Raw genomic sequence first — 72,089 nt, 5'->3', positions numbered from 1 at the left:
GCCCTCTTCAAAGGACAGTCACATCAAGAGCCTTAAACACTAAAGTTGAAGTCAAGGAATCTGACTTCTGGGACCATGTATATGCTCTCTGTTCAGGCTGTGTCATGGTGCTTCCTGAGGCCTCAGTGTCCCCTCTTCCATGCAAGGACTCTGGATTCTAGGGTAAATTACAATCCTAATTCTATAACCTTCAGATTCTGGAAACGTGCTCCTAATCCTAGGTCTATACTGTTTCAGAGGGTCTCTGCCCACTAACTGGTAGAAAGAACTACATTCTCCCCAAGAGCAACAACGGCAGCAATACCCAGATGGGTACTCTTTCAATTCTGGTCCCCCACTGTGACCTCAGATATCGCCCACCAAGCCCTCCCACTGGGTGAGGAGCGGGCTTTATGCACCCCTCCCAGGAGGCCTAGGACCATTTTCGGGGGTGATGCAGAGCAGGACTTATGTTACCAGCTGCAGTATCTACAGCCACAGAGGCAGAGAGAGAGGTGCAGACACTCATCCCTCCAGGTGCCATTTTCCCTCAGATTCACAAGTGTCCCTGTACCATTCTATATTGGGAAGTGCTCATCTAAGAGAAAGATGAATGGCAGAAGCTGAAGGATTTTATACTAACAGCCAAAATGCAGGGAGGTGAAAATTACAGTAAAGGACATTTCCAACTGATTTGTCATCTAAAAATCCCAAAGTATTCTGTGTCCCCCATTTAGTCCCAGAACCTATTAATCTGAAAAGCCCAAATTAATTAGTGCAGGCATTTTCTATTATCCCAGGCAACAGCATGGTTAAGAATCTGTGAGCCCTGAACTTCTCAAGCTGTATTAACTGCAAAATAAATAGAATGCTCCACTCATTTCAGGGTGAATTGAACAGTATTTATATATGGGGAGAAAACTAAAAGAAAGCTCCTTGTGAGTGGCCTTTGTTGATTCTTTCTTGTCATTGTCTGCTGTCTTTTCCATGCATACTGGAGACTTCATAGGAATTTATGCATTTATTCCACAAATAATAATTGAGCATCTTCTGTGTACCAGATACTGCATTAGGCCCTGGATACACAAAGTTGAAAAAATAACTATGAATCTTGCCCCAAGGAAAGTCTATCTAATAGGGAGTAAAATATAAGCATACTTGTATACGTGTATACACACACACACACACACACACACACAGACTCCAACCAGCCCCTAGCTGTTTCAGTACTCAGTCATTCAGACGCTCCAAGCTGAGGCCCCAGACATCACAGAGCAGATACAGAGCATTCTGACTATGATTCGTCTGAATTCCCGAGTTACAGAACTATGGTATATAATAATAATGAATCATTATCTTAAGTCACTAGGAACTTGGATACTTTGTTATGCAGCAACAGCTAACAGAAAGTCAAGTAACTGGTAGGAAGTCACTCAGCTGAGCTGTTAGGATGGACTCCATCCTGGGAAGTAAGATGTTTGACTTCAGGGGGGTCCAGTGCTCAACCTAGTCATCTGCTTTCCTGAATGCAGAAGTAATCCTCTGTGGCTTCCTTTTTTACACACACACACACACACACACACACACACCACCACCACCACCACACCACACACCACACACACACACACAGACCCCTGGGGGGTATTTCACTAACTCATCACTAGAAGTGAGTTCTCTCAGGAAAAGATATGCATGCAGCCTTTCATTCAGGGTGCAGGCATAAGCTTAGCTCATCAGAGTCTGCATTTGGAATGCCACATCTGGCTGATGTGGACCATACTGTAGCCATGCTCTCTGCAGCACAGAGAAACTAGACATACGGTTCCAATTTGAATTCCATTTCCATGAAAAAAAACTTCTAGCCTAATCCTCTGGTCTTTCCCAAAGCCAGGAAGGGGCCTTGCTCTAAGGAAGTACCCACATCCTCACAAAACAGGTCCTTGTTCTCTTGTTAAAAATAGGGAGATAAAGAGTAGAGAAGTGGGTACAAGTGCTGGGCTGGCCCGACACTGTCTAGAAATACTGCAGTTGGCATTCCCGATTTTGTCAGCTCAGGAATTGGCAGAGGAAGGGGCAAAGTGGCATTTTATTCGAAGGAAAGATAGTTTCAGTTTTTGACAACTTCCCTGTGTCCAGATTCCATTTCCCACAGCTGCTTAGAGAAATGTCAAATTATATGAGCATCCTAGTCTCCCTTAAAGTCATAGATTGATTAGGAGTGAGCAAAAGGGATTGGTGCCCCAAACTATAAATGAAAACATAGAGAGGAAAGCAGAATAATTTACAAGGTTAGACAATGCTTATTCATCACTGCAGTCCCAGTCCCTCAACTGGGAATGGCTGGTAAATAACAGACTATTCAACGTTTATTGAAGGAATGAACATCTGATCTCCATAATGCCTTGATATTGGGTTGCTTAAATATTTCAGGAAATAGCCAACTTGCTCTAGAAATGTGCCTATCATCTTATCATCTTCAGAGGAAGGGTAGATATACTTAAAGGGTAGGGCTCCTTTGCCTGCTGTTAAAGCTCAAGCTCCTGAGAGATGATATGGAAAGGGCACAGGCCATTGCCACAGATGCTACTTACCAGCTGTGCTATCCTGGGTACATTTATTCTTTTAATATTTTATTTATTTACTCATGAGAGACACAGAGAGAGAGAGAGGCAGAGACACTGGCAGAGGGAGAAGCAGGCTCCCCTCGAAGAGCCTGATGTAGGACTCCATCCTAGGACCCTGGGATCAGGACCTGAGCTGAAGGCAGACGCTCAACCGCTGAGCCACCCAGGGAGCCACAGCCACCCTGTGCACATTTCTTAACCTATCTTAGCCTGTGTTCTCTTCTTTAAAATGAAGCCAAAATTTCTCTTCTTAAAAAAAAAATCTCTTCTTTCCAAATTAATATGAAGCTATTAGGAGTATTTTATTCATAAAGTAGAAATTTAATAACTGTAATTCCTTTCTCCTTCCCTTGGGTTGCCACTATTCCAGGGATAAAAATTTTGCCATAGAAATCTAGAATGCTAGGTTTTCTGTTCTTTCTCTTTCTTTCATCTCCTTGCCCTACGATCTGGCATACATGACAGGTGTACAGATTCACTTCAGGATATCAGGCTATAATACATTGGGTGCAAATCCCATCTCCCCAACTTTTAGGCAAGTTACTTAACTGATTTGGACTACCAGTTTCTCATCTATAAAAAGGGATCCATAGAGTGCCTGGGTGGCTCAGTCGGTTAAGGCATTTGCCTTCGGTTCAGGTCATGAATCCCAAAATCCTGGGGTCAAGCCCCGCATTGGGGCTCCCTGCTCAGTGGGAAGTCTCCTTTCTCTCCCTCTACCCCTTGCCCTCTCATGTTCTCTCTCTCTCAAAATAAATAAATAAAATCTTTTTAAAAGTGTGTGGGGGGGAGGCACATAATAACATCTTTGTCAACACTGTCAAAGGGATGCTTTGTTATGAATTGTAAGGTTGTGCCCTGTATCAGGCAGCTGGTATGAGTGGGTCTGAAGCCAAGCCTGCACTCCTCATATTGTGCCACACACCCTGCTGTGGCTGCTCAACAACCAGAAGAAGGGGTATCTTTTTCTAATCTGCACAAAGATCCTCTATGGGCTAAAGGTGGCTCTGAGCTGCTATCAGGATCGAATGAGATACAGCAAGAGTGCCACTTACCCTTGTTCATAATATAAGGAAGCTTTAAAAATATGCCCCAAATCTGATTACTTTTTCTCACCACTTTACTGCTCTAGAAGTCTCTCCATCAGTCTCATCCTGCCAGGGGTGTCCTCCTGCCAGGGGTGTGCTGGAGCTCCAACTGGCTCATAAGAGCCAACTGTTACATTTTCAGGAATTTTTCCAGCTTGTTGTCAAACTGGCGGTTTAAAATTGTCCACAATAGGAACATTCACACCACAGAAATTAGCAAACATGACAAACCAGGGCCTTTCTTTCCCCCTAGAGAGCTGGTGTACCGGTGTTTCGCTCATTCCAACTATCCTGCAAACTGTTCTCCACCCCCAGCCAGGGTAATTTAAAAATGTGAATCCATATGTGTCATTTGCTTCCTTTAAAGACTCCAATATCTTCCCATTCACACCAAGTATAAAATCTGAACTCCCAACCTCAGTCCGTATGACCTATGTAATCTGGAAGGTGCTGGTGCCTGTCTCTGAGACTTTAGGTCCTCTCCTTCAGTCAGCCTCACCCATGTGGGCCTCCTCACAGTTTCTGACATGGCAAGCTCTCTGCGGCTTCTGGTTTCTCACTTCCTTCTGGTCTCCACTTACATGTCACCTCCATGGAGAGGCCCTCCCTGACCACACCCCACCTATTCTTCATAGAACTTATCACCATCTCGCACAACCTATACTTGTCTCTTTGTAAAGGCTTTATTGCAATAGAATTCACATGCCATACAATTCACACATTTAAAATGGGCAATTCGGTAGGTTATAGTCTATGCAGAGTTGTGCAAACTATCACCATGATCAATTTTAGAATATTTGCCTCACCTCCAAGGAAACCCCTTTAGCTATCACCTCCAAAGCCTTCCTCAAAGTCCCCCTTCATTTCCAACCAGTTCACAGCAACCACTAACCCACTTTCTTCCTTTATATTTGCCTATCCTAAACATTTCCCATAAATGGAATAATATAATGCATGGCCTTTTGTGACTGGTTTCTTTCCCTTTGCGTAAGATATTCAAGGTTCAATCTGTCATAGCCTGTGTTAGGACTCCAATCCTTTCTGTGGCCAAATAAGATTCCATCACAAGGATATATCACACTTTGTTTACCCATTCACCTGCTGATGAAAAATTGCATTATTTCTACCTTTGGGTTATTATGAAGAATGTGCTATGAACATTCATATACAGATTTTTGGTAGACAGGTTCTCATTTCTTTTGGGTATATACACCTGGCAGTGGAATCACTGGGTTACATGGTCACTGTGTATTTAACTTTCTGAGGAACTGCCTGTTTTCCAAAGTGGCTGCACCACTTTACATTCCCACCAGCAGGAAATTTTCTGTATCCTCACCAACAATGGTAAGTTTTTTGCTTGTTTGCTTACTTGTTTTTTTTCATTGTAGCCATCCTATGGAATGTGAAGTGGTATCTCATTGTGGTTTTGATTTGCATGTCCCTGGTGGTTAATGATGTTGAGCATCTTTCCATGTGCTTATTGGCCATTTGTGTGGCATCTTTGGAGAAATGTTTATTCAGATTCTTTGTCTGTTTTTAAAGAATTCTTTATTTACTCTAGATACAAGTCTCTAATCATGATTCGCAACATTTTCTCCCCTTAGTGAGTTTTTTTAAAAAATTGATTAAATTTTATTTTTTAGAGTAGACTTACAAAAAAATTATGAGTTGTCTTTTCACTTTCTTGGTAGTGCAAACTTAAAGTAAAAAAGGTTTTAATTTGATAATTCAAATTAATCTATTTTGCTCTTGTTGCTTGTGCTTTGAGTATTTTAATTAAGACTCCATTGCAAAGTCCAAGATCCCAAAGATTATGCCTATGCTTTCTTCTAAGAGTTTATAGCTTTGGCTCTTGCACTTTGGTCCTTGATCCATTTGAGTTACGTTTGCATATAATGCAAGGTTAGGGTCTAACTGTAGACATCCACTTGTTCCAATTTATATATTTCTTCTTAAAAATGTATCTATTTTCCTGCTTATGTCATCAGCTCCATGAGGACAGAGATTCTTTTCTGTTTTGTTCACTGATGTCTGTATTCCCAGCACCTAAAACCTTGCTTGGTCCTTAGTGGGCACTCAAGAATAAGTAATTTGGGCAGCCCAGGTGGCTCAGCGGGTTAGCACCGCCTTCAGCCCAGGGCCTGATCCTGGAGACCCAGGATCGAGTCCCACGTCAGGTTCCCTGCATGGAGCCTGCTTCTCCCTCTGCCTGTGTCTCTGCTTCTCTCTCTCTCTCTCCTCTCTCTCTCTCTCTCTCTGCGTGTGTGTCTCTCGTGAATAAATACGTTTAAAAAAAAAGAATAAGTAACTCAATAAATATAATTTATTATCATTATTTTATACTTTCAACCCCCATGATCTTCAGCTCAAAATTCCTAATGAAAAACAGTCTTTCACAGAAATCCTACCTTTACTTTTGTACCTGGATTTGGTTCTTCCTGGTTATAACCCTGATGCTTCAACTAACCTAAGGATAATCTTGGTCTCTATATCTACTGTCTGTCAGCTTCTTAGCACCTTCTCTTCTACTCTCTGTTCCCCACCCCATTTCTCTTCTCTCTCCCTAATCATCTCAGCCTCTGACTTCCAGGGATCACCATCCTCCTCCCTGTACCAGTTACTCACCTTAGTGACCTCCAGTGTTTGCCTAGAGTTCTGCCTTTCACAAGATGCTCTTGAGTTTGCCCTACAGACCCCCAGGAGACCCCTATGAGGCAGATCAAGTACTTAGTAGAATTTCTATTTTTAAAATGAGAGCCTGAGTCCTGAACAGCTTACTTGGGCAGCCTGTAGCTTATTAGTGGTGGCACTGTGACAGGAAGCCATATCTTCTGTCTCTAAATGGGTGCAAATCCCATGAAAATGGCCTTCAGGGGACGCCTGGCTCAGCAGTTGAGCATCTGCCTTTGGCTCAGGGCATGATTCCGTGGTCCTGGGATCAAGTCCTGCATCCGGCTCACTGCCTGGAGCTTGCTCCTCCTGCTGCCTATGTCTCTGCCTCTCTCTGTGTCTCTCATGAATAAATAAATAAAATCCTTTAAAAAAATGCCTTCAGGTTTTTGTTTGCATGAGGACAATTCTATCACACCATCTGGAATGCCTACTCAAATTTCCAGTCATTTCCTTGATCATTCCAACTATCAAGTACTTTTTTTTTACAGTGTCAGATAACTTTTGATAAATTAATGCTATATGCCAGACACTGTGCTATTTTACATACATTATTCTCTTAATCTTTGCCCTTCCCTGAAGTTCAGGGAAGTTGACAAACTTTCCCAAATTCACCTAGCTAACAAACGGTAGGGTTAGCATTTAAACCCAGGTTTGTAACAACCACAAATTGCAATCCCCTTTCATAAGGAAATCCACTGAAAGGGGAAACAAAACTAGTTATAAAGAGAAGGGAAACCATGGAGTTCTTCTCCACCTTTTTTTTTTTTTTTCTGAAACAGGGACCTTGAGGGCTCTAGGACTAGAATCCTGAATCCTGGTTCTCTACACTTTCTGCTGGTCTCCTTCTTCAACTCCTCCTCTTCCACCTTTTTTCTAGCTCTTGGGCTGAGCCCTTTCTTCTTGTCTTCCCATATACCCTGAGACCAAGCCTCTCTTCCTTTTCATGCCTCTCTGAGGCAGAAGCAGTCTATAGCTCTCCCTCCCCCAGGCAGAGCAAGAATAGCTCATGGCTGGATAAAAGCTCTGAGTTCTGAGCCACAATCATTATTTTCCTTTAACTTGTCATGTCTTTTCTTTCAAATGACCCCTATTCATCACTCTCTGCAGCTTGCCCCTCAGCCTTCATACATATGGCTCAGCAGCTTTCTTCCAATGACCCATTCTTAGACATCTTCAGAGAAGGACTTGCTTTCCAAGCTGCCATTAGAGCCCCCTTGCAAACAGCCCCCAGTCTTCAGATCACAGAGTTCATTACGGAGCCTACTGCAGCTCTCAACAACTGGACACTTAATGGAGATGTATCTGTCCCTTGGGATGGCTCTAAAAGCAGCACACATGAGTAAATAGTTTCTTCTTGCTGTTTTTTTCCAAGGTAGGGCTTGAACTGGTGAAAGGGAGAAGGAATAATCTTATTAGGTCTTAAAAAATACTTATTCTACAAAAATCATCAGCCTTGAAATATGCAAGGGAGGTAGAATTTCTTCTATTCCTAATTAAGTTCCCATCATCAGATGGGGGGGGGGGCGGAGAACTGGATTGGAATGGCAAAAAGGCCCTAACATTTGGAGTCAAGGAAGTCTTCATTACAAAGCATTTACATCAGAGTTCCCTCTACTCTCTGTTCAATTGATTTGCATATTTAGTTGCACAAGCATTTGAATTAGTCTGGACCTTCCTCTCAGGCCAAATTCCATTTAATTCTCCTTTAGATGACCTATATTGTCTTATTTATCCCTCTAAGTTATTTTGCCTGGTTTAATCCCCTCTCCCTGCCTAGCCTATCACTCTTGATTCGGACCCCATTATAATCCTCAGTGAGGGGAATTAGTGTGGAGATGTTGGAAAGGGGACAATTACTTGGAAAAGAAGCAACAAAGGCAGATGAAGATGGCTGGGGACATTGCTTCTATCAGAGTCAGGAAGCATCACTGTGTCTGTCAGACAAAAAGCTCTTTCCTAAGGGTGCCAGGGCTAATGGACTATTTTCTGTTTAAATACTTTTTACTGATTATAATGGACTATTTCTTACTGAATATTGTTTCCTGATACACTCTAAAAGAAACCACAAAAGAGGACTGCTCTCACAACCCGCAATTTATATTTCCTCCCTGAAACGTCTGTTCTCCCAGGCACCCCTTTCAGGGCATGAAAACCCTCATTCCCTATCTACCGTGTGCGTAGCACTACTCAGCACCAGCACTTACTTATCTAACTTAATTCTAGAAACAATTGTACCATTACAGTGGTATATTAGAAAGGCTGATCAGGTATTTGGTAAACCAAATCATTTCCTTTTCCCTCTGGGCACACAGTTGGACTACATTTCCTAGCTTCCCCTGCAGTTAAATGCATGCAGCCATGTGACTGGGTTCTGCCCAGTGGAATGTGGGAAAAATGGATATGGTCACTTCTTTACCTGGACCCTAAAACTGCACAATCCTTAACATGGTCTCTCCTTTCCCTATCCGTTGGGCAAAAAGGGACAACTCTGAGCACTGCTTGGTGGAGGGCATTGAATAGCCATAAGATGGAGAGATCCGGAGTCCATGAGTTACAGGTTGGAGAAGAGCTATGCAGAAGAGCCACCTGAGAAGGAATGACCCTTTTGAACTGTGGTATGAGTAAGACGTAAGCTTGCTTTGTGTTAAACTTCAAACTTTTGGTTACAGCAGTTACAGCCTGACTTATACATCCCCCATTCTATAGATTATGGAATTGAGACATGATAAATTTGTGTGACTTCCCCAAAACCAAATGCTTATTAAATGGAAGAGCTGAGATTCATAGTCAGATTTTCTGACTAAAACCAGTGCTTTTGCCACTATACCGCAGCTGCTGCTTAATTGCTTCTGCTCCTACCTTCAAAGAAGCAACAAATCTGCTGAGACAAGTAATCATCTTCTACAAAAGCATTTATCATTCATCGATGCTGTCCTAGTTAGGACCTTCATGCAGATGGCTCTGGGGGAAAGAGCCTCAAAGCCTGGAGGCACTCAGGGCCAGGTCCTGGGCATAATATGGGAAGAGATGCTGCAAATTCATCTTTGAGGACCTCAACGCAGCCTTAGCCAACAGGAGGCCACAAGGTTAGCTTAGGGAGGCTGACAACAAGGGTAGAAAATGACTACATTAAACTCACATTACAAAAAGGAAGACCATATGTGGCCCCTGGAAGAAAGGAAGCCCTAAAATTGGAAAGTCATTATGTGTAGCTGGCATATCAGCCCACCATCACTTCCCTGTTTGAAATTCTTCAGTCTCTTCCTAATGGCTGTAGCATCAAGTACAGCTCCTTATCTGCACATGAGACATACCATGATCTGCCCACGCTTACCTATCTAGACTCAACTCTCTTCCTTAAGAATGGCACAGGAAGAATGTGAGAAAAGCACCTTCTGCTCCAGTAACTTTTAAACTATCTTAACTTCCAGGGAACACCATACTGCCCAGGTCTTTACAAACGGTCTTCTCTCTGTATGGACCCCCATCTCCAGTTCTAGCTCCCTTAAATCTCAGGTCAGGTGTCATCTCTTTTTCCAGTGTGGGATTATTGCCCCTCCTCTGTCCCCTTTGCACACCTGCAGTATAATGTTTGTCAGACCACATTGCAATTGTTCATTCTTGCTTCCCACTTTTTACTATGTACTGTGTACCTTTGACTTCCCAGCATCTAACAAAGCCCATGGGACATACTAAGAGCTCAACAAATGAGTAAGTAAGTAAGTGCATGGGTAGATGGATTAAATAAGATAAGTAAGTAAGCACATGGGTAGATGCATTAAATAAGCAGAATTCTGGAGGGGGGGAGTCACTGGACACCATTGTAAACAGAATAATGGTCCCTCAAAGGTGTCCCCATCCTAATCCCTTGTAACCTATGTTACATTACATGGCAAAATAGTATTGAGGTTGCTAATCAACAGACCTTAAGATAGAGAGATGATCCTGGATTAGCCAGATGGGCCCAATGTAATCACAGCAACCCTTAAAAGCTAGAAAAGGAGGGAAGAACAGTCAGTGTCAGAGTGATGCAATGTGAGCAAAGTTTGACTAGCCACTGCTGACTTTCAAGATGGAAGAGGGTCATAAGCCAAGGAATACAGAGCAGCCCCTAGAAGCTGGAAAAGACAAAAACAGAAACAAAATAAAGCAAAAAGAACAAGCAAGAAGAGATTTGCTCTAGAACTTCCGAAAAGAATCACAGCCCTGCCAACACCTTGATTATAACCCAGTGAGACCTATGTCAGACTCCTGATCTCCAGAACTACAGATAATATATTTATGTTGTTTCAAGCTACAGTTTGTGGTAATTTGCTCCACAAATTTGGAGAAAACAAATACAGGTACTTTTAAACTCCATGCAAAATGTTTCCCAAAGAAAAAACTATAATGCATTCATTCGCTGTGATTGAACATCTTCTCTGTACAAAGCATTAAGTCCTGGAGGGATATAGAGCTGAATCAGAACAAATCCTGGCTAGGGGTCTATCCTTCCAGGAAATTTGAGGATGGAGAGGGGTGGAGCACATCACAATCTTCCATTAGATGACTAGAAGGCATTGAAAGAGTGAGAGAGCTAAGTGTAGGAAGGAAATAGAACCCGAACCTGTAGCTGAACTCATCTCCCCTTGCCAAACAAGCATAAGGAGCTATACTCAAGGAGACCTTGAAGGCTGCCATTCAGTTTGGGTTCCAGATCAGGCCACCCTGGGAACCAAGAGCTCCTTACATATGAAAAGAGCTGTCCTTGGTGACAAATACATGTAAGAATAGGAGACGAGAATTGCAGAACGCCAGGACCAGAAGTCACTCTTGTCCAATTTAACAGATGAAACAAGGCTCGGAGAGGAATACTCCCTTCATCCCGAAGCCTAGTGTGACCCTCTCCAGTTAGGTTTAATCCTCCTTTCACAGATGTACTTCCTGAGCCCTTGCATCAAGTCTCTGTGGTGATCATCATTACCAATATCACAGGGTGCATGTGTTTGCTTACTCCCATTGCACTCTCTATTTCCTGAAAGCAGGGGCTAAAACTTTCCAATTTTTTTTCAGTCCCTTCAACAGTGGCTAATACATGACTACTGAAAAGTAAGTGTTTGTTGGATGAATTAATGTAAGATCCTGGCAAGGGAAATCAGATAACAGAGACTTTCCAAATCAAGGTATGAGAAAAGTGAGAGATTGAAAGCAAGTTTTCTTCAATGAATATGCATTACTTTTTATAGTCTAAAAGAAAGTTTTGTTTTCACAAAAGTGATTCAAATCCATATTTTCTGTGTATTTCAAAGCCTATGATTTTCTATTCTTCCCTCTTGGAAACCCAAATCAGAGCCCTCATTCATTCACGTATCAGTTGTATGACCATGGACCAGTAAATTAACCTCTGAGAGCCTTAGTTTCTTCACATCGAAAGTATGAATAATAACACCTATTTTGTCAGATTCTTTGAAGGATGATAGTATTTGCACAGCTCCATTACCCAGTGCACAGTAGATGCTCAGCAAGTGATAACTGTAATGAGCATCCTTCTAGGTTGGGAAGCACTGACCCTTGGGTAATAGCATAGGTCCAGCCCTGCGAGCTCCTTCCCACTGCACCTGGAGAACAGAGCTCTTCCAATATTCCTCCATCTGTCCTCTTCCTTCTTAGAACAGCAGCCCCCTGCACTGGGCTGATAAGCTGAGGGAATGCTCTGCTCCACACAAAACCTGCACCTGAAAGAGACTCACTGACATTATTGTTCTAGAGTTATCTCCTAAAGCCTGTGCTAAAAACTTCTGCCTTTCAGCGGATGACTTCTCCAAATGAAAAATGCTAGATTTCTGTGTAGAATATTAAGTTAAAAAATCAAGCTACAACTGTGAATCAGGTATGGGCCTTATTTTATAAAATGTATAAATATGTTCAGGCATATAGATTTAAAGAAAAAAGATGAAAAGGAAATAAAGATAAATTTATAAGTATCACCTCAAAATGGTAAGATTATGCATGATATTTATCTCTTTGTTTATCATTTATGTCTCCATGTGCCTTGGAACATTTATAATGAAAACTAGAAGATAATATTAGTCATTCATTTGTTTCTCTATGTATTCCTTAGGGAGCAGATGGCAATGAAGACATTTCTGCCAGTCACTGTGCTCCCTGTAGGCCCAGCTGTCTCCCAGGGCTTGCCCTCATCTCCTTCTTGTCCTTTCATTTCATCCAGGCAAATTCATTATTGGCTCCCTTTACTCTCAGTTCTCTGTTCACCTGTAATCATGTCCTTGGGGTAATCTTGGGCTTCTCGACCAGGAAGAGTCCATTTCTCTTCACTCACTTCCTCAAACGTCATACTTGTCAGGAAGTCTCCTAAACATGAGGCATGAGCTGAGAACCTTCTCCACACACTGCCCACACCTCTTAGCTTGTCCCTGATTCCTATGCTCCTGCTTCTCTTTCTGCACCATTCAACTTGATTCAACCAAGTGTCAGATATGGAAAAATTAAAGTTGGGACTGAAGGGCAGGAAAAATGGATGAAAACCATAAAATTCAAAAGAAACATTGCTAAGTTTGCATACCCTTGATATGTCTAGGTCATGCATCCAGCAGCTACAAAGTCTCAAAAGGCAACAACAAAAAGGGATTCAAATGGACCTTTCTCTCTCTTTTTCTAACCCCTGCAGTAGGAGGCAAGACAATGTGTAACTGAAAGAGAAGAGGCAGGGTGTCCCTTCTGTGAGGAGACTCACTCTCCAAAGAAAAAAACCTGTATTACAAGGTGCCCTCATGATGGTAGAGAGGAAACATGCAGTCTCAAGGTAAGCTGAACCCTGTCCCCTGAGCCATCCCTGCAGGGAGCTTATTTACCTTACCTTGGCTTTTCTATTCTCTGACTCATGCATGTACTTAAACTCACTCTCTCTCACTCACTCACTATGTGTCTTTTAATACACTGGCTTTTTTTTTTTTAATTCCTAACTATGGCTTTAGAACTGACCTGCACTCTCAGTCTAGAGGTCCGTTTATAATCACAAACACCGGGAGTGTGATGACAAAATCAAAGGTATTACTTATTAAAATAACATTGTAAGGGAACACCGGATTCACCGTAAAGATTTCTTTTTTAAAAACTTGGGATATTTGTCTCTCTTCTTGTTACTATTTCAGGGAAAATAACTGCCAAATGGAATTTTCCCATATTTGACTTGAAAGGGGGCGGGGAGTGCGGTAGAAGTTGATCCTTGTTATAACATTGGTGCCAACAGTTGGCCTGAAATAAGTGTTCACAGCCAGATTTTCAAATTCCGGTAACCAAGAGCCCATAATGAAAAGACTCCTACAAGTCTCCCTCTCTCTCTTTCTCTCTCTCTCTTTCTCCACCCCCCCCCCGCCCCCCGCGCCCTCAGGCTTTTGGCCAAGAAGAGCAGGAACCTTTGATCTTGTCTGGAGCCCAAAGGATCTAAGGATGGAGTGGAGACAGACAAGAGTCTGCCAAAGTCTCAGCTGGGTACAACTTATTCAAAGCATGTCTCGGGTGAAGTCTCTACTATTGGATTTGCCAGACCACTCCTGCCTAAGGCCAGGGCAAGTGGAATTTCAGATCAGTTGCCTATTTATTCTACCATGTTCTGCTCAGGGCGTGACCAGCCAATTGCTCTATTTACCCAAAGAGGTTCAACCCAACCACAGCCCACCCTCCTCCAGGCACTTTGGCTGCTCCCTTCAGAACCTCCCTTCCTTGCCTGTTGGGTGGAACTGGTCCTGACTACTTTTATTTTTTCAAACCCCTCTGTGCGTAATAAACAGGATGTTTGGAAAAGCTCAAGATGGCCAGGGGTCCGCCGAGTTGGCCCTTGATTCTCACTTGGAGAGCAGTGTTGGGCAATATCCATGGAATTACTGCTGCCTGGATGTTGCCCAGAATAGCTAAATCCTCTACCCCACCCCACCCCACCCCTCTCTCTCTCTCTCCCCCTCTCTCTTTCTGAGAGAACTTGGCTACAGGGAGTTTGCACTGTTCAAGAGGTGCCTTCACTTTTTAAGGGTATTTCTTACGGGAGACTTAAGAAATCTCCCTCCTCCCAAAGAGTTCATTCAAGGAAGAAAAGTGAATCCAATCGATGGGAACCTTACTCCGTTTACAAAGCTCTTCTCAAGATCCTAAGGGCTAGGGCAGTGCCCTAAGAAAAATCCTCCATGAAAAACTGCCCTTGATTAAAAGTCCATTGGGTAAAGTGTTTGAGTAGACCCCTCTACTGCTCTGTCCTGACTGAATGAAAAGATCAGATTATCCCACTGATTGGTAGTAGCCAATGCCTGCTCCACTGGAACTGAGTTAACCCTAGGTGCGAAAGTTTTAACATCTGAGGGTGGGTAGAGGCAAGTAATCCTCAGGAACAGAGAGAAAACCAAAGCCTTCCTGCAGAGAGGGAAATAAGAACAGCAGCAACTACAGATAGAGGCCTTTTCTCAGGGCCCTCTCACAGCCTCCCTGCCTGGCCAATCCCTAGACTTAGCTATCAACATTTTTACACTGAGCCACCACTTACCATTGCTATGGTTTCCTGAGAACTACCCAGCACCATGTGGCCCCTGCAACAGCTATTAGAGGAAAATATAGTCCTCTGCCCACCCCATTCCATTCACCACCCTGCCGGATCTATTGCCCTCTGACCCTGTCCTAGAGCATGCTGATTTGCCCACTGCTAATTACCACTGCTAATACCCATGCAGCCTACGCCTCCAGCCACATTTATCCTGCAGCATCCTCCATCACCCAAACTGGTTTTGTAGTCACCACCATTGTTATTCTTGAGCCAGCGTTTTCCTGTCTTCTTAGTCTACGTCTCCTGTTCCCTAAGCCATTCAGGAGCGAAGTGTTCAGAAGTGAAGTGTTCCAGCTCAGAAAAGCAAATCAAGGTTTGGCAGACAGTCCATTCCCAGAGCAGCAGCCCTGCCTGGGACCTAGTGTTTGGGTCTAACTAGGGAAGAGAATCCCTCATCGGAGTGACAGGACTCAAGGTTTAGAAAGCAGAGCATGGGTGCCTAGAGCTTCTGTACTGCAGAATCTGTGTCACCTGCCCTGTACCCTGGACCTATTTATGAGGAAGGATTCTAACAGGGAGGGAAGGGAGTCTGTGATGGGGTTAGGAGGACAGATTTTGGAGGAAAGGAGTGCAGTGGATTATGATGCTAGAGCTTTAAGCTACTCTTAGATTCCTTTTATTGCACCTGTAATCTAGATTTTCCCCTTCCCTCACAAGCAGAGGAACTGGGGAAGTACATGTTACTTCACTCCATGTCAGTGAACTCTTTCTTCAGCAGAACTTCTGCCCTGGAGAGAGGTTCTTGAAGAGTAAAAAGTCACTGGGAACTAATTGTTGAAGATTGTTACAATTATGAGAACCACTGTGCTCTGGTAGGAGCCAACCAGACACTGTGGCTGGGCTGCTGTCCACCCAGCCATAGCTGAGAACTTGCAGCCAACCACAGCACATGTGCACACAGATATGAGAAAAAAAGACTCCTGGGAAACTGATTTTGTGGAAGAAATTTAAAAACCTTTGGCAAATTTTCAACATGGATGGACCTGGAGGGCATTATTCTAAGGGAAATAAGCCAGATATAAAAAAGACAAATGTGATCTCACTTATATGTGGAACCTAAAAATAGACTCATGGAAGCAGAGAGTAGAATGGTGGTTGCCAGGGGTCAGGGAGGTTGGAAATGAAGAAGCAGTGCTCAAAGAGTACAAAGTTTTAGTTTTGCAAGATGAGTAAGTTCTAGGACAATATAGCTTAGTGTCTATAGCTAACAATACTATGTTGTATATTTAAAAATTTTCTAAGAGGGTAAATATTATAGTAAGATTTATTATTATAACCACTACTATTTGTGGTAAGTATGCATACCACAAATAGTAGTGGTTATAATAATAATAACAATAATAATAAAAGGGAGAAGAAGAAACTTTGGGAGGTAATTGGTATGTCTATGGCCTTGATAGTGGTGATGATTTAATGGAGGTATACTTATCCCCAAACTCATTGAGGTGCATATATTAAATATGTACAGCTTTTTACATGTCAATCATACTTCAATGGAGTTATAAAAAACTGCCAAAAACAATAGAAGAACCACAAAATTTTTATTTAAAAACCCTGAAAGAAACCCTTTTGATTGATTGCTTAATGGAGAACCCAGAGCAATAAATTGATGGAGACAATAGGTTTCAGTAATGTTATGGTAGTAGTCCCAATTTCCCAGCAGACATTATCTTAGGGACTCAGGAAAAAAAAAATCAGAACTCTCAGGAATTTTCACAAATTCCCCAAAGCATAAGTTATTCCTTAGTAGTTCTAAGATTAGTTATATTCTTAACTTGCTATTATGGATTTCTAAAAGTTGTTTAATAAATAAGAGATATTGGGATGCCTGGGTGGCTCAGCGGTTGGGAGCCTGCCTTCAGCTCAGGTTGTGATCCCAGTATCTGGGATCGAGTCCCCATGAGGCTCCCTGCGAGGAGCCTGCTTCTCCCTCTGCCTGTGTCTCTGCCTCTCTCAGTCTGTGTCTCTCATAAATAAATAAATAAATAAATAAATAAATAAATAAATAGTAAGAGATATTAAGCCTAGTAATATTAAGCCTCACAAAACTATAGGCTATAGCAAATATTCAAACCCTAGAAAACATCAGCCAACATTACATGATATTTGTAGTATTTAAAAAATGTAACATTTGGGTCTTTTGGTAAGAGGTTAGTGAGGTTAACAGAACTAATCAGAATCATATTGAAATTGCCAATTTAAGAACATATTTTGCTCCTCAAACTTGTTATTCCTTAGAATGCCATAAGTTTTGTTTGAAGTTTGCTATGCATAAAAACTTAATATGTATTTCATTTACAAGACTTCCTCACCAGTAGAGGGAAACAGGTCACACACACACATTTACAGCATGGCTATTGCTATATGCATGTCCAAATGATTAGATTGTTGTGGCTGTCTTTTTTTCTGCATACTCCTGTCCTGGTTTCCAAAAATATACGCTTAACGTTGGACTCTGTCTCTGTTTCCTGTTCCTGCAGGATGTCAGTCATCTCTATGTAACTTGCAAAGCTTTAATTCTTACAGGAGAATTCTAGAGCTCTTTTTTTGTCTTCCTAATTTTTCAACTGGTTTTTCTCGAAACTTAAAATTGGAAAAATGCACAACTTTCCTGAGCAGTGCTGGGAAGGAATGCTCATATGGAACACTACTAGTCAAGATGTGCTGCAGGCCCAATGGGAAGGCCTTCCCGCAAGCTCTCTGGAAGAGGACATAGGGAGCTTGGTGGAGGGGTGACTAGCTAGGACTTGGGGGCTACTACTGGCCCCAGGACAATGCACCAGTGAAAACCACAGCTCATCTTTTTCAATTTAGCCTCGGCTAGAAAATGTATTGGAAGCAGAAGCCGCCAAACTCATTTACTAGCTAATGAAGAACCTTTAAAGAATGGAAGGAGATTGGCAAGGTGTTTGGAAAAGACAAATCCTGAGCTAGCCATCATGACTTGTTAGAGAAAGAAGGAAAATAAACTATACCCACCCCACTCCTTAACTTGTCATAAAGTTGACTTTTTGCCTAGGTCTCTTTGCTAAGGAGGTTATATGTATTACAATATGTATACTCTCAGAGATAATGCCCCCCCAATCCATCCATAGAGTATTTTGTAAAATCAAGGACATTCTTTTATACTCTTATATAACCAGAGTACAGTAATCAACATCAGGAAAATAATATTGATACAGTACTATTATCTGATCAACAGTTGTCCCCTGCTGTTCTTTATAACCAAAAGAAAACTAATTACCCTCAAGCCTGGATTCCCATCCAGGACCACACATTCCATTTAGCTGTCAGGACTCTTTGTCTCCTTTGGTGTGGGAAAGTTTGTCAGTCTTTGTCTTTTATGACTTTCCCATTTTATTTTATTTTTTTTATTTTTTATTTATGATAGTCACACAGAGAGAGAGAGAGAGAGAGGCAGAGACACAGGCAGAGGGAGAAGCAGGCTCCATGCACTGGGAGCCCGATGTGGGATTCGATCCCGGGTCTCCAGGATCGCGCCCTGGGCCAAAGGCAGGCGCCAAACCGCTGCACCACCCGGGGATCCCCGACTTTCCCATTTTAAAGCATACAGACCATCTATTTTGAAGGATATTCCTTGATTTGGGCTTAATTTTTTTTCCTCAAAATTATAGAGTCAGGTTCTTATTTGGGGCAAGAACACCATTTAAAATGATGTAGAGGTACCTGGGTGGCTCAGTGGTTGAGCCTTTGGCCCAGATTGTGATTCTAGGATTCTGGGATCAAGTCCCGCATCAGGCTCCCTAGAGGGAGCCTGCTTCTCCTTCTGCCTTTGTCTCTGCCTCTCTCTCTGTGTCTCTCAGGAATAAATAAAATCTTAAAAAAATAAGGAAATGATATTGTATCTTATCAGAAGTGCCTCTTATCAGAAGGCATGTATATCCATTTGTCCAGTAACTGATGATATTAACATTTACCACTCAGTTAAGATAGTGTCTGCCAGCTTTCTCCACCATGAAATTACAGTTTTATGTTTGTTAACTACAAATTAACAAATATCTTCTGGAGGGTTACTTTGATATTATGTATGTATTCTATTTCTCATCACCCATTAATTTTAACATCTATTTAACATTCTTGCCTGAAACAATTTTAGCTATGGCTTGTCAAATAATTTTCTAATTCCAGATTTCTTCCTACATTTTTTAATTGGCAATCTACTCTAAAGAAGATATTTCCCTTCTCCTTATTCCTTCATTCATCCACCTGTCCATACACACACTTATATATACTGGGAGAGGCGTGCATGATGTCTGTGATGTTAGAGCGCAATTGGATGGTGTTATTTTTTTTATATTGATGAATGGGGTGGGGGGTTTTGGGGGGGAAGAAATTGGGGAAATTTTTGGGGAATGGGTATAAAGGGTTAGAATCTTTTGGTGGTGATGGAAAAATATTGGTGGTAAATGGTATGGTGGGTAGATGATAAGTTTTTGGTGAGTTGGGAAAAAAGATTATATTGTTTTGTAGAATTAAAGTTTAAGGGGTAGTTTTTGGGATTTAATTTTAGAATGGAGGTGAAGGTTGGAGATTTGTAAAAGTATGTTTTTATTGTATGGATAGGGGGTTTGGGGGGATAGAATGGGGTGGGGAAAGGTGAAGGGGTGGGGGGGGGGGTGGGGGGTTATTTTTTTGTTAAATTTTGTAGGGTGTTTTGAGTGTTAGTGTTTAGAGTGACGAGGGATTATAGTGATGAGTGAGTTAATTGTAAGAGTTGAGTTGAGATGTTTGGAAGGTGAAAGGTGGGTATGGGTGTTTTTTTTTTGTTGGTGTAGGAAAAAGGTGAAAGGTTAGTTTGTATTTTAGTGTTTGGATTGGGGGAGGGGGATATTGTGGATGAATGGATGGGATGTTGTAGTGTGGGTATGTAGATGTTGTAGAATGTGTGTATAATGAGTGGGTTAGTGGATGGAATATAGGGTATTGGTTGGATTGTAGATTTGTTTGGATGGGTTTATTTTGTGGGGAAGGTTGGGGGGTGTGGATGGGTGAGATAGGTTTGTAGATATTGTTGTTGATATGTGTGTTGGGGGTTTGGGTGGAGGGGTGGGTTAGATTTTTTTGTTAATTGGATTGAAATGAGGATTTGGTTTATATATAAGAAGTTTAAAGATGAGAGAATTTAAAATTGTCATTTTATTTATATTAGGTTTATAATTGTTATGAGTAAAAAAGTAAAAAAAAGGAACACATAAGTATTTTTAATTTATGACTATATTAAAAAAATTAAGGATTGTACCACTTTGCATCCCTATCATCAAAATAGGAGATATCTGTTTCCCACAACCTTGCTAACAGAATGGTTATCATACTTTTTAATTTTCACCTATTTAAGTGAAAAAATTATCTCAGTACCATTTTAATTTGCATTTCTCAGAGTGAGATTAAACATCTTTTCATATGTTTAAGGATATTTCCCATTTTTTTGTCCATCCTTCCAATGGGTACAAACTTTAAAAAAAAAAAAAAGCTTTGCTGTGAATTGCATTTTCCCTTCAATTTGCTATGAAGAAACTAGAAGTTATTTATTTGCTTTATTCTGTTCCTGAATTTTTTCATAATAAAATCTTACCTGTGGTAAAGTTTTAGTTCTCGATATGGATTTGATCACTGTGGAAATTTTATCAAGCCATACACTTATGACTTATACACTTCTAAGAGTTTACTTAAAAATTTTTTTAGCTTATTCAATTCTGTGCTAAATTATCAGTGTCCTGTCTGCCCAATGCCAAAGGTAGCCTCTTCCCAGAGTCATAACCAAGTAGCACTAACATAAGACTAAAAGGAAAAGGTGACCCTCTCAAGGAAGGGACCAGTTTGCATAATCTCAAAAGGTGAACACACAACACAACATACCCACATTACATCCTACCTCCTCTCCTCCCATGGTGCCTACTCCCACCAACCACCAGGACCTTGCCAAAATTGGCATCCCTAGACGTATCTTCCCAATTCACTAAACTAAGGGAAAGGATTTATCCAGTATAAATTCATCCATCCATTTATACTGTGGATGACAGTAAGGACCCTTGGTTTTTTTTTTTTTTTTATAAATTAATTTTTATTGGTGTTCAATTTACCAACATACAGAATAACACCCAGTGCTCATCCCGTCAAGTGTCCCCCTCCGTGCCCGTCACCCATTCACCCCCACCCCCCGCCCTCCTCCCCTTCCACCACCCCTAGTTCATTTCCCAGAGTTAGAAGTCTTTATGTTCTGTAGGACCCTTGGTTTTAAGTTTGTGCCTGCAATCCCTTCTTTGTGTCCCAAAAAGTAATGCCTCTCTGTTCCAAGCCTCAATTTTTCCATAATTTGCAGGGAGAGTAAAAAGAAATAGGCAATCAAGTCTATTATGTGTTATAAGCTACTTAAAGACTCAGATAGACTTGGACTTTTTCTACCATCCTCTATGCACTGTGCAGATCTGGGATTAGTGGAGACATGTTCTCTCGCCTACCCTTAGACTTCAGAATCTCTTTGGTATGAGAGGGATTGAGTAATCCAAATAAAACTGCTGTTGTGGGGTGGGGAGATGGAGGGATTTTTAAAGATTACTCGTCTATTTGCTGCATCTTTCAGGACAGTTCAGAAAAGGGGAACAGCAGTGGTAATACACCTTCAGAGAATTGGTGTCACCTGAATCATTGCCATGCTGCCAGCCCAATGATGACCCAGCCTCTCCTGTGGAGCAGCCTCCAGGCTGTCTGGGGAGTCTCTGAGCATATGGGCTGGGGGAGGATGTGTGGGGCAGATGGCAATAGTAGTTGTCAGGAATGAAGACTAAACAGTGTTGGCAGAAGTCAACGATAGACTTCCACCCTCCTAGTTCTCTCCCCACATAGCAGCCAGATGATGGTGCTTATTTCAAGGAGTTTCCAAGAATGGCATTTGATATATATCATGACTTTCCAAGGGAAGCTGGAGGAGAGTTTCCTCACCCCTCTCCAGCCTGGGCATCCTGACACATGCATAGACCTCATCTCCCCACATTCCATGTGTCACAGACTGAAGTCACAGTAAACATACACGCATACTTTCCTGTTCTCACCCTCTTCTACTTTGAGCAGCTTTAGTAGTAGAAGCCAGTGGCAAGAACTGGTATCCCAAATCGAGGCTCTCTGAGGATCATTGGATGTTAGTTTGACCCCAGTTTTGCATGGTGTACTGTATTGTCCATGCTTGTGTGATGCAGTTCTGGAGCACAGGCACATAGGTGCCCGAAGTGTCTTTCTTCATTTCCAGACATTGCTTGGTAGCTCTGTTCATGACAGCTCTTCCCTGGATGGGAGTAGAGACAGAGTGAAGCTATTGAAATGTTCTCATCTCCTCTGCTGCTGCTTTTCCTGCTGCACTCAGTGACATACTTGAAGGGTTGCTAAATCTTCTGCCAGTAATCCAGAGGGAAAATGAAGCAAAGAGTAGAATTAGACCACCTAGTGCTTTCTCTACTAGTACCATGACAGACGAACCACAGATCTGGGAGAAACAAGGCTGGGCTGGGTTCCTGTTATCATCTGCCTTTCATGAGGTTGAAGCATCAGGGCAATGTGACTGGCTAGACATGACATGTCTTAGAGAGCCACGGCCCTCTCTACTTGGCCTTCCTTTCCACATCTTCATCCCTGAGCTCATAAAACCCATCAGGATTCTCCCTCCCTCCTCAGTGAGGCTCCCTGGTCAGATGAGTAGAAGCTACATTCAAGCATCTCAGCCTGTTTTCTCCACCACTGTAGGAGGCAGTTCCTACCTCTTCTCTTCTGGGGGCTTCACCAAGGATTACTACTGGGAACATTATGGGTTTAGGAGCCACAGAGTCTGAGCTAAATCCCTACTCCACCACATACAGCAGAGGGCCTCAGGCAAATTACCTAGCCTAAGTCTCAATTTCCTCACCCATAAAATGGGTTTATAGTTAGTATTAGGGTTAAAATTAATATGAATTGAATTAACATAATTGGTTGATATTTATTGAGCATCTTGTATCTGGCACAAAAGATGTGCAGTAAATGTTAGTACATCTCTGCCTCTTCCCACTCTAATGGGAGAAGAGGAAGGGTCATCTCTCTCTTTGTTCCAATGTGCCATCTCCAGCCCCCTGAGCTCCTTCCTCCTTATATCTATGGTACAACAACTGTCATCATGCCCTTTGTCCTGATCCTGTCCTCTTCTTCCAAAGCCCTCCCATTCTCTACACCCCTCTCCACCTCTTTGCAGGAATCATTCACAGAATCTATTTCAGTGTCCTGGTGAAATTATTTTCCCTTTATACACTGCCCCCCTACTGCCATTCTGAGTTAACAGCTTCCATTTAAATGTACAGTAAGAGACCTTGATCTCACTGTCCCACTTTGGAACCTACCACCAAGGCTACAGCAGTATGTCCAAACCCTCTCTTTCATCTCTTCCCATCACAAAATGCCCCCCCACAACATTGTTCCCCTAAACTTGACTGTCCTGGCCACGCTGAAATGCCCCAGGTGCACCTGTGAAGGCATTTCAGTGTGGGCAGTCACTCAGTCACTCAGCCTCCCCTGGTTCTTGAACTCCTCCTATCACCTCCACTGCTCCTTTTTGTAGGTGCCACTTACAAATCACAGGATACTCCTGGAGAGGATCCACCAACCAAGCAGGACTAGCCCACAAATGTACCTACAGCAGTCTGGCTTAAAACTTGGCTTAGTCCTTAGGGTTACTCTTCAAGACCTCCTCAGCACCTTTTTTTTTTTTAAGATGCATTTATTTATTCATGAGAGACACACACAGAGAGAGAGAGAGACTGAGAGAGAGAGAGAGAGAGAGAGAGAGAGAGAGAGAGGCAGAGACATAGGCAGAGGGAGAAGCAGGCTCCCCATAGGAGCTGGAAGCAGGAGGCAGGACTTGATCCTGGATCCTGGGATCACGACCTGAGCTGAAGGCAGCCTCCTAACTGCTGAGTCACCAAGGTGTCCCCTCCTCAGCACTTTTTATCCCTGGTCCTCATCCCCTTGATGCTCACTTTCACTAAATGCCTTTTTTTTTCCTCACTTGTTGAGAAGATCACACAGCCAGCCAGTCTAGCCCGTCCCCCAAATGCCTTGAGTGACACTTAGCATAATGCTTGTGGGTAGTCTCAGAGGAGTTGCCCTGCCTCTGTCTCTACTGCTTAGCAGCCCTCTGTGCTCTGAGCCCAGCCCTCCAACATGCCAGAGAAAGACTATTCCTGTTTAACATTGTTCTGTTATTTCTCCTTCTGGGCAGATTCCTTTTCTACTGACTTTAAATATACCAAATGTCCCAATATTAGAGTGAGAAAAGAATCCTTAGTTCTACCATCTTTTTTAACCAAAATTCAGTGCTTTTCTCTCTTTCAGAATCAAACTTCCCAAGCAACGAGGCAATAACAAACAGTGGATAAGATTCTGTGCTTGATTCTGGACACTTACTCTGCTGTGTGATCTTGCTAATATTTTTTGACTTCTCTGTGGTTTAGTTACTTCATTAGTGAAGTAGAGCTAATGATGACATTTCTCTTATAAGATTTATGTAAGGATTAAATTAGTGTCTGGTACATTATTTGTACTCAACAAATCTTGGCCACTATAATTTATTGTGATTTTTTTAAATAAAGCCAATGACTTTTTTTTTTCCATTTTCTCTCCACTTCCATGTGACATGTCCTTTGGAAGTATTTTTTACAACTTCTTCAGACTCCTCTGGTTTCCTTTACATTGTGTTCATCTGGATCTTACACATTTTTGGTTTGGCTTTAATTTGGGGGGTGTCGACTGCTATTTTTTTTTAAGATTTTATTTATTCATGAGAGACACACACACAGAGAGAGAGAGAGGCAGAGACACAGACAGAGGGAGAAGCAGGCTCCATGCAGGGAGCCTGATGTGGGACTTGATCCTGGGTCTCCAGGATCACGCCCTGAGCCAAAGGCAGATGCTCAACTGCTGAGCCACCTAGGCGTCCCGAGATGTCTGAACTATGCAATGAGCAATAGAGAGTAGAGACACAGCTGAAATACTGGAGAGTTTGAGTAAAGGTCATCATGGAAAGTCTTCCAGATGGAGTGACAGGAAGAAGAGCTCTGGGATATGCAGTGAGAATAAGGAGGCCATATGAAGTCAGGGTTCAATAAATAAAAAGGAATTGATATCTGTGGGAATGCTGTCATGCTGGTGAACACAGTTGCAGAAAGCAGTTTAGCTCTCTGTATGAAAAACCCTGACACCAGTCAGAACCCTCAAATTAATTATGACCCTTTTAAAGTGCTTTTCTTTTAAGACAATACTGTAAAGAATAATATAGAATGTAGGTCAAAATTAATATGGAAAACATCTTAATAGTCCCAGAGTCCTGGGATCGAATTCCACCATTGGGCTTATTGCATGGAGCCTGCTTCTCCCTCTGCCTGTGTCTCTACATCTCTGTGTCTCTAATGAAGATAAATAAAATAAATAAATAAAATCTTTTTAAAAAAAATTCAGATGTCTCAAAAAGGTCTTATCTCTTCTAATTGGGTCCCTTCTCAGTCACTGATGCCAGTGGTTTCCAGAAGTCCTACCTCCTCTGGTTGAATCAAACCGTGCATTGTGGCATTGGAAGAAGACAAAAGGACTATTTAGTCTTACCTCTCTCTCAATTCTGAAAATATCTGTGGCAGCTTTTAGGTAGAATGAAATGAATGTGTAAATTGTGTCTACAAAGAAAACAAAACACAAAAGGCCTAACATCTCATCAAATGTCATTTTATTTACCTGAAAGAATTGTGGTCCTAAGAGATAAGGTAGACAGGAAGGACCTAGATAGAATGAACTGACTCGGGTAACACACTGTGAGCTACCTGATCACCTCCCTCTTCAACTTCTGGACTCCTTGACACAGTGACCATGAAAAGGCACCCGGCTTGGACATCAGAGGGGGCAGTATTCTCCCGTGTGTCCTGTAGCTCCAGACCTCACACCCAGCCAGAATCTATATTCTATCAGCAACTTCAGGCAGCTGGGAAAATGATTTCCCAAAATTCTCTTGGAAAGGCAAACCTCAAAATGTTTGGGATGTTATAATTCTTTCTTTAGCGTAAGTTGTATATTTAATTCCCAGGAAATTTAGGATCAAGAAGAGATGTTAAAGGAATCAAACACATAGTATTTGCTAGATTCTGTGTATAATAACTATTTTTAAGTGCCTATGTTTTTAAAAAATTGTCTTACAGATTAACCTTGTAATACCAATTTCAAAATGTGTAGTTGAATAATTAACGTTGTGAAAAGTTACCAAATTACAAACACTTTTGGAACATATAGTAGAATTTAAGATTCATTCATTTAAAATCAGATAACTGACATTCTTAAGCTAGAAAATTTAATGTATTAGATTTATAAATATAGTATATAATGTTTAAGGGCATTTATTAAATTATAAAATCTTCATTATTTTAAATTTTCTAAGACAGTAGATTTTAAAAGTTTTCATCACAAGAAAAAAATTTTTGTAGCTATATGTGGTGATGGATGCTAACTAAACTTACTGTGGTGATCATTTTGGGAATATATGCATAAATTAGGTATATTATGACGTACACTTGAAACTGATATAATATCACTGTATAAATAAATAAATTTATTTATTATTGCAAATAACTTTATAGTCATAAATTTGAAGAAATGGACCAATTCCTTAAAAACCATAAACCAGTGAAATTCAATCAATGTGAAATAAATGATCTGAATAGCCCTGAACCATTAAAAAAAAAATCTCATTTTAAGTGCCAGGAAGATGGCCTGCTGGGCTGGCATATCCCCTGTGCACATAGGCCTAGAAAGCTGGCAGGTCTGAATGTAGGAAGTGTGCAAAGAGCAAAATGTCCCTGCTTGGGTGTTCTAAAGTGGAAAGCAGGCTCACTGAACTTGGCTTCAGGCTCAGGGGATTGTACTGCTACTTTTGAGCACAGGCAGGAATTTGTAGGGTACACACAAGGCCAAAAGGATTTAAATTTTTTTTAATTCATGGTTTAAAAGCCCCTGCAAAAGAAACCTCCAGGACCATATGGTTCCACTGGAGAATTATACCAAGTGTTTAAAGGATTAACATCAATTTAAGACAATCTCTTCCAGGAAATCTCTTCTAGAAATGCTTCTTTCAGAAACTCATCTATTCTAAATTTTTATCAACAGGACAAATTTTATCAATTAGAAACAGGAAACACCTCCTAACTCACTTTATGAGACCAGTATTACCAGTATTACTTGATACTAAAACCGAAGACACTACCAAAATTAAAAAAAGGAAAGGAAAAAGCTATAGATCATTACCTCTAATGAACTTAGACACAAAAATCTTCAACAACATACAAGCAAACCAAATCCAATAAAGTATGAAAAGAAGTGTATACCATGAGTAAGTGTGATTTATTCCTGGCACATGAGGCTGTTTCAACATTAGAAAATTAATCAGTGTAATCCATCATATCAACAAGCTAAAGAAGAAAAAACATGATCATATCAATTGACAAGGGAAAAGCATTTGACAAAATCCAACTCACATTCACAATAGAAGTATTTCTTAGCAAGTTAGAAATTTGGGTAAATTACTTCAATTTGGTAAGGAGCATCTACAAAAAAATCTACAGCTAATGTATATGCAATGATGAAGGACTCAATGCTTTCCCCCTGCATTTGGGAACAAAGTAAGGATATTAATTCTCCCTATTCTCATTTAACATAGTACTAGAAATTCTAGCTAATGTAACATGGCAAGAAAAACAAATAAAAGTCATACAAATTGGAAATGGAAAAAAATTGATTGTTAAAACCTGCTAGGCTTTTACATAAAATAATAAGATTTCTAAGCTGCATGTGAAAGCTAAAAGGAAAAACTATAGTTTTTTAATTTATAACTTAAATAAATTTAACATTAATTTTTTGAGCTACAGTAAAACTATAATAGTATTTTCTGCACACAAAAGATACTGTTAAGGACATCAAAATCTCACATTTAGCACACTGGGCCTGCCTGTCAAACATGCTCTGCTTGGCGATTGCCATTGATAGAAAGCTCACCACCTTGCTAGGCAGCTCACTATTCTGTAGGACAGCTTAAGCTGTCAGGCTGTTAGAAAGCCCTCCCCTGCCCTTACGTTAAGTTGAACTCTGTCTCCTTTATCTCCAGTCATTGGTCTCAGTTCTGCCCTCTTGTAGACACTGTACAAATCTAACTCTTCTTCCTCATGAAATCAGCATCAGCTTTTCTCTAAGCTCATGTCTCCAAGCTAGTACCTCCAGATTTGCCAGTCTTTCATTGGCTCTGCAATTATTTATTGAGTGCCTGCCATGTTCCAGGCACTGTGCTAGATGCCAGAGAGAAAACGACAGCAACAACAGCAGCAGCAAAACCCAGGCCCTACCCTCCAGCTCACAATCTAGTGATGAGAAGAAGCAAGTAAAGAGGTACTTAGAAGTGATCATGAGATAAAACCCATAGGAAGGGTCCTGAGAGTACCAATCACTCATCCTGGTCCTTTAGAGTCACAGATGGCTTCCCAAAGAAGACAATGTCTAAGGCCAGAGGTACACTGTGTAGTTGGCTCAGTAAAGAGGTGGGAGGAGAGGGAACAACATGTACATAAAGGCTTAAGAAAGAGCATAGCCTTTCATAGAGTTATGTATATTTCCATATGGAGCAGGAAGCGTAGGGCAGAAAGACAACTTCTCCTCACTGATATCGCCTAGTTCAAAAAGACTTAATCTAGGATCCAAAAATCCTCTGAAATTGTAAGCAAAGTTGTGCACATATGTGCATATATATGTTTTCCTGGAAAAAAGAGTCTCAAGAATTCTCAAAAGAGTCATTAACTTTAAGTCAGGAATAAATAAATTAGACTGATCCATGTCTGTTAACATGTAGTCCCTGAGCCTAACGTGGTACCAAAATGCTCAGAGGTACCATCGCAGACAGGGCATAGGCTCCCTGCATCAGGACATCACCTCTGTGCCAATGTGGCTTAACGCAGCCCCACAACACTGACTTCACATGCAGGCTGTATTCAGTCAGATCCCTTGCATCACTGTCTTGCCAGATTCCCTCCACCCTGTTCTCAATCGATTGATATGGAAATTAAAGTCGGAGCTTTTACACTAGACCTTATCAAATTTCAGTCCAGGGCTCCAGATTCTCTGATTACCATTAATACGAAAACCAATCACAGTGGCTAATATTCATTGGATACTTTCTACATGCAGGCACCATGCTAAGTTCTTTATGCACACTATCTCATTTAATCCTCCCAACAGGCTTCTAAAGTAGATCTTGTGATCTCCATTTTACAAATGAGGAAACGGTATCAGAGAGGGCTAGAAACTTGCTGATGGTGACTGAACTAGGACCAAACCCAAACTCTTAACTGTTAAGCTATAACAGATTCCAATATTGCTTCCTTTACCCACTCACCTTCACCAACAGACTCAGTGTTCCATGTCCAGTTCCATTTCCAATGTTTTCCCTATACACTGCCACAAAGCCAATTCTTCTAAAACACTAGAAATCAAATATGAACCTCGCAGATTAGATTTGAATATGCTTATCCTTTAAAAACAAACAAACAAACAAACATGTGACTCACTGGTTTAAAATCCCAATATATGTGCAGTCTGTTTTGGGCTGCCTTGGAACATGGCTCTAAAGTGGGCTTTTCCCCATCTCCAGGGTCTGTCAGGCAGTGATCATCAATATTTGCCTCTGCAATCAGTGGCCCCACATAAAGCTCCCCAGTTAGGTGGTAGTAGACATTCTAAAAAAGAACAAAGGAATCTGTCATGGATATAGTCAGTGGGGTGGCCCTTGACCTTATAGAGGACACGAAGATAGCTCTTGGGCCCTCTACCCATTCAGTCACCATGGGGGCGTGGGGAGCACTGAACTTTCCTGGGTAACAAGGAGTCACTTCTGCTTCTTTCTTCCCAATCCCCAGTTGACTCTAGGAAGAAGACCAGGTGTGAGGAGGGGGCACTAGCCTGTCTGTTTCCATACAAGGGCTCCAACACAATCATGACTTGTATGGACAAGGAAGATTATCTTTGAAGCATGCACACACACACACACACACACACACACACACACACACACACACCTGAACTTCAAATGCTGTCATCACAAGCTCAAGCTATGAACTTGTCAATAAATCTTTCCAATTCTTAATCTAATACCCTCTTGCTTGGTGAGCTTGAACAAGTGTGTTGTTTTTTATGTCTCGGTGTTGTCATTTGTCGTGTGGATATGCTATCTCTCCTACATACCACCAAAAATTCCCTGGGAGACTAACATACGAAGTAACAAGATAGATGTGAATATTCTCAGGGGGAAAAGTCCCCTAGCTGCATCTTCCACTCAATGTCAGATCTCTTCTCTTCCATTTAGCCTCTCTGTCCTTCTCTACAGAAGATGCCACAGGTAGCATCACCTGCCCACTTTCCAGGGCATACGAGGAGTGTTGGGAAATGGTGGAGATAGTGAGGGAAAGGGAAAAGGATAAGGACGCAAGGTAACTGTCAATGAAAATATTACTATTGAGAATGAATGTGACAGAGCATACTTTCTACCTATCCTCCCTGTACTTCAAGTGGAATTATCTAGCTATGATCTTTTGAAAGGATTTAGAAGTGCTTAGTTATAAGGAGAGTTTTGGATTTCACCCTTACCCATTGCTCAATATGCTCAGCTCCTGCCTTCCCATCATCTCTAACCCTTAGTCTGAATCTGGCAAAGGTCTCCAGGGGCTAAGCCACAACAGACTCATCCTGTCAGAGCAGGGGAGATTGTGGAAGATACCTGAAGACTGTGTTTGCAACAGTAAAACATGATAGGGGTTTTTCCTGAAACAAGTTCCTGATCCAGGCAGAGATTTTCATCCAGTGTATTTTTCATCTGAAAGGGCAAAACACACAAAAAATACCATTGGAAAGAGGCAGAGAAAGAGGGCCCTCAAGCCTCCCCAGGCCCTGCATTTTCCTCACTATTCTGAGGGTGCCAGAAATTACCAACCAAAAGGAAGCAGGGGCTTGGGATCTCAGGAACTATTTTCTATGCACTAGACATATGCTAGAAGGAGGTCCTGCTGTGATACCCCGTCATGGGAACACCTAACCCTTAGACTGTCACAGTACATATGGTGGGGCGGCAGGCCAGATACCCTGGCTGGCTGAGAAATGGAGAAGTCAGATCTAGGGCTACAGTTTGCAAAGTAAGGAACCAGAGGCAGAGACAAGGAAAAGAAATGGGATCTGGGGAACAAGAGATAAAAGAACACTGAGAGCCCAGGGGCAATAAGCTGAGAAAGGAGTTAAGGGTAGAAAGGTAATCCTGGGCTGGATGGATTTTAGAAACCTTTTTCTGAGCAGTCATACAATTCAAATCTCATTGTCTCTTATAGCCAAATATTTACAATCTGAGATGCAATTTCATGATACATACTCTTCCATAGCCCACAATGTTGTGGATTGGCTTCAGGCTTGGATAAACGTTTTTCAGATACCAGTCAAAAGTTTTACATTTCAGTTTCTTCCAGAGTGCCATTCTGGAAGAAATGTCTCCAAAATCAATTCCAGAGTTCTATAAATAAAGTATATCTGTGCTTTGTAACATCCTTGAGTCCACCAAAGGGTGTGAATGATGCACGAGGGAATGGAACATTTTTCTGATAGCCTGTAACCTTGATAATTGAAGTTTTTCAGGGAAAGTGGGAAGAGCTTGAATGCTAGTAATCTCTGCTGGTTTCAAGGCACTAGCAAAGCCTGCATAGTAGTAGAGCCACTCAAGTTTATTTCTCATCATTAGCAAGCTAAAACAGACTGCTCCCATTTGAGATAATATTTACATCAGTAAGGCACAACAAAATACTCCTCATAATAGCCAGAAAAGGCTCTAAAAAGGAATATTCTGGTAGCAAGATTTAAAGGTTGAGGGAGAGTTTCTACAAGTGATATCTGTGGGGAATCCTAGGGAAGGAATGCTTGAGCCCTGAGCCGCAGCTCAAGGATAGAAGACGGCATACCATGCCAAATTCAGGTGGCTAATGTTAGCCAAGAAGGCCATCCTCATTTGTATACATCCAGCAGGGTGACAGTCCCTACTCCCACCATCCCACATCCAGCTGCCATGTCCCATGAATTCCTGATGTCCAGCCCTGCCCCACAAGGAACCCCCCCCCCAGTATAGATGATGCATGAAGAACATGGAATCTTGGGGTGTCTGGGTGGCTCAGTCGGTTTAGCATCTGCCTTTGGCTCAGGTCATGATCCCAGGGTCCTGGGATTGAGCCCCACATTGGGTTCCCTGCTCAGCAGGGAGTCTGCTTTTCCCTTTCTGTCTGCCCCTGCCCCTGCTTGTGTGTGCACTCTCTCTCTCTTAAATAAATAAATCTTTAAAAGAAAAGAACATAAAATCTTGAAGATTCCTTGGTTTGAATCATATCTCTCCTGCTTATTACTTTATTACCTTTAACAGGTTCCTTACAAATCTCTGTACTTCTGTTTCTTAATCTGTAAACGTGGAAAAATAAAAACAAAACCTACCCCATAGACATGCTGCAATGATGAATGACTGTGTGGAGCATAGTATTACTATGTTAATGTTAGGTGGTCATTATCATTGCACCATCAATACTTTATGCTAATTTGGGGGGGCCAAGATGGCGCTTTCACTCCATCCCTCCCTTTTCCTACCAGTATTGTCCCCTTCTCCTTCATTCTTCTCTACTTCTGTTCAATTTCATGACAAACCTGGATAGGTATGTTCCAGGCCAAGTAGACCATGTGTTTGTACTCATCCATCCAGATTTCAGCCACTCTCAAAGCATTGCGCTTCAAGGCAACACTAAGATCCAAGGCATATGGCTTGTGGTTTCTCTCTAGGTGAGCAATCCTGGAGCAAGGCAAGACCTCAACTCTCCCTCCACACTGCCACACCTGTAAAAGAATAAAAGAAAGTCACCTGGGCAGGCCAGGCCCATGACCAAGAAGAGGCATAACTTGTAGACACACAGAGACCACATTTTGGAATCATTTTTGAAGAATGTAAATTCAGTCCTTCCACTCCCATTTCAATGTGACCTCTCAACCTACCCACCTAAAACAACCTTCATTAGAAATCTACCAAAATGCTTCTCTCTCATTGTTCAGACAGTTCCAAAAGTCCTGGAAATCTTCCTGAATAGACCAAAAGAAAAACTGCCTCTGCTCTATTATCCCCAAGGAAGTAGCAAGTCCTGAAAGGCAGCGCTCTTTGATCCAATCTCACTAGACTTCACTTCTCAAGACCCCCTCTGTTTATATCTGCATGCTAGATATAAAGCAATGTGGTAGACAAACTCTCAGGGACCCCCACGATCCTTGCCTCCTGGTGCTCACACCCTCAACTCATCCCCTTCCTTTGAGTGTGAGCTTGTGATCTTCTATCCAACAGAATATGACAAAGGTAACAGGAGGTACATGATTGCATGTGTGTGATTACACTATATAAGACTGCAGTATCCATCTGGCTAGGAGACATGCTGTCATGCTGGCTTTGAAGAAGCAAGCCACTATGTTGTGAGACACCATGATGAAAAGGCCACAGGGCAAGAAACTAAGGGCAACTTCCAACTGATAGCCAGCAAAAAACTGAGTGCTTTTTCAGTCTGGAGGGCTTCAAGGAACCAAGTGCTGCCAACAGTTACATGAGCTTGGAAGCAGATCTTTCCCCAGTCAATCCTAAATGAAAACCTAGCCCTGGCCAGTACCTTGACTGCAGCTTTGTAGACGACCCTGCTAAGCCACTCTTAATCCACAGAAACTGAGATGGTAAATGCACCTTGCTTGGAATCATCATCTTTGTGATAATCTGGTTACACAGCAATAGATGACTAATACAAATAATTCTTGACCAAGAGATACTATGACTCATGATATAATTATAAATATTCTTCTTTGCCATCCCGATGAGTACAAACATACTTGTCAGGCCACATATTCTAATATCTGGCTTAAAAATATGATCTTTAGCAGCCAAACAGAGCAGTGGGTAAAATGGTCCCTGGGTGACGTGATTGGAAGTCTTTATACTTAATTAAAGATTCTACAGCACGCAAAAAAAAATATGATCTTTAGATAAATGATAGAACTATCTAATGATATTAGATTGATATAATGACTCCAGTTTCCCAAGAAAAGTGCAGTTCCTGGGAGTTAATTAGTCTATCTGGAAGTGGTTAGAAACCTACTACGCTCATGCCCAAGGGAGCCTCTGAGATGAGAGTGAGCAACTTAGGTCCTGCTGGTTCTGTTAACTACCTGAAGGGTCAGTCTCCTTATCTGACTTTCAAAATGTTTTCTTCCTTTCTCCTCCCTCATCCTCTAAAACTCAAAATGGCAAAGTGATAAAAAGTCAGGCTTTGAAGTCAGACTGACTTGTGTTCAAATCCTGACTATCACTGTACACCTGGCAACCAGGGGCAAAACGCTCCCCCCTCACTGAATCTCAGGTAAATTATCCACAAAAGGGCATAAAACTGTCAGGAGGAATAAATGGCATAACAAGTGTCCATAAAAGGCTATGATTTTTAACTTGAAATGGTTCTTTTCCTCTATTATCCTTCCATTTCTTTTTATTAGTTTCCAGAATCATGTGGAGGTTACAACTGATTTATTTTCAGATTTTATTTTCTGAAGCCAAGCATCTCAAACTTCAAATACAAATTTACTCCAATTTTTTTAGTTGGTGGTAGTTTCCAGTCCACAAGAATTCAGAGAAGAAAAAAAAGTTGGCATGAGAAAGAAACCTTAAATTCAAGCAAAAGATAAAGTCATTATTGCCATTTATGAAGTAATGTTAACTATTATCCTTGACCAACAGCTTTCAAATTTTACTCTTTCAGTTTATTCCCACTTGCCAAACATTCCTTCAATCTCATTCTGTGTGTGTATGTGTGTGTGTGTGTGAGTGAGTGAGTGTTTGTCTAACACACACAGCGACACAAAGTTTCTGCTTATAATAACAGTGACTTGCTCTGTGGCACATATTACCCTAATGCTTTTCATGAATTTAATCCTCACCGTGCAGATACTATTATTATCCTCATTTAAGTAAGTTGCCCACATTTACCAGCAAGTAAATGACAGAGCTGGATTCTGAATCCAGGCAGTGAGCATGGTCCCTGACAAGGGGCCAGGAAAACAGAAGATGCTTGATACTGGTTTTCTTTCTTGAACATCAGTCCCAAAAGTCCATCTCCATTTATACACATCGATGTGTACTATCACTTCCATGCCTCTAGATGTCAGAATAAAACATTCCAGGCAGTTCTGATGTTTCCCAAGATCTGTCATGGGAGAAACACAGATCTTAACAAGTGCTGAGAGGTTTTAAAAGGCAAATAAGATGCATAATTGCTAGCCAATGCCAATGTTAGCTAATCAAATTTAAATTTTTAAAAAATGAAAAAAGCAAATAGCCACACACACAAACTAAGGAAACTGGAGACACATAGAACTATTTTATCCAAGAAAAAGAAAAGAATGGCCCTTCCCTGACACTCCCTACATTTCCAGCAAAACCTATCAAACAAGCACAAAATGTTAAAAGAAAGAAAATTTCTTGTGAAAACTAAAATGATGGAGTTCAATATGGAGTGGGGGAATGGAAATAGAGAGGCAGCAGCAGAAGAAAGCAGGGGAACTCAAAAATGGTAATGAATTAGATAAGAAGGGCTTGGGTTCCTAACTGGGGGAATTGGGGTTCCAAAATCATGGAAGCTATGCGAGGTAGGAAACCTCAGCCATAATGTCACTAAGGTCATCTTAGGATTTTGCCAAGTACCATGCATGAAATACTTATTTCTACATTTATATTTTTGTGCTAGAGACTAATTGTATGCTCAGTGTCTATTCCCCTTTACATTTACAGTTATAGAAGGAATAACTGCACACATAAACAACTAGCTGAAATCTACATCTTCCATACTCTTTTGCTCACAGTGGCCATATGACCAGCAGCGGCAGATAGGATTTGAGGGGAAATAACATACAACTTTCAGGTAGTACCCTAAAAAGGAAAGCATGCTCTGTCTTTCTCTTCCTACTAAACAGAATACTGGTGTGATGTCGAGGATGGCAGAACCACAAGATGGAAGAGCTTTAGTTTTAGTGCCCATCACCGAAAGCTGCCATCTCAATCCTGAACTGCTTATGTTCAAACTGTTCTGGGCGGGGGGGGGGGAGACAATTTCTATCATATTTAAACCTGTTATTTTAGCCTCTCTAACAGAAGCCAAACAAGGATTCTAATTAATATCTGTATAAATCATTTAAAAATATTTATTACATTTTAACAGTACCATTATCCTTATGAGGTAGATGAAACAAGGATGCCTCTCTTCATCTCATAAAAGAGAAAAATAATCAGGACAACCATGCAAAACAATAGTTTTCTCTGTCCAACAATTACGTGGCTTAAGGTATAACCCAGATAGGGACTCACAATGTGTTTATTAACACATAAATGTAAGGTCCTGGTTAGGTCTTAATTGGGTATATAATATGTAATCTTAGAGTTACCAGTTCCAAGTAAAAGAAATAAAAGGTAGTAACTTTAGAAAATATTAAATGTGGGAAGCCTGGGTGGCTCAGTGGTTGAGTGTCTGCCTTCAGCTCAGGGTGTGATCACAGAGTCCTGGGATTGAGTCCTGAATCAGGCTCCCTGCATGGAGCCTGCTTCTCCCTCTGCCTATGTCTCTGCGCCCTCTCTCTGTCTCTGATGAATAAATAAAAATCTTAAAAAAAAGAAAATATTAAATGATTCCAAACACTGAAATGGACCAGAGATCACCTGGTCTCAGGCACAGAATTTCAGGGCTTGGGGAGAAAAAAGGCCATTTTATGGAAGCTCAGCCCACAGCGAGGTAGCAGTTAGGATTAGAGACCAAAGTTCAGCATTTTTTACAATGCCATCCATACATCCTATCATGATCATCATCAACCATTAATGAGCATGAGGCACATGTCACTCAGCATGCTGGGTGCTTGATGTAGTAGCCATGGCTTAGAGAGCTTGTATGCTACCCAAAATAACACAAACTTTCAAGTGATAGAATTTGGACTTAAGTCTATCTCTAATACTCATGTAATTTTCACTACCTTTTGCTGCCTTTTTTTTTTAAAGGTCAGCCTTAGACAGGAAGGTGAAAGAAAGACAAACTAATAAGAACAATCACAAACATAAGGGGCAAAGCTTTTTAACAAAGGCTTGTAGGTTATACAGAAGCAGCAAAAGGAATACTATAGGAGGGATATTTTAAGCATGAAATCTAGGAGATGCTTGGAAAATGCTTGGTATGCTTATTTCCCTTAAGGGAAATAAGAACACCATCTGCTGAGGCTCAATTCTACCTCTCTCCATCCATATCTCCCAGATTATATAAACCTAAACCAGAAAGCTCCACTCCAGAAGTTTTACTGCCTATTTCTAGTGACTCAGAAACATGAGAATCTGTCCATCTCTTGAGCCAATGACATTCAACCTTATTCCAAAATACTGAAGACCTTACTATTCTCCAATTATTACCCTTCTGTTTTGTCTCATAATGAGAAGGAAAAGTACCCACCCTCAAGCTAAGTTCCACATTCTCTCCTCCATAGACCAGCATCCCATCATCCAGAGATCCAATCTCTCCCAAAAAGATCCTGTTGGCAGCCAGGATGCCCATGATGGAAGGACTCCTATAGACACATAGTAAGAGAGTTAGTAACCACTTGATGAGGAATGGGTCAGGGTGGTGAAGGGCTGGAAGTCAATGATGATTTGACTTTCAAAAGTCTACTCAAGCCTCTTATCCTGAAGGCTTTCCCTAAACTCTCAGGCTGAACTAAGTACATGTAGCCTTCCTTACCCTCATGCCACCATAGCCCTTCTCCAATTATATTGAAATTACATCTTTTTCATCTTTATATCCCTATTTCATAGCCTGATAAATGTTTAAAATGCCTCAAGTGTTTTTAATAATTATATACTTTGATTTTTGTTTGAAAGCCCTTAAATAGTCTAAAGTTTCTATAATTTTTTTCATATTTAAGTGAGTTTAATTTTATTTTTTATAAATTTATTTTTAATTGGTGTTCAATTTGTCAACATATAGAATAACACCCAGTGCTCATCCCATCAAGTGCCCATCTTAGTGCCCTTCACCCAGTCACCCCCACCCCCCTCCCATCTCCCCTTCCACCACCCCTAGTTCCTTTCCCAGAGTTAGGAGTCTTTCATGTTCTGTCTCCCTTTCTGATATTTCCCACTTATTTTTTCTCCTTTTCCCTTTATTCCCTTTCATTATTTTTTATATTCCCCAAATGAATGAGACCATATAATGTTTGTCCTTCTCCGACAAGTGACTTATTTCACTCAGCATAATACCCTCCAGTTCCATCCACTTCAAAGCAAATGGTGGGTATTTGTCATTTCTAATGGCTGAGTAATATTGCATGAGAGGATGTGAAGAAAGGGGAACCCTCTTGCACTGTTGGTGGGAATTTGAACTGGTGCAGCCACTCTGGAAAACTGTGTGGAGGTTCCTCAAAGAGTTAAAAACAGACCTTCCCTATGACCCAGCAATTGCACTGCTGGGGATTTACCCTTAAGTTTCTATAATTTCTTATCTGGAATTAGCTTTTTTTCCCCTCTATCCTCTGTCCATTACCCTATCTCCTTCACTTTTCCCACTCACTCCCATCAGTACCATAAAAGATAAACAAAACCTACCATCCTTCCTGATGTGCCAATCAAGTTTCCTAAGCCTCGGACTTACTTTATTGGAGCTGTGACATCATGCAGATCAAACCAAGCTTCTGGAAGTGGATCATAGCGGCACCATAGTTTCCAGTTAAACCCATCAACTGCCAATGCATATTTATCCAGTTCAAAGGTGTCAAAATTAATATTGTCAAACACAGGAGACAATCACGGTGCGGTCTTCCTGAATCCGAGCCAAAATGGGCTCTGCCCTAGAAAAAGAGTGTGTAACAAATCCAGGTTGGATATGAAAGTAAGTCGAAGCAAGCAAACAAAACTTTTTAAAGCACCTGACATTGAGCCCCTTTTTCATTTAGGCTGCACTGAGTTGTGAGTAGGATTCTCCAGAGTGCAGAGAATCTATGCAGTTTTCAGGATAGCTGAGGCTGCTAGCAGGTAACCTATGTCAAGAGCAGATTTGGGATTGGTACACAAATACCATTCTCAAGTCATCGTGAACAGGACTATTGGTATTCTCTAAATTTACATTAATTTTGGGGTCTCCCTGTTTCCAAAATGATGTCTTTTGGGACACCTAGATGGCTCAGTGGTTGAGTGTCTGCCTTTGGCTCAGGTCATGATCCCGAGGTCCTGGGATCAAGTCCCAAGCTGGGATCCCCGGCGCGGGCGGGGAGCCTGCTTTTCCTTCTGCCTATGTTCCTGCTTCTCTGTGTGTGTGTGTGTGTCTGTCATGAATAAATAAATAAAATATATTTTAAAAAATGATGTTTCTTTACTATTTGATTCTCCAAAGAACACAACTTTCCTTGTATCATGTGATTTCAGGGCTGAGAAAAACCTTAGGAATTATCAAAAGATAATTTCTTCATTTTATAGGTAAGACATAAATGTCTAGATCCCGGGGGTCATAAGTGTGACTTATCCAGTCACGAAGTTATTTGGCAAAGTCAGGGTCAGGGTCCAGTTGTCAATGCTCCACACCCATTGTTTTTTTTTCTCAACACTAGGCTACTTCCTTAGCCAAGCAAAGTTCCTGAGTAAAAACACCGTCTTTGGATATTTATTTGTTTGTTTGAGGTCCAGTGCTGTCTTTCCCTATTTCTACAATATCCTGTCTTTTATGTAGCACATGTACAATATTTCCTTTCTCCTCTTTCTTAAAAGAAGAAAATTCCTGGAGCCTTACCACCCAACGTTCACTTCAACATGAGCATCCAAGATAACAATCACATCAGCCGTGGCCACTTCCCTGCCAGTGTTGCGTGCTTGAGCAAGACCTTTTCTCTTCGTATGCCGAATTATTTTTAGTAGTCCTGGATACTTCTGGTTGTAAAGCTTAATCTTCTCATCCAAGTGTGCCTTTAGTTCTCCTGCCAACCAAATGCACACCTATAGAATTTCTGAGTGTAATAATCAATGTGATGTAGAAATTCCAAACTATCCTATGGTAGTGGTTGGACTACATCCAATTTGGGAGAGCAATTCTACCATCTTGACTGAGAAACAACTAGTGTTTCCCCTGCACCTACTTCTCCTTTCTCTTCCGTCCTCAGATTTAATACTCCATTCTTAATCTCCTTTCCCTTAAACTACTTTAAGGGAGTTAAAGGGAGTCTAAAGAAGTTAAACTACTTTAGAACAATCATACTGCTTACCATGTAACAAGGATTGTTATGCATGCTTTATGTATATTGAGAAATTCTTATAAGAATGAGTAGATAGACCTGACCTAACTAAGGTAGAGGTGCTGATGAACAGACATTGTGGAGACAGCCTGGAATGTCTTCCCCACAGCTAAACTCTCAAGATTTTCTGGAGAATCCATAAACAACTGAAATTGTTTTTGTCTTGTTTTACATATTTCTACATGGCCTACTTAAGGACCAGTTTTGGTCAGAGTGCCCAGGCTAATTGCTTCTCTAGCTTCTAGCTATTGAATTTACCCCTAAATTATTCAAACTGGATTCACTACTCCCATATTGTTTATATTTTTCTTCCCTCCTTCCCCTCTCTTTTATAAAGACTGTCTATAAACTTGTTCTTTGATTCAGCCTGCCAGTTGACTTCCTCATATGTATGAGAAGAACTTGCATGCAAATCACTAAGCGGTGTTTAAAATATCTAAATGAATGACTCTGAGTTTTCCATTGATAACATTAATTTATTTAAATTCGAATTATCCTATAAGGTAGGTTTTTCAGTCTCCTCACATTAAGACAAAAAAATGAGGCACGGAAAGATTAAGAAACTTGTCCAAGTTACATATCTAATAAGTGGCACACCCTGGAAGTGAACCTATGTTGTATCTAACCACCATGCCATGCTGCTTCAAGAACTATGTTTGCACTTGGTTTGGTTTCTCATGATCTCCCTCTATTCCTCTCTTCCCACCTGCATTCCTGGAAGACTGACTCAATAATTGAAGGTTTAAGGAAAGCCAGTGGATCTGAAGGTTGTTTGCTAAAACTGTGAGAAACCAAGCTGGAAAGTTTCTACACTTACCCAGTCACTGCTTTTAAGAAGCAATCAGGAGGGGTTGCCATACTTTTCAGGGTGCCCCTGAAAAGGCTTGTGGCAAAGTGCAGGGGGGAGCAGGTTCTGGAGTTTACCTTTGATGGCACCCACCCTGTAGAAGACGGAATCATGGATTCTGCCTATTTTGTAGCAATTTCTTTTTTTTAATAATAAATTTATTTTTATTGGTGTTCAATTTGCCAACATACAAAATAACACCCAGTGCTCATCCCGTCAAGTGTCCCCCTCAGTGCCCGTCACCCATTCACCCCCACCCCCCGCCCTCCTCCCCTTCCACCACCCCTAGTTCATTTCCCAGAGTTAGGAGTCTTTATGTTCTGTCTCCCTTTCTGATATTTCCCACACATTTCTTCTCCCTTCCCTTATATTCCCTTTCACTATTATTCATATTCCCCAAATGAATGAGAACATACACTGTTTGCCTTCTCCGATTGACTTACTTCACTCAGCATAATACCCTCCAGTTCCATCCACGTTGAAGCAAATGGTGGGTATTTGTCGTTTCTAATGGCTGAGTAATATTCCATTGTATACATAAACCACATCTTCTTTATCCATTCATCTTTCGATGGACACCGAGGCTCCTTCCACAGTTTGGCTATTGTGGACATTGCTGCTAGAAACATCGGGGTGCAGGTGTCCCGGCGTTTCATTGCATCTGAATCTTTGGGGTAAATCCCTAACAGTGCAATTGCTGGGTCGTAGGGCAGGTCTATTTTTAACTCTTTGAGGAACCTCCACACAGTTTTCCAGAGTGGCTGCACCAGTTCACATTCCCACCAACAGTGTAAGAGGGTTCCCTTTTCTCCGCATCCTCTCCAACATTTGTGGTTTCCTGCCTTGTTAATTTTCCCCATTCTCACTGGTGTGAGGTGGTATCTCATTGTGGTTTTGATTTGTATTTCCCTGATGGCAAGTGATGCAGAGCATTTTCTCATGTGCATGTTGGCCATGTCTATGTCTTCCTCTGTGAGATTTCTCTTCATGTCTTTTGCCCATTTCATGATTGGATTGTTTGTTTCTTTGCTGTTGAGTTTAATAAGTTCTTTATAGATTTTGGAAACTAGCCCTTTATCTGATATGTTATTTGCAAATATCTTCTCCCATTCTGTAGGTTGTCTTTGAGTTTTGTTGACTGTATCCTTTGCTGTGCAAAAGCTTCTTATCTTGATGAAGTCCCAATAGTTCATTTTTGCTTTTGTTTCTTTTGCCTTCGTGGATGTATCTTGCAAGAAGTTACTGTGGCCGAGTTCAAAAAGGGTGTTGCCTGTGTTCTCCTCTATGATTTTGATGGAATCTTGTCTCAGATTTAGATATTTCATCCATTTTGAGTTTATCTTTGTGTATGGTGCAAGAGAGTGGTCTAGTTTCATTCTTCTGCATGTGGATGTCCAATTTTCCCAGCACCATTTATTGAAGAGACTGTCTTTCTTCCAATGGATCGTCTTTCCTCCTTTATCGAATATTAGTTGATCATAAAGTTCAGGGTCCACTTCTGGGTTCTCTATTCTGTTCCATTGGTCTATGTGTCTGTTTTTGTGCCAGTACCACACTGTCTTGATGACCACAGCTTTGTAGTACAACCTGAAATCTGGCATTGTGAGGCCCCCAGATATGGTTTTCTTTTTTAAAATTCCCCTGGCTATTCGGGGACTTTTCTGATTCCACACAAATCTTAAAATAATTTGTTCTAACTCTCTGAAGAAAGTCCATGGTATTTTGATAGGGATTGCATTAAACGTGTAAATTGCCCTGGGTAACATTGACATTTTCACAATATTAATTCTGCCAATCCATGAGCATGGAATATTTTTCCATCTCTTTGTGTCTTCCTCAATTTCTTTCAGAAGTGTTCTATAGTTTTTAGGGTATAGATCCTTTACCTCTTTGGTTAGGTTTATTCCTAGGTATCTTATAGTTTTGGGTGCAATTGTAAATGGGATTGACTCCTTAATTTCTCTTTCTTCAGTCTCATTGTTAGTGTATAGAAATGCCACTGACTTCTGGGCATTGATTTTGTATCCTGCCACGCTACCAAATTGCTGTATGAGTTCTAGCAATCTTGGGGTGGAGACTTTTGGGTTTTCTATGTAGAGTATCATATCATCGGCGAAGACGGAGAGTTTGACTTCTTCTTTGCCAATTTGAATGCCTTTAATGTCTTTTTGTTGTCTGATTGCTGAGGCTAGGACTTCCAATACTATGTTGAATAGCAGTGGTGAGAGTGGACATCCCTGTCTTGTTCCTGATCTTAGGGGAAAGGCTCCCAGTGCTTCCCCATTGAGAATGATATTTGCTGTGGGCTTTTCGTAGATGGCTTTTAAGATGTCGAGGAATGTTCCCTCTATCCCTACACTCTGAAGAGTTTTGATCAGGAATGGATGCTGTATTTTGTCAAATGCTTTCTCTGCATCTAATGAGAGGATCATATGGTTCTTGGTTTTTCTCTTGCTGATATGATGAATCACATTGATTGTTTACAGTGTTGAACCAGCCTTGTGTCCCGGGAATAAATCCTACTTGGTCATGGTGAATAGTTTTCTTAATGTGTTGTTGGATCCTATTGGCTAGTATCTTGTTGAGAATTTTTGCATCCATGTTCATCAGGGATATTGGTCTGTAATTCTCCTTTTTGGTGGCGTCTTTGTCTGGTTTTGGAATTAAGGTGATGCTGGCCTCATAGAATGAATTTGGAAGTACTCCATCTCTTTCTATCTTTCCAAACAGCTTTAGTAGAATAGGTATGGTTTCTTCTTTAAACGTTTGATAGAATTCCCCTGGGAAGCCATCTGGCCCTGGACTCTTGTGTCTTGGGAGGTTTTTGATGACGGCTTCAATCTCCTCCCTGGTTATTGGCCTGTTCAGGTTTTCTATTTCTTCCTGTTCCAGTTTTAGCAGTTTGTGGCTTCCCAGGAATGCGTCCATTTCTTCTAGATTGCCTAATTTATTGGCGTAGAGCTGTTCATAATATGTTTTTAAAATCGTTTGTATTTCCTTGGTGTTGGTAGTGATCTCTCCTTTCTCATTCATGATTTTATTAATTTGTGTCTTCTCTCTCTTCTTTTTAATAAGGCTGGCTAATGGTTTACTATCTTATTAATTCTTTCAAAGAACCAACTCCTGGTTTTGTTGATCTGTAGCAATTTCTTCAAGAAAAAAGTCAAAGTGAATGGAAAGCCTGGGAATCCTGGTGGAGGTGTTATAATCATTGAAAGGAGAAAGAGTAGGATTACCATAACTTCTGAGGTACCTTTTCCTAAACGGCATTTGAAAAATCTCACCAAAAAATATGAAGAATAATCTGTGTGGCTGGTTGCACATTGTTGTTAACAGCATAGTTAGGCTCCTTCCACAGTCTGGCTATTGTGGACATTGCTGCTATAAACATCGGGGTGCAGGTGTCCCGGCGTTTCATTGTGGAAGGAGCCTCGGTGTCCATCGAAAGATGAATAGATAAAGAAGATGTGGTTTATGTATACAATGGAGTATTACCCAGCCATTAGAAATGACAAATACCCATCATTTGCTTCAACGTGGATGGAACTGGAGGGTATTATGCTGAGTGAAATAAGTCACTTGTCAGAGAAGGACAAACATTATATGTTCTCATTCATTTGGGGAATATAAATAATAGTGAAAGGGAATAGAAGGGAAGGGAGAAGAAATGGGTAGGAAATATCAGAAAGGGAGACAGAACATAAAGACTCCTAACTCTGGGAAATGAACTAGGGGTGGTGGAAGGGGAGGAGGGCGGGGGGAGGGGCTGGGGGTGAATGGGTGACAGGCACTGAGGTGGGCACTTGACGGGATGAGCACTGGGTGTTATTCTGTATGTTGGCAAATTGAACACCAATAAAAAATAAATTTATTATTAAAAAACAGCATAGTTAGAAATTTTATTACTTCTAGATTAACCAGGATAAAGAAGAGAAGGAAGATGAGGAGTAAAAATAATTTATTTGGAATATTTTGTATGAATTCTTAAACAAAATGCATAAACTAAATGGTGGGGGGAAAAGGGAAAAAAAGAAAAAAGAGTTTGCTATAGGCCCTGGATATCTAGTCTGTAATTCAGCCTCCCTCACTATCTAATTCTGTGTCACTTCCCATTTGGGGATGTTTCCTCAATTTAGATAGAAAGGCTGGATAATATATCAGGATCCTTCCAATACCAAAATTTTATGTGTTGTGGATTCTGAGTCATCCTCTCAGAAATAATGCCTATAGTACACCACAAGAACTAAAGACCCTTCAATGGATCTCCTAAAGTACACTTATGCTCCCTTCTCAGCCTTGCTCTCCCACTGGCCCCTTTTTCCCCAACCCTTTATTCCAGGATGCTTAGCTCAAGGTGCTTCTGACTTCTGCAGATTTGCTCATATTCTTTTTATCACTCTCGATCCCCCACACCCATCCACCCACATCCTGTCTCCCACTGTCTTCTTTGCTTTTCTAAATCCTACCAAACTTTCAAGTCCCAACCCAGGTCCTCCTCCAGGAAGCCTCCCTAGTTCATCGCAGCAATTTCTCTGGGCTTTCTTGTACTCATTGACAGCTCACTCAATTTGACACACCATTCTTCATACATTGAGATATCTTTCCATAGGTATGTCTTGCCTCATAAATTAATATTGGGAACATCTTGAAATCACTGACATTCTCTTCCCTTCATAGTGCCTGGATTTTGGTACAAACTCAATAAATCGTTGTTAGCTACAAAATTTGCCTAAAATTTGAGAGAAAATACAGAATCACACCTATATGACTGTAATTTCTGAAAAAGTTGGATTAGCTCTGTTGACATTTGAAACATTTGACCTGATGCAAATGAAGCTTCATATCTAGGGGAAAAAGGAAGGGGACACACCTTTAACACCATGTTATGGCATTTCAACAGTACTACAAATGATACTGAGGTAAACAAGGAATAATAGTACTAGCTATCATTTAGTGGGAGCAAATCATGTGTTGAGGGCTTTACATGCCTTATTTAATCCTCAAAATGGTCCTACAGGTAAATATTATTATTTCCCCCATATCACAGATGATGAAGTGGAGACATGGAATAGTAGAGTGACTTGCCCCCCCCCCATAGTCAAAGGAATGGTAAGTTTCTTTTGTGGCATATGTGGTAGACTTCCATTTATTTTCCTCAATTTAACACTAGATGGATCTTTGAGTTCTGTTCAGTGTAGGACCAATCTATGACTGATGTTTTCATGGTTAATGAAAGAGAAGCTCCTGTCCCAAGACATTAGTCAAAGAATGACTAACAGTCCCCTCTTCTGTGCCCACTCACACATTAACTCTATGGAAAACATAATGTGTTCCTGATGAAAGTGAAAGAGATATGTTATATGATAGGGGCATGGTTGGGAATGATCCAGAGTTTTGCTTGACTTCTCTTTATGTGTCTACCCTATATTTGTAATCTTGTATCTTTTGATTTCATTGTTCCACAGGTAGAAATCTTGAATTAATTTTTATCTACTCTTCATGGAATATGGAATTAAAGAAACATTGTTTTTTTCCACAGAAAATGATTCTTAAGGGGTCCTTCAGCTCAACCCTTACATTTGCCCCATGAAGAAGTTGAGTCTCAGACAGATGAGACGACTTGCCTCAGATCATCTCACAGAACCGAGGAGTAGAGCCAGGATGTCAGATGTCAAAAACAGAGGCCTTTCTAACCAAGCTCTTATTTCTTACCCAAAAACCAGATGTGAATATCCAGAAAGGAATGAAGTCAGTCATTTCTTTTCTTTGACTTTCAGTGGAATTCTACTTAAGAATTGTACCTTTCTATTTTTTGTGCATTTATTTTGAAATGACAAGAAATGAAGATATTTAAAGCATAAAAAGGAGTAATTTTGTTGTCTAGAAATCCATAAGGAAAATTTGGAGGTCATTTGTCTCTTCCTCTTGGGTCAAACTGCCCCTAATTTGAATCTGCAATAAGTACCTGTCTGATCCTTAAAGATTACCTAGAGAAGGAACAAATGCTGCCTCTCAGGAGCAGCCACTCTACAGTCCTTACTCTCACAAATTTCTTCCTTTTTGGTGGCCCAAGTCTCTGTGACTTTGTCCTAGTTTCTTCAAATTTTAAGAAAATAAGAGCTAACACTGGCTGAGAGGTTACTATGTGCTAAATACTATTCATAATCTATATATTATATCATTCGAACATAGCGCTAGAGGTAGGGCTCTAGACTGCAATTTTGTCACTTACCAGCTGTGGGATATTTAGCAAATTCCTTAACCAAACTATGCCTTAGGGGTTTTTTTTGCATCTGTAAAATAGCCAAAAGAGTGGTTCTTCCTCATAGGTTATTGTAATGATTAAAATAGTTAACATAATAAGGTGCATAGAACAATGTTAGCTGCCATGATTATCTCACATAACTTTTATTACAATTTATGAGATAGTTATTATTACCAACATTCATATATTGCAGATAAGGAAGCTGGAGCATGGAGAAGTTGAGATACCCATGGACATAGAGCTTTTAAGGGAGGAACTGGAACACTGAAATCTCAGAAAGTGAGGACTCAGGTCCACCATCTCTCACTTCTTCATGTGTTCACCCTGGATGAACTATATAGGGATGGAGAGGAATCATGCTGTGAGCAAGAGACATCACCACTGTGAAGAGTCTCAGATCCAAATCTCCATTTTCTGGGCTTAATTACCCAGGAAGATTGCTTTTCCTCATAGGGAACAGTTCTGAATCCCTTCTTGGTATCTATTTTGGACCCCACCTCACTCCCTCAGGTCCCCATCATGGTGCATGGAAAGGCTTTGGAGTGACTCAGTCCTAGGCCCTGACTCAGCTTCACCACTAACCAGCTATGCAATTTGGGCACAATGTGTGCTCTCTCTGTGTCTTAGTTTCTTCATATCTGCAATCAAGATGGATGATGATCCTCTTCCCTGACTTTGTGAAGATTAATGTGTCCAGCACATAGGCCTCAATAAATGATCCCTTTCTCTTCCCTATCTGGGGAGCCCAAAGTGTCCTAAACTCTGAGCTAAAACTCTTTTTCTAGCCTAGTACAGTCAATAAACTATTGTTCTTTGATCCAGTTGCTCACCATTTGAGCTAAAATCATCCACCAAGATGATCTCCTTTAACAATTGAGTGGGGGTGCGGTTGATGATACTAGTAATGGCCCATTGTATAATGGACAGAGCTTCATTCATGAATATGAGAATGACACTGAGGGATGGCAGTTGTGATGAATATGTCTTCTGAAGACACCTATAAGAAACCATTTTAAATAACCACATTACTTTTTAAAAATTGCTTAAACATTACTATCAAATCTACCCCTTCACTACATTTTTTAATATATCAATCAGCTCATCAATCCCAAAATTTATTAGGAAGAGAAATTCTCAAATGATTATCACAGTAGCAAGAAGATTTTATATTTGTTTATCCAAAATTTTCCTATTAGGAAGATAAAAATCCATGTCTTTCAAATTAATCTTCAGTAGGTTCCCCAAAAGGAATCCCTATTCCTACACCATTCCTAAACTCACTTCCTTGCCAGAGGCCTTCTGTCATTGCCACCACCTTTTCCTCATGTTGTCAAACTTTCAATCATTTCTGACACAAACCATTATAGAGATGTGGGGAACTGTTCAAAGAACTATGCTTGACACATTTTTATGTCATAGTTTACATATATTAAATGCTTAATATATAGTAGGTACTAGCTTACTCTACTTTTAACATCTTTATTGAGAGATATTTCACATATGATAAAATTCGCCTATTTAAAAGCATACAAGTATTGTTAATAAGATTCACAGTGTTGAGCAAACATTACCACTGTCAAATCTTAGAACGTTTTTATCACCTTAAAAAGAAACCCCATACCCATTAGCAGTCACTATCCATTTCTCCCCAATCCATTCCACCCCCACTCCCTTCAGCCAAAGGCAATCACTAACCCACTTTCTATCTCTATATAATTGTCTATTCTGGCTTTTCATATAAAGGGAAACATATAATACATGGTTTTTATGCCTAGTTTCTTTCACTTAGCACAATGTTTTCAAGGTTCATCCACATTGTAGCATGTATCAGACCTTCATTCCTTTTTATAATAATAATATTATAATATTATTCAAATAATATTCCATTGCATGGATACACCACATGTTTATCCATTCATCAGTTATTAGACACATAAAATGTTTTCCATTTTTTGGCTATTGTTAATGACATTATAAATATTCTTGAACAAGTTTTGTGTTGGCGTATATTTTCATTTCACTTACATATATACCTAAGAGTGCAATTGCTAAGTCATAGGACAACTCTGTTTAACAATTTGATGAACTGCTGTAGTGTTTTCCAAAGTGGCTGTACCATTTTACATTACCACCAGTAATGAATGAGGGTCTTAATCTCTCTACATCCTGGACAACACTTGTCATTATCTGTCATTTTGATGATCACCATCCCACTGAGTGTGAAGTATTATCTCCTTGTGATTTTGATTTCCATTTCTTTAGTAACTAATGATGTTTAGCATCTTTTCATGTGCTTGTTGTCCATGTGTATATCTTTTTTGGAGCAATGTCTAAGTCCTTTGTTTATTCTTAATTTGATTATTTGTCTTTTTAATTATTGAGTTATAATAGTTACTAATGTATTCTAGATTGAAGTACTTTATTTTTTATTTTATTTTTTTAATAATAAATGTATTTTTTATTGGTGTTCAATTTGCCCATATACAGAATAACACCCAGTGCTCATCCCGTCAAGTGCCCGCCACCCAGTCACCCCCACCCCCCGCCGTCCTCCCCTTCCACCACCCCTAATTCGTTTCCCAGAGTTAGGAGTCTTCCATGTTCTGTCTCCCTTTCTGATATTCCCCACTTATTTTTTCTCCTTTCCCCTTTATTCCCTTTCACTATTATTTATATTCCCCAAATGATTGAAGTACTTTATAAGTACTTATAAGATTTACAGTTTGCCAATATTTTCTCTCATGCTGTGAGCTGTTTTTTACTTTCTTGATGTTACTATTTGCAGCAAAAGTTTTTCAGTTTTGATAAAGTCCAACTTTTCAATCATCCATTACTTATACTTTTGGTGTCATATCTAAAAACTATTGACTAACCCACAATCTCTAAGATTTACTCTTGTGTTTCTCTTAGGAGCTTTAGTTTTATTTACATCTATGACCATTTGAGTTAATATTTATGTATGGTAGATATAAGGGCCTAGCTTCATCTGTTTGCATATAAATAACTAGTTGTCCAGTGCCATCTGTTGAAGAGATAATTCTTTCCCCCATTCAGTTGTCTTAGCACCTGTAAAGAAGAAAAACTCTCCTGTGTATCCCTTTCTCTCTACTCACAGCACTACTCATCATGAAAGCTTTGATGACAAGATACGTGGGTATATTTTCCCCATATCAAATAATTCTGTGACTTAGAATTATGTTATAATTTAACTGAATTTATAATTAACTGAATACTATATGTCTGAAGTTAATGTCAGACCATGCAAGTTAGGAATTCATGCCCACAGTACTACCCCTACACACACACACAAACACACACACACACACACACACACACATCACTTTGAGGCCAATCACAAGTTTAAGTTCTAATCCACCAGCTATAGATCAGAAGTTTCTAAGATCCTCCTACTCAGGTTAGATTAATTTGCTAGAACAGCTCACGGAACTCAGAAAAGTTTGCTTACTAGATTACCAGTTTATGACAAAGGATACTAAAAGGGACACCTGGATGGCTCAGTGGTTGAGCATCTGCTTTTGGCTCAGGATGTGATCCCAGGGTCCAGGATCAAGTCCTGCATCGAGCTCCTTCCAGGGAGCCTGCTTCTCCCTCTGCCTATGTCTCTGCCTCTGTGTGTGTGTGTGTGTGTGTGTGTGTGTGCCTCATGAATAAATACATAAAATCTTTAAAAACAAAAACAAAGCAAAGGATACTAAAAGATATGAATGTACTGCCATGTGAGAAGATACACAAGGCAAGGTTCTGAAGGGTCCAGAGCATGGGAACTTCTATCCCAATGGAATTTGGGGTGCAGCATACTTCTGGCATGCTCTATTACCTGGGCATAATTGATAAGATCATTGCCTGTTAGTGGTAAAAGCTATCCCCATCCCAACCCTATAATTATAGGGTTCATTATTCTACCAACCAGCTCATATCCTTAGAGGATTTCCAAGAGTCACCTCATTAATTCAGGGCTGAAAGAAGCTTATTAAGGATAACAAAAGACACTTTTATCTCTTTTCTTGGGAAATTACAAGGATTTTTAGGTACTCTATGTACCTTCACAGGGGTGAAGACCAAGTATATATTTCTTATTATAAATTACAATATCATGGCACACTTGTCAACAATCAATTGACAATAAATGTAAGAGTTTATTTATGGGTATCAATTCTATTCTACTGATCTGTATGTCTATCCTTAACCAGTTACACCTTATCTTGATTTAGCTTTGTAGTCAGTTTTGAAATAGAGGAAATGTGAGCCCCATAACTTTATTCTTCTTTTCAAGGAGTTTTGGCTACTTGGGATCATTTATCTTTTCATTTTAATTTGGGATCAACTTGTCAATTTCTACTCAAAACCCAGCTGATATTTTGATAGGGATTGTAGATCAACCTGGAGATTATTGTCATTTTAACAAAATTAAGTCTCCCAACCATAAATATGGGATGTTTTCCATTTATTAAAATATTTAATTTCTTTTTTTATTTTTTTTATTTATTTATGATAGTCACAGAGAGAGAGAGAGAGAGAGAGGCAGAGAAATAGGCAGAGGGAGAAGCAGGCTCCATGCACCAGGAGCCCGATGTGGGATTCGATCCCGGGTCTCCAGGATCGCTCCCTGGGCCAAAGGCAGGCGCCAAACCGTTGCGCCACCCAGGGATCCCTAAATATTTAATTTCTTAACTAATGTTTTGTAGTTTTACATTTACAAGCTTGCACTTCTTTACTTCTTTGTTAAATGTATTCCCATGTATTTTTTTATTCTAAGTGACACTGTTTTCTTAATTTCATTTTTTAATTGTTTATTACAAATCAGTAGAAACATTATTATATTTTGTGTATTTATCTTGTATCCTGCAACCTTGCCGTATTCATTTATTAATTCTAATAGTTTTTAAGGGGTTGTTATGATTTCCCACATGTAAGATCATGTCATCTGTGAATAGAAATAGTTTTACTTCTTCCATCCCAAGGTGGATGACTTTTATTTCTTTTTCTTGCCTGACTAAAATATTTAAAACAAGTGCTCATGTCAGACATGTTTGTTTTGTTTTATCATATAGAGAAAGCTCTCAGTTTTTCACCTTAGGAATGATATGGGCTTTTTATAGACATTCTTTGCTAGGGCATCTATTCCTTCTTTTTGAGTGTTTTTAATCATGAAAAGATTGGGTTCTGTCATGCTTTTTTCTGAGTCTTTTGAGATGACAGTGTGGCTTTTGTCCTTTATTCTATTAAAATGATGTATTACATTGATTGATTTTCAGAGTTCAAACCAACTTTCTATTGTTGGCTTAGATCCCACTTGACTGTGATGTGTAATCCTGTTTCTATTCTGTTAGATCCAGTTTGCTAGTATTTTGTTGAGGATTTTTATATCTATATTTGTTTTTTTAATTTTTATTTATTATTTATGATAGTCACAGAGAGAGAGAGAGAGAGAGAGAGAGAGGCAGAAACACAGGCAGAGGGAGAAGCAGGCTCCATGCACCGGGAGCCCGACGTGGGATTCGATCCCGGGTCTCCAGGATCGCGCCCTGGGCCAAAGGCAGGCGCTAAACCGCTGCGCCACCCAGGGATCCCTATATCTATATTTGTAAGGCATGCTGCTCTACAGTTTTCTTTTCTTGCAATGTATTCACCTCGCTTTGGTATCAGGTTAATACTGACTTAATATAGTAAGTTGTGGGGTATTCCCCCTCTCTTCTATTGTTAGGAAGAGTTTAAGAAGGGTTAGGCTAATTCTTGTTTAAACTTTGGTAGAATTCACCAGCAAGGCTGTCTGGACCTGAGTAGTATTTCAATTATTAATTCAATCTCTTGTTAGAGAGATACTCAGATTTTCTATTTCTCCTTGAGCCAGTTTTGGTAGTTTGTGTGCTTGTAAGAATTTGTTCATTTCTTCTAGATTGTCTAGTTTGTTGGGAAACAATTGTTTAGCACTCCTTAATAGTCTTATTTCTGTAAGGTTAATAGTAATGAACTCCTTCCAACCATGATTTTAATCTTTTCTATTTTTTTGTCAGTCTAGCTAAAGTTTTATTAATTTTGTTGATCTTTAAAAAAACAACTGTCTGTTGGCTTTCTCTATTTTTTACATTTTTGTTTAATGCATTTCCACTCTAGAAACATGAAATAATTATTTTTTTATGAATTCCTCCAATCATCTAGTTATTTTGTTGGAGAGAAGAAATGCTGCACTCAACATTCTGCCATTCTAGAAGACTCAGTCCATACTTATTTTGTAATGTAAAATAATTGCCAACACCAAAAAATCCTGTTTTGTCTCCCTGACAAACCAAACATTTGTCTCACTTCAACAAACTTCCCTGCTGATAGCACCTCCTCTCACCAGACCTGCTGATCAGAGTTGCTACAGTTACTTAGAGCGTATGCTTCCCTGTTTGTCAATACCCTCATATAATAGATCTATATAGGCATTTGATTTGCAGACCCTGAAAGTGCAAGAAAATTTTAGGCAAAGGCTGCAGTACAGATGAATGCACAGGGACACAGAAGAGCACACACTGAAGAACTTACTTCTCAGCAGTGGTGGCAAAAGATAAGGCTGGATAGACCAGCAGAACTAAACAACTGAGACTAACAAACCTAGGTAGGTTCTGAAGAATTTAAGCAATGGGCAGGTATGATAGGCATGAAGACCTCAGATAAGACATGTCCTGAAGAATGAAAGGGAGAACAAAAATCTTAATCTGATTTCCTAGTCACTTGTATGTGATGAGCAGGTAGGGGATTGGAGGGATAGCATTGTGATACTATATCACAATGCTTCTCAAGCTCTGGATGTATACAAATCACCTAAGGATCTTGTTAAAAGGCAGATTCTGGCTCAATAATTTTGGGTAGAATCTGAAATTTCACATTTCTAATAGGCTCTCGGATGATGCCAATACTCTAAGGAGTGTGGTACAATGAATGAAAGCAAAGTCTTCAACAGACATGTATTCAAATCACAGCTCTAGCACTTTCTAGCTGTATGATCTTGAAAAACTTACCTACCCTTTTTGTGCCTTCTTTACCTTATCTATGAAATAGCGGTAGTAGTAGTAGTAGTAGTAGTAGTAGTAGTAGTAGTAGTAGTAGTAATTACATCATGGTTGTATAAGAAAAAACTTACTGTTTTACACCTATATAGGAAAAAAATTGTCTCCTTTGTTATTCACATTATTACTACATGGAACACTTCAATTTTGACACCTCAGACCACCAAATGTGTGTTTTTTCAACACTAAGCAATTTTCTCTGACACCAGGTGGGTATCCTATAATTTAACTCAAGTCTGACAGTATCTACCTGGAGGCAGCATCAGATTTCACAGGCTATGGGCTGTCTCACAAGACTGCTCCCACCCCACTTTACATGCCAGTTGCAAGTAGTAGGCCCTCAGGTTACCCACGACTTCTCTCCTACTTGCCTACAAACTGGAGGTTCCCATTACCCCCTCCTCGGGTTTAATTAATTTACTAGAGTGGCTCACAGACCCCAGGGAAACACCAGTTTATGTTTATCAGTTTATTTAAGGATGTTATAATGGATACAGATGAAAAACTAGACAAAGAGAAACATAGGGCAAGGTCTGAGAGGGTTCTCACTGCAGGAGCTTCTGTGTCCATGGAATTGGGGTATGTCACCCTTCTCATGTAGATATGTTCACCAACCTGGATGCTCTCCAAATTCCATACTACTGGGATTTTATGGAGGCTTCTCCACTTAGGCATGACCAAATATTAATTCTACTTTCAATCCCTCTCCCTTCTCTGAGGCATGGGGATTGGGCTGAAAATTCTAAGCTGCTAATCATAGTAGATATTTCTGGTAACCAGCCCCCACCCAGGGGTCCACTCAGAGTCACTTCATTAGAACAATAGATACTCATAGTGTTCTCATTAGTTAGCAAATTGCAAGGATTTTAGCTCTGTCAGGAACAGGGGGCAGAAACAAATATATATTTTCTATTACCTCACAATAGTATTATTATAAGGGTAAAATGCAATAATGTGCATAAAATGCTCAGAACAAAATAAGTGCTCATTTAATGTTAGCTGCTATTATTACTACTTTGGTGATTATTGTTCTTGTTTTTTAATAGCTATTACTTGAACAGGGCCACCGTTCACTGAACTAGGAATAATGAGAGAGAAAAAAGAATTTGATACATTCCAGTTTGGCCAAGTTGAGTAGGAAACACATGTGAGTCACACCATGGAATTCCCCAGCAGGTCATTGTATATACAGTGCCAGGGTCACAGCTTAATGATCTGGATTGGAAACAAGTGAGTTTAGGAGTCACTACCCTGTAAGTGGTGGTTGAATTCATTAGAGTTGGATAAAATCACTCAAGTTACAAGCAGAAAGGAGCCTTAAAATAAAGCCTGAGGATCATCAATATTTAAAACAAAGGCAGGGGAGTACAGGAGGTGAACCTTAAATTTTTTTCATGCTTAGGGGCAGTTCCTAATGTCTAGTACAGACTGGTTATATAATAAATGTGTATTTAATCCATAGTAAGAGTTGATAATTAAGTTAAATTGAAACCTGATTAAAACTTTGTTCAGCTTCTCTTCCCTCTAATCCACATAATCCAACCAATTACCTTCAGATTTTCTTTTTTCCATTCAGTCTCCCATGTTTCCTTTTGAATATTGTCTTGGCTATATTCTAAATGTTTTCCCAATAATTCTCTTATCCATATCCCACATTCCCTTCCCTACCTTAAATCAAGAGAAGCAAGAAATATGGCTCATACAATTCCAAAAAGAATGATCTCTCCTTTGTCTTTGCTCCCCAGAACTTGACTTGGAATGGTTTGACCAGCTCTGTCCAACAGAATTTTCTGTTATGATGGAAATGCTCTAAACCTGTGCTTTCTGTTATGCTAGCCACTAGTCATGTGTGACTATTGAGAACTTATAATGTCACTATGTAACCAAAAAAAGAAAAAAAACCTAAATTTTTAATATTTAATTTTAAATAGCCACATATGACTAATGGCTACTATACTGGACAGTGCAGCAGAAGATCCTGAAAATATATTTATTAGTTGGATGACAGCTACAGGAAGTGATCCTTGGCAAATCCTTCCAATATAGAACCACAGTCCTCCTCCGTTTCCTCCTAACAACAGGAGGGCACAATGGAGAAAGACATGAGGTAGCTTTTAGGTGTTAGAGGTAAAAAGATAAACTTTATGTATAGCAAAACCTTATCTGAAACTACCATTATGTATAACAAATAAACTGATATGTACACATGGAAACAGACTATAAGCAACTGCAAAATATATTCTTACACTAGGATTCCCTAAGGCAAGTTATGCCAGCAGCAAGGCCAGCTTCCTGGATGTGCAACCTATGCAATCACATAGGTCCCCACACTTAGTGAGTTAGCTTGACTTACTATTTTCCTAACACTATCTGGAAATTCTTAATAGTTTTTGAACAAAAAGGCCCCATATTTTCATTTTACCCTGGGCCCTGCATATTTTGTAGCTGGTCCTGGCCACAGCATTTTGGTAAACTCCCTATTAGAGATTACCTATTGAAGCTATGCCTTTTCATGTGTTTAATCATTTGTTGGTATTTAACACCTACTTAAACTCAATAAAGTAATTGACTGATTCTCTATTTTCACACAATACTCTCCTGAGTAGCCTTTCTCTGGTCTCTGAAAGGTAAAGACAGTACATGACAACAGGAGGGCTGGCATCTTTCTGGTCTCAGATAGCTATCCAGAAAGGTGGGGAAACAGTGATTACAATTATTTTGGCATCTCACTTAGCAGGAAGCTGGACTGACTGGCATAGAAGGTCTTTTCTTATATTATTCTATAATTCTATGTAAAAATACGTCCAATTCACTAAATCATTTTTCTCAAAGAAAGTCAGTGGAGTAGTCTTCCTATAGTTTTAAACCCTATGATTTCCAGAATGCTTTAGCTCTGAAATCCATATGACTGAGCCAAAGGATTTTTTATGAACAGTAGAGAGAAAGAGTACTCATTTGGCTTATAAGTATCAGATATGATTCAGATGTTTTTCAAGTATATGTAGATTCTTGATTCATTAATATTTTATATCCACAGTAATACTTTCTGACAAGCAGTTTCATGAGCTAATCCTTATGGAATTAAATCTGGGTGCTCCACAGTTAATAAATACAAAACAGCTTCAGTTACCAACTGGTCCCAGCATATTATCTTCATACCTAAAGATCTAAATTATGCAATCAACCTAGGAGAAAATGTATTAGATCCTACTTGTGTCCTAACTCACAAGTAGCAAATACTGACACACATGGCACCATTCTCTCCTCTTATAATGGCAGGCATCACTAACAGATCGTTCATGCCTTTGATCATATGAACTCAAAAGTCTTCCCACCAAAATACTCCAGGCAGTCACTACCAATCAATTAGAGTTGACATGAAAGATGAAATTTTGTTACCATACTTGTATAAGCTAGCTAGGAAAAAGGCTTCTCTCTAAATGCTTTAGGAGTGATCTACATGTTGATATGAGTGAGTCTCAATGAAAAGGTGTTTCTCACACCTCCTTCTATGGCTATGCCAATTACCTTCTGATTCAGAGAACTAGGGGATGCTGAGGAAACATCTTAGAGTGATGTGATGAAAAGTACCAATTGATCAGTCAAATGATACATTAGGCCACTGCCATTACTACATGGATTATGGGTCAGATCCTCAATGATGATTCTTTTGCTTTGGTGGTTAAAAGTATAAATGGAATAAAAATTTGTGGAAAAAATTCCTGATCACAATCTCATGTTCATTTAATATTGGATGAATTCAGCTATAAGACCTTAACACATAGAGGCTACAATTTTGATATATTTCATAATACCTAAAATAAATATTCATACTCAAATACTTCTAGGCACATCTAAGAAGCTCAATGAACTTCAAATAGGATAAATGCAGAGATACACACTCAGACACATCATAGTCAAAATGCTGAAAGTCAAAGATAAAAAGAAAATCTTGAAAGAAGTCAAAGAAAAATAACTCATCCCATACAAAGAAACCCCAGTGATATTAACAGTTTCCATCTCATCAGAAACAATAGAGCCAGAAGTCAATGGGATGATGCATTCAAAGTGCAGAAAGAAAAAAAAATTAACCAAGCATTTTTTATATTTTTCAAATACAAAAGTCAAATAGAGGAGCACCTGAGTGGCTTATTGTTAAGCGTCTCCCTTCAACTCAGGTCATGAACCTCAATTTGGGGTTCCAGCTCAGAGGGAAGTCTGCTTCTCCCTCTCCCTTTCCCCTCGCTTGTGCTCTCTCTCTCTCTCTCTCTCTCTCTCTCTCTCTCATACACCGTCTCTCTCAAATAAATAAGTAAAATCTAAAGAAAGAAAGAAGAAAGGAAGAAAGAAAGAAAGAAAGAAAGAAAGAAGAAAGAAAGAAAGAAAGAAAGAAAGAAAGAAAGAAAGAAAGAAAGAGAAATTAAGACATTGGGAAATAGACAAGCACTAAGAGAATTCATTGGTAGCAAACCCATCTTGCAAGAAATACTAAGTTCCTGAGCCTGAAAACAAGCAATCCCAGACAGTAGTAACTCAGCACACACACACACACACACACACACACACACACACACACACACGTGCGCACGTGTGGACAAAGAGCATCAGAAAAGGTAATTGCGTAGTTATAAAAGACAGTATAAATTTCTATTTATTCTCTTAACTGATTTTAAAAGTAATTATATTTTTTAAAAATGTATCTAACTGTTGGGCCTATAAGATATAGTAACTTAATATAGTTGACAATAACAACACAAAAGAGGTGGATGAGAGCAAAGCTGCATTGAAGTAAGAGAATGACACCAGATGGTAAATTGAATCCACAGGAACAAGCGTAGAGAATCAGACATGGCAAATAAGAAGATAAATATAACAAACTTCATAAATTCATACTTCCTCTCCTTTTTCTCATTTTAATAGACATAAAATTATATAAAGTGATAATAACTGTATATTTTTGACTTTGTACCATACTTATATGTAATGTGTATAACAATAATAGCAAGAAAGGAGGAAGATGGAATAAAGCTATATATGACTAACTTTCCTATATCTCATTGGAATAAGTCTAAGTAGATTCTGATAAGTTAAGATGTACACAATATGCCCTAGAACAGTCATTAAGAAAATAACTATAAAATATACTGAAAACAATTAAAATGATAGTATTATTACATTGGAAAATATTCACTTAACACAAGAAACAAGCAGTAAAGGATTAAAGGAAAAAGATATGAGACATTAGAAAGCAAAGATAGATTGGCAGACATAAATCCAATTATATCAATAAAAATATTAAATTTAAATGAATTAAACCATCCAGTCAAAAGGTATGAATGTCAGATTGTATTTTTTAAATCCAACTATATCTTCAGGAAATACATTTTAGATAATAAAAAGACAAAAATAGATTGAAAGTAAAAGATATGGAATGCAAATAGCAACCATATGAAAGTTAGAGTGGTTATACCGATATCAGACAAAATAGATGTGAAAATAAAAATCTTAATAGTGATAAAGCAGAGATTTATAACAATAAGAAGATCAATTCATCAAGAAGATAAGACAATTGTAAAAATATACATATAGCAACAGAGTCCCAAAGCACATGAAATAAAAACTGACAGAATTGAAGGAAGTAATAAGCAATTGAACAATAATCCCTAGAGATGTCAATATCCCACTTTCAATAATAGATACAATGAGGCAGAAGATAAACAAGGAAGGATTAGGCAGAAAATTAAATGACACTACAAACCAACTAGGTCTGACAGACACTGAGAGAACATTCTACCCAATAACAGTCTAAGACTTTCAACTACACATACAACATTCTCCAGAAGAAACCATTTGCTAGCATACAAAATAAGCCTTATTATATTTTTAAAGATTAAATTAATACAAACTATAAATCTCTGATCACAATGGAGTTACATTAGAGATAAAAACAGAAAAAAAGGAAAATTCACAAATATGTGGAAATTAAACAATACATTCCTAAGTAGCTATTGGGCCAAAAAAATTATAAGAGAAATTAGAAAATACATTGAGATGACAGAAAAAACAAAGTACAATATACCAATACTTATGGTAAAACTAAAGAAGAGCTAGGAAAGAAATTCATAAGCTGTCAATAAGTATAGTTTTTAAAAAGGAAAGATCTCAAATCCAATAATCTAGCTTTCCACTTTAAGAAAATAGAAAGCACAAACTAAATCCCAAGCAAGGAGAAGGAAGGAAAAAATAAAGTTGAGAGTAGAAATACATCAAATAGAGAATAGATGTAACTGTAAATAGTTGGTGAAAATTTCATTCTCTGAATACATCAACAAAATTTACAAATGTTTAGCTCATCTGACCAAGAAAATGATAAACAATATTCAAATTACTAAAATCAAGAATTAAAGTATGACATCCCTATTAACTTTCCAGAAATACAAAAAGATTGTGAGGGAATACTATAAACAATCTTCCCACAAATTAAAAAATTTAGAGGAGATGGACAAATTCCCAAAAATACAAAAATAATCAAAAGTGACTCAAGAATAAATAGAAATCTATTGTGGATAGTGCTGCTATAAATATTGGTATGCATGGGGCCTTTTGGATCATTATTTTGTAACTTTTGGATAAATACCTAATACTGCAATTGCTAGGTCATAGGATAATTCTATTTTTAACTTATATTCTCAAACCCAAAACTTTGTGCGTTTTGTTTTGCTTTGTTTTATTTTTTTATTTTTTTGCTTTCAACAGTCTTCCATATTTTTTTTTTTTTGTATTGGAGTTCAATTTGCCAACATATAGTATAACACTCAGTGCTCATCCCGTCAAGTCCCCCCCCTCAGTGTTTTGGGATTTTTTTTATGATTTTATTTATTTATTCATGACACACACAGAGAGAGAGAGAGAGAGAGAGAGAGAGGTAGAGACACAGGCAGAAGGAGAAGCAGGCTCCACACAGGGAGTCCGATGTGGGACTCAATCCTGGGACTCCTGGGTCACGCCCTAGGCTGAAGGCAGGCACTGAACTGCTGAGCCACCCAGGGATCCCCAAACCCAAAACAATGTTGAAAGAAATTGAAGAAAACCAAACTAAATGCAAATACTTTCTATGTTCATGGATTGAAAGACTTAACTGCTAATATGACTGATCTACAGATTCAATCCAGTCCCTTTCAAAATCCTGCTAGTTTGTTTGCAGAAATTGACTGGTTAATCCTAAAATTCATATGGAAATTCAAAGTCTCAGAATAGCTAAAACAATCTTGAACAAGAAGAAAATCAGAAGACTCATACTTCTTGATTTAAAAACTTACTACAAAAGCTACAGTTGTCAAGCCAGTAAATTATCAGCATAAGGAATAGAGCTATAAATCAATGAAATAGGATTGATATCTAGAAATAAATTCTTACATTTATGACCAATTGATTTTGACAAGGGTGCCAAGATAATCTAATGTGGAAAAAACAGTCTCTTCAACAAAGGGTGCTAGGACAGTTGGATAGTCACATGCAAAAAAAAAATGGGATCCTATATCACACCATGTCCAAAAATTATTTTTAAATGAATCAAAGACCTAAATATAAGATTAACACTATAAAACTCTGAGGGATAAAAGGCATAAATTTCCATGACTTTGCATAAGGCATTAGTCTCTTAGACATGACAACCAATGCACAACCAAAGAAAAAATTAGATAAATTGGACATAATCAAATTAATAACCTTTGTGTAACTAAGAAAACCATGAAGAAAGTGAAAAGACAATTCACAAGGGAGAAAACATTTACAAATCACATGTCTGATTGGAATTTGTATCTAGAGTATATAAAGAGCCCTTGTAGCTCAGTAAGAAAAAGATAAACTAATTTTTAAAAGGAGAAAGTGTCTGAATAGACATTTCTTCAAAGAAGATGTACAAATAGTAATTATGCACATGAAAAAATGTTCAGCATCATTAAACATCAAGAAAATTCAAATGAAGACCACAATGATATACTGCCTCACATCACTAGAAGGTCTATGATCAAAAGACAAATAATAACAGATGTTGGTGAGGATGTAGAAAAAACAGGATTCTCATCTACTGCTTGAGAGAATGTACAATGATGCAGTCACTTTGGAAAAGAGTCTGGCAGTTCTTTAGATGTTAAATATAGAGTTATCACATAACCCAGAAATTATACTTCTAGAGTTAAACCAAGAAAACTGAAGACATATGTCCACACAAAAACTTATGCATGAATGTTCATAGCAGTATTATTCTTAATAGTCAAAAAGTAGAAATAATCCAAATGTCCACTAACTGGTGAATAGATAAACAAAATGTGTACTTGTACAAAGGAATATTATTTAGTAATAGGAGTGAAGTATTGATACATACTATAACATGAATGTAACTCGAAAACATTATTCCAAGTGAAAAAAGCCAGTCATGAAAGACTCATACATAAATATTATTCCATTTATATGAAATGTAGAGAATAGGTAAAAATCCATAAAGACAGAAAGTAGATTTGGTTGCCTAGGGATGAGCAATTACGGGTAAAGTGGGAGGGGTTGTTAATGGGTAGAGGATTTTTTTCAAAGTGATGAAAATGTTTTAAAATTGATTATGGTGATGGTGTACCACTCTGTAAATATACTAAAAACTATTACATTGCACACTTTAAGGAATTGTGTATGAATTATATTTCAACAAAACTGTTATTTTTAAAACTTCTGAAGGATGGTGGGAAAAGCAAAGAAAGAATAAGCAATGGGAAGAAGAAACTGATGGAGAAAGAGAGAAAAGTCTCTTTAAATTAGAGTCAATAACAAAGAGGAATTCACACACAGAATTTGAGGAAAACACCAGGGGAGGAAGTAGAGCTATTAATACGTTCAATGTGACTTGCGCAAGTCTTTCCTCATCTGTACAATTATGAGTTAGACTCATCATCAGAATCCTCAAGGATCTGTTTCCCCAAGATCTCAGCCCATCTCCAAGGGGCTGTAAACATTTGGACCAGTCAGTTGTCCTCTCTATAATGCCATTACAAAGAAGATTAAAAACAAGAACTCTGCTCAGCCTGCCAGAACTTTCGAATACTCCAAACTTCTTCCCCATTGATTTTCCACTCCTCAACCCTCTTTCAACCCTTGACTTTCACTTCTTCCAAAGCTCATCCTCCCATTAAACCTAAGTCCCTTGGCAACCCAAACATGGTCCATCCTACCTGGAATCTCGCGTGTCTGGGATGGTGCGATTGAGTGGTAACTGGTTACTGAGGTAAACATTGTAGCCAAACTCCTGGAAAAGATCCTCGGCCTTTTTCTGCTGGGCCTCTGAAAGATCCTTACCCCACTGCCTGAAAAGCTGTGAATCTGGAAACAGTATCTCTTTGGGTTTGTGCTCCTTGGTCTCACTTGCTTTGACTTTCAGTGTCTTTTGAACAGGATGTTCTTCATATTTCACCCTCTCCACTGTGTTGTCCACATTTTCTTCTTGCTTCATAGCCAATTTCATACTTTCTTCTGCAAATGAAAGGCAGGTAAGAGAATATTTCAGGTAATCCTGGGCATTGTCTTCCATACAAATTTTCTTTTTTTTTCATAATAAATTTATTTTTTATTGGTGTTCAATTTACCAACATACAGAATAACACCCAGTGCTCATCCCATCAAGTGCCCCCCTCAGTGCCTGTCACCCATTCACCACCACCCCCCGCCCTCTTCCCCTTCACCATCCCTAGTTCATACAAATTTTCTTAAAATGTTTTACTCTCCAAATTCTGAAATATGCAATCTCTTGTCCCAGGGGATGAAGTATATCAAGGGGATTTGTCAGAGCTATGCAAGGCTGTCCTGGCCAGGTGTGCACTAGAAAACACCTATCCTAAACCTTTAACAGAGTTTATCTATCCTGAGTCCTACACCTTTAAGTCTTCTCTAGGAGCCGTGTTCTGAGAAACAGATTGATGATGAGCTAACATTTTTCAGAATAAGCCCAAGAAACACTTACATCGGAATTGTCTGCAATGATCATTTTAAAATGCAGAAGGGGAGATGGATGGGTGACAGGCATTAAGAAGGGCACATGATGAGATGAGCACTGGGTATTATACTGTATATTGGCAAATTGAATTTAAATTTAAAAAAATCTTAATGTAGGCATTCAGACTTAACTCCAAATCAACTAAATCAGAATCATAGAGCCAGGTAGAGATAGGGAAAAGAGAAATTACAGAATCTGCATATTTAACAAAATCAAGGAATAATTCTTTTGTACAATGAAATTTGTGAAACATCATACTACAATATCAGTGGCTAACAAATTGAGATCTATTCCAATCTCTACCATTATCCACCATTCCCTTCACTTATATATTAGATCTGCCAAGAATTTTTAAACTGGAAATGTCCTTATCCCACATTTTCCAACCTGCTTAATCATAAGAATGTCTTCAAAAGTTAGTTAAAAATACAAAATCCCAGATCTCCCCCAGAGATTCTGATTCAGTAGGTCTGGGGTGGAGCCTGGGAATATGAATTTTTAACAATTGCTCCAGATAAATCTAATGGTGATGTTAATTTAAGAGACACCGTTAAAAAAAAGAAGACAGAAGAAGAAGAAGAAGAAGAAGAAGAAGAAGAAGAAGAAGAAGAACAACAACAACAACAACAACAACAACAACAACAACAGTGACAGACACAGGCAGAGGACACTTTTATACAGATGAGGGCTTCTAGGGTCCATAACATCAGAGTACTTTTCTATTCATTATTTATGTCACCTTTACAACAATCCTGTAAGATTTCTGTTTGGGGAGTCACAGTCTGTACCTCAAGCTCAATTCTATGGACTCCACAGAGAAAGAAAAAAAAGTAGACTATTTAATGTAAGTGCTTCTACCTGCCAGTCCACTCAAAGACCCAATGCCCCTAAATTAATGATGAAGATATAATTAACCCATCTAATTTGGATACTTTTCAGAGTGCTATTAATAGCTATGCAACAAGTATCACCAGGAGAACAGGTGTAAAGCAGGACCTTTCTAGGCAAATCAAGATTTACCATCACCCCACCCAAAGGAAGCAGGAGAATCTTGTATCTCACAAAGAGCCAGCTGGCTCTGCTACCACCCTTTTTCTCTCAATGAATACTCTCTGCATCATGGAATTACAAATGGGATCCAACAAGCTCATCCCGCCTGTCTCCCAAATATTACCCTGCTCATCATCCTCTATCCCCTCTTGTCTTTGGTGATCCCGTCTATCCCCAAGGCTTTGTCTTTTACCTCAAGGCCGCTATCATCCCTGACACACAATCTGTAGTGCTAGAGTCAGACTCCCTGAATTGGAAAGTCACCTCTGCCACCAAGCAATTGCATGGCCTAAGGAGAGCATCTTAACCTCTCTGTTTCTGCAACTGTAGAATGGAGATAATCACAGCTGCACTTACTGCATAGATTTTGATAATTAAATGAGTTTGTGCACATAAAGCAGTTAAAACTTTACCTGTCACTTAATACTCAGTCAATGTTGGTCATCATCATCATCATCACTTTCATCTCAAATATCTATTGGAGATGTCTATCATTTTCATTTTACTGTTTCCCAAGTTCCCTAGGTTCCTTAACAACTGAACTCATCACCTTTCCCCCAAATCTCCTGAGACTACTTCTCTATTTCTACAAATATTACCAACCATTGTGCTCCCACCTACCCAATTCCCAAAACTCAGGTCTCCTTTGACTATTTCCTCATCTCCATTCAGTTGCCTGTGTGTGTAGAGTAAGCCTCCTCACGGTAAGATTCATCCTTTTCTTTTCATTCCACTCCTGTCCAATTCCCTATTGGCTCATCTAGACTATCAATTCACCAAAGACTTATTGAGTATCTCTTCTGTCTAGTTAAGGAGAGTGGCAAACAAGACAGGCTGATCCTACCCAACAATTTACCACATAGATGTTAAAAGTCCAGGCTCCTGAGCCAGGCAGCCCTACCCCTTCCTACCTGTGTGATCTTGGCCAGGGGATTTCTCTTCTTGGTGTATTAGATTTATCAAGTACCTTACAGGATTTCTCTGATAACTAAGTGGATTGATACATATCAAGTGCTAAGGACAGAGCCTGGCACACAATAAAATTTGGCTATCATTCTATTTTCTCTACTTCCTTTTCTAGGGGAGGAGTGGGGAGAAGTGAGAAAGGGGATTCGGAAAAATGAGAAACTTTTTAAATTGTTATCATAAGAAATGGAAGTAAGACCTGATTTGTGAGACACAGAGGCGCCATGGTGCCAGAGAGGGCCAGCTGGGGCAAGTGACCATGAATTTTTAGTGGCTCAGTTATGAGAAATCTTTTAGCAGTACCAAGCATTTGGGCAAAGGTACAGAGAAAGTGGACAATTGATTTTGCAGAGTGTTAGGGGTTCTTAGGAGGGCACAATGGAACAAGTGTGCAATGGAGTTGTAAATAGTGCAAAGAGCAGAGTTGGGGAAATGGTACTAGAGAGAAAATGGTTATGGAGAAAAATTGGATGGATGTGCTGCAATCATGAGGTTTCAATCAGGAATGGACAGTATGCGTTTGTCATTTCTGAGGTGAACAATTCTGAGAGAAGACAAAGTCCAGAATGCAATACAGAAATGTGAGGATGTAGGTAAAAAACTTCACAGGTGGGAAGGGCAAGGTATTGAACGATGACACTGTATCTCCCAGGGGGGATAGCAGGTTTAGAGGCAGAAACAAAGACTGAATCAGAAGCCATTACAAAGTCTGTAATGAGTGAGAAAACTTGTCAGGGAGGTCAACCAGAGAAATGTTAATAGAGGAAAGAGGGCAGCCAGGTTTTCATAATGAGGGCTACTGTAGCAGACTTCTGACTCTCCTGAATCAGACCAAACCTAGAGCTGATTAATATTTCCCAAGCCCTACATGGATTATGACACTCCTCAGCACTAAACCCCAAAATGATAATCAAGGCACTCCACCATAAGGACCTACTTAGTTTCCACCAGTCCCCCACTAAACCCACACTAAATTCATACCAGACCGATACAATCACCTTCTAGTGAAGAATCCTAGAATCCTAGATTCTAGCCCATCTAGTACTTTCCTGCAAGTTAGAAGATAGTTTGTGTATGATTTCAGTCCAGAGGCATCTGCTTGATGAGGGGATAGTCCTATTGTGTGAATTTCCTCTGAGTGAGTGCAACCCCATGCCACAGCACATGGCTTGGTGAGCAGAACAGGGGCTGAATTTCAGCTAAATATACAGCCCCGAAAAGGAAGCAGGAAAGTCCCTGCAATTTAGAGGATGACGTCTTTAGAAGGTGGCATAAAACTGGACCAAAGGGGGCAACCCCGGGTGGCTCAGCGGTTTAGCTCTGCCTTCAGTCCAGGGCGTGATTCTGGAGACCCGGGATCTGAGTACCGCATCCGGCACTCTGCATGGAGCCTACTTCTCCCTCTGCCTGCGTCTCTGCCTCTCTCTCTCTCTCTCTCTCTCTCTCTCTCTCTCTCTCTCTCATAAATAAATTAAAAAAAAAAAAAAACTGGACCAAAGGGAAGGAGAAATAACCAGGAAAGAGCTTAAGGCAAAAAGGGGATGGGCAAAGCGAACTTGGTTGATCTCTTATAAATGCTCATGTGGGTACTAAGTGTATATGCTTTAGTGGAAAATAAAAATGAGAGCAGAATTTTTATACTTTTCCAAATTGAATAGTATTTTTATTCAAACTCTTTTGTACTAAGTATATGAGCGTCATAGGGTGGTCTTGGGTTCTCTGTACCTTTGAATTCCCCTAGGTTACTCTTGGGGAATATCTGATTTTTCTCTTTCATCGATGTTGTCAATGGGAAATTGTTTGGACCTACCTGGATGTAAGTGCAGAGTCCAGCAGGATGAATACATTGTCACTAGACCATCCTCATGACTTATACTGAAAATTTCCAGAACACAAATGGGGCACGCCCAGTGTTATCTCTGTGGCGGGACTTTAAAGTACCTTTAGGGAGGCTCCTGAAAATTGGTTTAGAGTCATCAACCCCTCCCAAAATTATCATTATGTGTTTGCTTTAGTTCTTGATAGTATTCATAATTTTTGTAGGCATCTTTATTGACTTATGATTTTTGTCAATCTTCTTGGAGGCAATGAGCAACCAGGATTATTGGTAATTGAACAGGCTATCAATTTCAGGAAGTGTTTTAGGAAAGAAGAGCATTCGTGATCTGGAAACAGGGTCCAGAAGACATTCTGAAATTAATTTCAGGTGGTAGGAAGTCCCTAACACCATATCATTTTAGAATAAATAAAGGGAGAAGCACCAAGAATAACAAGAAAAGAAGGAACTGGGCAGCCTGGGTGGCTCAGTGGTTTAAGGGCCTGCCTTCCACCCAGGGTGTGATCTTGGAGTCCCAGGATTGAGTCCCACATCAGACTCCCTGCATGGAGCCTGCTCCTCCCTCTGCCTGTGTCTCTGCCTCTCTCTCTCTCTCTCTCTCTCTCTCTCTCTCCGTCTATCATGAATAAATAAATGAAATCTTAAAAAAAAGAAAGAAAAGAAAAGAAGAAAGAAAAGGAGAGGAAAGGAAAGTAGGAAAGGAAAGGAAAGGAAAGGAAAGGAAAGGAAAGGAAAGGAAAGGAAAGGAAAGAAGAAGGAACCTGTCATTGCAAAGAAGGAAGGAGAAGTACACTTGATGGCTCTGGGTGGTTCCCAAGGCACACTGTGTCCCAGCTGAAGGAAAGAGTAGCCAGGTTCCTTTGCTATTATAAGGCCAGAGGAGGCTGAGCCAGTAGAATGAGCCCTAGGGTTGAGTGAGAGAGTTCTGACGTGGTCTGGTTGCTCTGCCCCAGAGTAACAGTGACTGGTTAGGTACACAGGCATTCTCTCATGAAGCTGCTTTAAGCATATTTGCATAATTAATGTTAATCCACTGGGGTGCGCTCAAAGTCAGGGCTTCTGGGTCTGACAATCTTCTCTGTGTTTCATCTGCTTTCTTGCCTTGTACCCCTCTTCCTTTCATCCTTGTCTGCCTGTCTTCTGTTTTCTCCTTCCCACAGTCATTCGTTTATTGATTCATCCATTACTCTCCACATGCCAGGTACAGGGAATAGAGTAGTAAGACACTCTATAAAACACTCACTAAACCAGCCCTCCATAAATTTGAAACTTGCCTTCCATAAATTTGTACCACAATAAAATATGATGAATCTAATGAGGGAGGATGTAGATGGTGCTATTGTGTTTCTTCTCTCTCCCCTCATCATGTTTTCCGTTTTTCCTCCAGTCTCCATATAAATTCTTCCTTTTGCTTCTCCTGTCTGTTCTTCCATCTATCTCTTGGCCTCACTCTGAACCCTGGCAATGCACAGTTCTCATTATAAAAGGCATTTTATCCCTGACTCCAACCTCCTCATGTGCACACACGCTCATATCTGTGAAGTCACTTTCCTGCTCACATATTCAATACTCTCCTTCAGGGGCACAAACATTAAATCCCTGTCACTTGGGACCAGAGGAAATACAACTGCTTCCCCTCACTGGGGTCAGATTCTGAGACACATAAAATTCAGAAGGATTAGAGTTTCATGGTGAGCCAGAATAAAAAATAAACCCCTGAAAAAAAATTTAAACCCCAGAATTCATGGGAAGAGGTTAAAATTTGGTAAACCTTGAGGGAATCCTGTTAAATTGAATAAGTCAGACAGAAAAAGACAAATATTATATGATCTCATATATATGTGGAATCTAAAAAAAAAAAGACATGGTGGGGAATGAGCTCGTAGGTACAGAGAACAGATTGGTGATTGTGTGGTTGTAAGGGGCAAGGTATGGGGGTGGGTGAAATGGGGGAAGGGTGTCAAAAGGTACAGACTTTCAGTTATAGGAGTGCCATGTTGCTCAATAGATTAAGCATCTGCCTTCAGCTCAGGTCATGATACCAGGGTCCTGGGATCTGGGATAGAGTCCCAGATTGGACTCCCTGCTTGGCAGGAAGCCTGCTTCTCCTTTTTGGCTCCCCTGCTTGTGCTTTTTCTCTCACTCTTTCTCTTTCTCTCTCTCTCTCTGTTAAATATATAAATAAAATCTTTTAAAACATCAAATTAAAAATTTAGAAAAACAAATTTACGGTTATTAAATAAGTTATGGGATGCAGTGTACAGCATTGTGACTATAGTTTGTAACTATGTGATGATGCAAATTGACTAGATTTACTATGGTGATCATTTCACAATATATATGGATATTGAACCATTGTGTTGTATACCTGAAACTAATATAATGTTAGATGTCAGTTACACCTCAACTTAAAAACAGACGTAAAAATGTGATACACATCAGTTTACTGCATTTCTGCATATATTTTATAACCGTGTGAGATCCGGCAGGTAACCTCTCATCTCCATTTACAGATCCAGAGTCTGCAGCTGATAGAGGTAAGCACTTGCTTATCATGGCCATATTAGGATTCAATCTTAGGTCCTCTAACAAGTCCCCATTAATTCCTGATGGGAGCTCACAGCAACATGGATGAGAGGCCTTTGTCCCAGAAATTGTAACCTCTGTTTAACATCTCCTGCCACACAAAGGCCTAAGGACAGGCTGTACCTAGTTATTCTTGAGCCTCTCAGGGATTTTTATACTGGGGCTCAATCTCCCTGCCCACATGCATGTACCTGTGATCATGTGTATGTACAAATGTATACATACATACACCACTCACAAAGACACATCCTGCTCCCCCTCCATTCAACTACTTGCTCTGATTCCCACTAATTCTCACTTACCTCCCATTTGGAGGGATAGAATTCAATGTCAGGTGCTTAATTGAGCAATTGAGAAATAAGAATGTGATCTCTCACTTATTATTTCTTCCATGCCCCTTTTTTCTAAGTGCCCTAAACACACACACACACACACACACACACACACACACACACACACACCCTCAAACTTAATGTTATAAACTTACTCAGATTCTGCAAGTCCACCTCCAAGTGAGAGAGTCTCTCGATCACTGTCCTGTTCCATTCAGACAGAGGCAAATGAAGCTGCTTTTGGAGATCTCCCCAAATCAACTTTTGTAAAGTCCTCTTGGTATAAAATGCCAGGAAGACATTGGTGGCTATAACCAGAGCCAGCGCAATGCAGGGGATTTTGAGAACATTTCTCCTGGGCATTATACTCTGCCTGATACTGCCACATCCCAGGGGCCTGAATGTATCACTGCCCAGGTAAGCTAAGGATCACAATCAGCTGAGCTTTATCTCTGCCGACTGCTGCCTGTTAAGCCAGATATTCTTTGACTAGAAAAGCTGTCACAAGCTGCTTGGCTTCTCCCTGAGCAATGTCAGGTGTGTGGAGTGTGCCAGAGTAGCCACCCAATGACTGGGAGGGCACCTGGGCACACCTTGCACTGTCTTAGAAGTCAGGTTGATTCTTGCTCTTGGAGCTACCTCAGGCTGTGGCGAGGAAGGCTTTTCTCTCTTTGTTTTA

At 39.8% G+C, this 72,089-nt stretch overlaps 1 protein-coding gene across 1 annotated transcript; it reads right to left on the bottom strand.

The window, feature by feature from the left end:
* Positions 1 to 22,101: 22,101 nt before the first annotated feature.
* On the bottom strand, positions 22,102 to 71,773 carry GALNT8 (polypeptide N-acetylgalactosaminyltransferase 8). The gene is given in 12 exon segments (XM_055315379.1): positions 22,102 to 22,254; positions 29,582 to 29,749; positions 30,787 to 30,882; positions 31,429 to 31,566; positions 32,736 to 32,921; positions 37,592 to 37,706; positions 38,786 to 38,935; positions 38,937 to 38,981; positions 39,917 to 40,100; positions 48,358 to 48,524; positions 63,822 to 64,119; positions 71,566 to 71,773. Coding segments are annotated over 12 exon segments (1,908 nt in total).
* Between the last annotated feature and the right edge of the window lie 316 nt (positions 71,774 to 72,089).

Source organism: Nyctereutes procyonoides, unplaced genomic scaffold, assembly GCF_905146905.1.
Source record: "Nyctereutes procyonoides isolate TBG_1078 unplaced genomic scaffold, NYPRO_anot_genome, whole genome shotgun sequence".
Lineage (NCBI taxonomy): Eukaryota > Metazoa > Chordata > Mammalia > Carnivora > Canidae > Nyctereutes > Nyctereutes procyonoides.
Note: the sequence above shows the minus strand (reverse complement) of the source record. Positions and strands in the feature narration are given on the sequence as shown.